The sequence below is a fragment of the Alosa alosa genome, chromosome 3, assembly GCF_017589495.1.
Source record: "Alosa alosa isolate M-15738 ecotype Scorff River chromosome 3, AALO_Geno_1.1, whole genome shotgun sequence".
NCBI lineage: Eukaryota > Metazoa > Chordata > Actinopteri > Clupeiformes > Clupeidae > Alosa > Alosa alosa.
In genome coordinates, this window is record NC_063191.1 from 18162129 (window position 1) to 18233797 (window position 71669).

General features: G+C 41.5%; 5 protein-coding genes and 1 long non-coding RNA gene across 7 annotated transcripts in view; 5 read left to right on the top strand and 1 right to left on the bottom strand.

The window, feature by feature from the left end:
- The window catches only part of kalrna (kalirin RhoGEF kinase a), a 148391-nt gene extending 144985 nt beyond the window's left edge, over positions 1–3406 (top strand). Inside the window, 7 exon segments of the mRNA XM_048238600.1 lie at positions 243–364; positions 737–868; positions 993–1154; positions 1383–1461; positions 1560–1760; positions 1851–1989; positions 2073–3406. Coding sequence (XP_048094557.1) covers positions 243–364; positions 737–868; positions 993–1154; positions 1383–1461; positions 1560–1760; positions 1851–1989; positions 2073–2618 — 1381 coding nt within the window. The 3' untranslated portion in view covers positions 2619–3406.
- A 3253-nt stretch (positions 3407–6659) lies between these two features.
- On the top strand, positions 6660–9609 carry umps (uridine monophosphate synthetase). The gene is made up of 6 exons (XM_048239383.1): positions 6660–6855; positions 7140–7293; positions 7417–8088; positions 8253–8428; positions 8725–8839; positions 9020–9609. Exons 1-6 carry the CDS (start codon positions 6700–6702, stop codon positions 9193–9195), a joined length of 1449 nt encoding a protein of 482 aa, XP_048095340.1. The 5' UTR covers positions 6660–6699; the 3' UTR covers positions 9196–9609.
- Positions 9610–19506: 9897 nt separating this feature from the next.
- Positions 19507–22358, top strand: cryba2b (crystallin, beta A2b). 2 transcript variants are annotated; one of them, XM_048239461.1, is made up of 6 exons: positions 19507–19607; positions 19914–20100; positions 20922–21063; positions 21383–21525; positions 21852–21995; positions 22126–22357. In XM_048239461.1, the coding sequence occupies exons 2-6, from the start codon at positions 19937–19939 to the stop codon at positions 22163–22165; spliced, it is 633 nt and encodes a 210-aa protein (XP_048095418.1). In that variant the 5' UTR covers positions 19507–19607; positions 19914–19936; the 3' UTR covers positions 22166–22357. The 2 variants fall into 2 exon arrangements, with proteins under 2 accessions (XP_048095418.1, XP_048095419.1); XM_048239462.1 differs by having other exon boundaries at positions 19572–19611; positions 22126–22358.
- A 912-nt stretch (positions 22359–23270) lies between these two features.
- LOC125291583 lies at positions 23271–23922 on the top strand. The gene is made up of 2 exons (XR_007193032.1): positions 23271–23345; positions 23462–23922. It is a non-coding gene; the product is annotated as an uncharacterized LOC125291583 (long non-coding RNA).
- A 129-nt stretch (positions 23923–24051) lies between these two features.
- Positions 24052–27588, top strand: fev (FEV transcription factor, ETS family member). The gene is made up of 3 exons (XM_048238404.1): positions 24052–24755; positions 25219–25290; positions 25806–27588. The coding sequence occupies exons 1-3, from the start codon at positions 24674–24676 to the stop codon at positions 26351–26353; spliced, it is 702 nt and encodes a 233-aa protein (XP_048094361.1). The 5' UTR covers positions 24052–24673; the 3' UTR covers positions 26354–27588.
- A 3836-nt stretch (positions 27589–31424) lies between these two features.
- On the bottom strand, positions 31425–33641 carry cdk5r2b (cyclin-dependent kinase 5, regulatory subunit 2b (p39)). The gene has a single exon (XM_048239516.1). It carries the CDS (start codon positions 33324–33326, stop codon positions 32463–32465), a length of 864 nt encoding a protein of 287 aa, XP_048095473.1. The 5' UTR covers positions 33327–33641; the 3' UTR covers positions 31425–32462.
- Positions 33642–71669: the final 38028 nt, after the last annotated feature.

Genomic DNA, 71669 nt, shown 5'->3' on the forward strand with positions numbered 1-71669 from the left:
GGTCCGTTTTTGACATTTTCATTTTCTGGTAATAGGGAAATGGTTTGATGTGCACTTTGTAAAACAAAGCCAGTTTTAATCATGTCCTTTCTGGATAAGCAAAGTGGACGGCAGTGTTAGACAGGAGGAGATCTCAGCTTGTCAGATGGAGGACCCTGTCAAGAGCTCTTGAGATGCCATCGCTACTTTTCAGTCTCCCTCCAACCAGCAGCTTTGAGATATGCCATTCTGTTTACCTGCAGGGATACAGGTGACATTCTGCTGAAGATCTGTAACCTGTTGCCCCAAGACACAGGGATTTACACCTGTGTGGCTGTCAATGACCACGGCACCGCCTCATCCTCTGCCTCAATTAAAGTCCAGGGTAAGGAAAAGACCCAATGTTTCTCTCTCTCTCTCTCTCTCTCTCTCTCTCTCTCTCTCTGTCTCTGTGTCTCTCTCTCTCTGTCTGTCTCTCCCTCTCTGTCTTTCATACACAACTCTTTCTGCCTCTCACTCCGCTCTCTCTCTCTCTCCCTTTGTTTCTCTGTTGCGTCCTGCTGCTACACAACATTTATGCTCTTGCCCGACTTAGAGCTGACACACACACACACACACAGGTATACAGGTATATACAATACACCCTGACACACACACGCACATACACAGGGGAGGGGGTAACAAAACAAGTGTGTTTAATAAACATATTAAAGTGAAAAGGATCAATAACAAGTGATGCATTCATCTTATTTCATAGGTATCCCGTCAGCCCCTGCCCGGCCAGTGGCCCAAGAGGCGAGCAGCTCTGCAGTGATTGTCCACTGGCTTCCTCCAGCCAGCTCGGGAAACTGCGCTGTGTCCAGTTACAACGTGGAGTACCGACAAGAGGGTAAGAATGCAGCACATCTGCTGTTTATATCAAACATGCTTCACCAAGCGGCTTGGTTCCAACTCACTCCATTATAAGCCTATTGCGAGGCTAATGGGCCGTGCCTGTGCTCCTGATCACTTAGACTCGCTGGTTTGGCTGCAGTCGGTATCCACATCAGATGTGTGTGTGAAAATTGAAGACCTGATCCCCGGTGGGCACTACCAGTTTCGGGTTAGTGCCAGCAACCCGTGGGGGGTCAGTCCACCCAGTGAGCCATCCAACATGGTCACCCTTCCCAGTGGACGTGAGTCACATTCTGTGTGTGTGTGTGTGTGTGTGTGTGTGTGTGTGTGTGTGTGAGAGGAGGGAGTCACGGACATATTCTTGGTGAAATGTGGACCACTAAACTTTTTTTATGATTGTTTTTTAAGCCTCTACGTATGATGAGTTGTGTGTGTTCGGGAGGAGGGAGTCATTGACATATTCTTAGTGAAATGTGGACCACTAAACTTTTTTTATGATTGTCTTTAAGCCTCTACATATGATGGGATGGGGATTCAGTGGAAAGATCATTTTGAGTCAGCTTTCACTGAAATATCTGAAATTGGGAGGTAGGTTCTAAAATGCATTTTGTCTATTCAGTTCATGTCACTTGCATACTTATTCAGGAAGTGAAACTGAACTACATTCCTCTCCCCTCTGATTGTAGGGGCCGATTCTCTGTGGTGAAGAAGTGCCTGAACAAGGCCACCAAGAAGGATGTGGCTGTGAAGTGTGTCAATAAGAAGATGCAGAAGAAGGAGCAGGTGGCCCATGAGGCGGACATCCTCAAGCACGTCCAGCATCCACAGCTGGTGGCCCTCACTGACACCTACGAGACCGCGACTGCATATGTTCTGGTCTTAGAACTGTAAGTTCCCTACTCTGTTAGACACAAGGCTGTGAGTTGCCAATCGTCAGGTTTGCATTGTGGTAAATCTTTATGTTTGTCTTTCTGTAGCTTGGAGGATGGGAGGCTTTTTGACTACCTAGTGGCTCATGATGAACTGATGGAGGAGAAGGTGGCGTATTTTGTGAAGGACACCTTAGAGGCCTTGCAGCATCTGCACACCTGTAGAGTTGCTCACCTTGACCTAAAGGTGGGTTGATGCAACAAATATATTTCCAGTTCGCCCATTTATACAGCAAGTCCGTTCTCACTGTTTTTTTGTAATTTCTGTAGCCTGAAAATCTCCTGGTGGATCTCCATGTGCCAGTTCCCTGTGTGAAGCTCATTGATTTTGGAGACGCCATTCAAGTCTCTGGTCACCGCTACGTACACCTCCTTCTTGGAAACCCCGAGTTCTCCGCCCCAGAGTTGATTCAAGGCACGCCGGTGTCTCTGACCTCGGACGTGTGGAGCGTTGGCGTGCTGGCCTACGTCATGCTGAGCGGAGTCTCCCCGTTCCTGGACGAGAGCCTGGAGGAGACCTGCGTGAACATCTGCAAGCTGGACTTCTGCTTCCCCGAGGAGTACTTCTGCGGCGTCAGCCAGGCTGCCCGGGACTTCATCACGTCCACACTCCAGCAGGACCCCCGCAAGCGGCCAACGGCCACGTTCTGCCTGCAGCACCCCTGGGTCAGTGCCCACAGCGGAGACTACTCCAAGACCCCGCTGGACACAGCTAGGCTGGCGTCCTTTATAGACCGCCGCCGGCAACTGCACGATGTGCGCCCGGTCACCAACATCAAGGGTCTGGTGACGAGCAGCATGGGCCATACCCTATGAGGATGCCCACGCCTGAGGAGTGGTCATACTCTGGTCTTTGTGGCAGTCAGATGTGTTCTTCATGTACTGATTGTGTCCTCCATGTGGGATCATGGTAGTGATCACAACATGCCCTGAAATGCGACTTCTATGGACTAAAAAACTCCAGTGCACTTAAAGAACCACATAGGTTCACATAAGGCCACAGAAACAATTTCAACTGGTTTGTTACCATTTGTTTTAAATTTCACTCACTGTTATCGATTCCAATTGAAGACAAAGACAAACAACAGAACAAATGTACAATATCTGTAGAATCTGTGGTCAAACTATAATATGTGCATCAGAAAGAAATATTTAGCACTTTGGACTTGAATGAAATAAAATGTACAGTGCATACAGTTTACCTGCTATTTTCACATTGGTCCACTTGCGATAACAATAAAAATGTAACTAGTGTAACTGACTGGTTAGTGTATACTATATTACTGTTCTGACTGTACTAACTACACCATGCCAGAGGCTTAATATAGCCAAACACCATCTTTTCATTTGACTTCTGTTTCAATAGTTTATCAACGTTATGACTCGGAACTGAACTAAACACTACATCTGTTGTTGTAGTTATTGTTCCTGTATTCTTGCAACAGTATTTAAATGAGCAGTTTTGGATGCAATGATTCTGCTATTTTTTAGCTTTGCCTTTTAAAGGATTCTTGTTGATGGTTATATGTTTCTGTCTTCAAAACAAATTATAGTCTAGTGGGAACTGATTACTTGTTCAACTACATCATGGCAACCATTATAGTTATATAACCATCAGAGCTCACTTGGTGTCCTTAGATCATTCCACATTTCACTTGTTTGTGAAAAACAATGCTGATACACGTCCTAGTGTAATCCTTAGTGTAAAATCCATAACTGACTGGGAAACGTCCAAGCCTTAATACTATTTATTTTTTGTAACAGTTGTAGCTGTGCCTCCGATGTGAAATTAATGTATTTGTTTAATTCTTTACGCAGACAGGTTATTATCATTCTGAAAATATCACATTTTTTTACACATTTTCTGATGAAAATTCTGACGTTTCTATTTGTTAATATGTTAGGAGTGATCTGATCCTTTACAGAGATTGTTAGAATGATTGACATGTTTACAGAGATTGTTAGAATGAGGACATGATCCGATTGTATTCTAAAAGTTCACAGATAATTCAACCTTTAAGATGTGAAGTGAAGCACTTGTGTTTCTTCATCCATTGCTCCACATTACACTACATCACATTAAGCAGGGACTGTTTATATTAGGCTAATAGTAATTTACTGATCAAAGTCAATTACTTGTCATTGCAACAGTAAGATGATATTGTGCATTAAAGGTGCCATGTGTAAGAATTGAGGTAAAAATATCCAAAAGATGAGCTACACGCATCAAAAGAATGAGAAGAAATAAGGGCGATGATGTCATTAAAAAAATAACAAGGTATAGTGCTGCAGAGATATCAACCTGAATTAGCATGCTAAATTACTAGCCACAGCCCGACAGGTGTCATAATACCAGTTTCGCCATGGGAGGCAGTATCACGGACAACATAACCGCTAACCAAACTGCAATACACGAGTCTCGGTTGTTACTCTAGGGTAAACCAGCTCACTTTCTGGAGGTATACTGCCCCCATTTTTTATGGAATGTGGAGTATGAATTGATTTTTGGCGGACATTACACATGGCACCTTTAAGAATGGTCATGTCCACATTTTTTTTTTTTCATTTAAATATATATATTTATTTCTGTTAGCTCAACACAAGAATGTTTTTGGACTTGGAGTGTAGAATGATACACAGTGATCTTGACTGAGATTGTTTTCATCCATTCTGCAGAGTAATAGCCTAGCTATTGACTCTCAACAATTATAAAATAGTGGTAGGCAACAGAACATGTTGAATTTAAACAGTGTCAAATGTCATACCAGTTTCTACAGTAGAGTGGACATTTAAATACTGGTGTTCATCAGGTTGGTATTATACCAGTAATATGTGCTCTCATGGTTTAAAATCCCAATCTGTGGCACAAAAGAACACGGATATTTGATTTCTGCATTGTTAATTTCTGCAGGGAGATGATGTAGCTTTTCAAAATGATGAACTTGCATAACTGTTTTGTTCATGTTATAGCCCTGTATATTTCTAGCCTATATCTCATGTGTTATTGCTATGTACATAGGACTGTGTAAAATTTGCCAGATGGAAATATCCTTTCTTAAATCATAGAGGCTGTTTGTTTGTTACTGAATGTTTAATAAACAGTGCTTGTTTATAAAAATAAAGATTCCACAAATGTGAATGTTTGTGTAACGTGTCTCAAGAGTTACTTAACAGAGCAGCATGGAAAAAAACAATTGCGATTTATTATAGCTAATTTAGATGGTTGTACTAGTGGTAGGTTCGTCACAACATTGTTTGTGACAACTAAAGTTTTTCCCAGCTGAAGTCCAGCCACATTGTCCCTTGTGTACAATAGTTTTGCAATATAGGAAACCATTGTTGTTATTTCTTGAAGCCAGCACATGTTATGCCAGTGGTTTTCAAAGTGGGGGCCAGGGCCACGAGGGGGTGCCAGGGGGGCCTCAGCAAGTTGGAAGGAAAAATAAAAGCAACCTTTTAAAAATGTAAAATATACAGCATAGCCATTGGAATCTGGAAAAAACAGGACGAGGACCACAAAAAGCGTAAAAAGTTTATTTAAGGGTTGGGGGTTAAGGGGGTTTCAGGGGTTCCGGGGGTACAACAAATAAATACATTTTAAAAAATTGAAACGAAGCAAAATATAGGCGGTATTCGTAGAAGATTACTATGATCACAGGGTTGGCAGGTTATACAAGTGCCATTATAATGAATTTGTTGCATATCTGAACATTATATTCTCCATGATAATGACTGGGAATAATAGTAGAGTGATAGCTCTCATATAGCAGAAAGCCCCACACACTTTTTACACACTGTATGCTCCATCGCGAAGTGCTTCTGGCTAAAATAATTATTAGGATTAGCTTAATGTATTTTTACATTTGCCGTAGTATTGTCGATGGGTTTAATAACACATCAAGGGGATCCTTGGCCAGAACCTAGTGGTATTTGGGGGGCCTTGTCGTGTAAAAGTTTGGGAACCCCTGTGTTAGGCTACTAAAGCAACAGTAAGCGGAAAAAATGGGGGCAAAATCTGTGGTGGGGTCCCCAAAGAATTTCAATGGGCTAAATTCCCCAACATACAAAAATATTATTAAAAACATGTCATTAGTTAAGTCAGTTAATTACAGCATTCCAAACATTTGACGGACATGGATTTTGAACCCCTGGGTACAGATGCAAAAATGGCCGCCCCCTGTTAGGGGGGTCCGGGGGCATGCTGGCGGCCGTAGGCTAGTTTGAAAGGGACAGGTTTCAGAAATACAGGCCTTTCTGTCTGACTCACATCACGTTACCCCATGCATTATAGCCTACTTGGTTTCTGACAGAAATGTTTTGTGCCAACATGTATAAACACTATCACAGCCTTATTTGGTGAATGGAGGCGCAAATTATTTTCTTTGGTTATTGTCCGCCAGCGCAAACGTTTCCCAAGTTGGCCGTCGCCACATTTGAAAAATTGCTACTAACCCACTAGTCCTACTTTTTGCCTGCATGGATGCGATTGAGTGAGCATCTAAATGTAAGATGCAACAACCATTTGTAAGAGGCTTATAAACAGGTTAATTTCTGACATTAGGCCTAATATGAAATAAATACATTATTTATGTTGTAAGACGTGAAATAAATGAATGACACAGGCACGCACAAATTCATCATTTAAACTAAAAGGGCACTGAGATTCACTTTCGCTGTCACTGCGAGAAAATAGAGTAGGCTACAATATGGAAAATACTTCGACGTTCCCTTCGAGTCTGATCCACTGCAAAAATGAATGGGTTTTATTCGGTCTGTAATATCTCGCATTTTCGATAGGTGGCGGTAAAGGTCTATTTGAACAGTTGGCAAAGCGTTGCTGATGCTGATTATCAAAGAAGAAGAAATCCACAGTAGTTTTCGCCTGGAGTGCTTGAAAATGGAGCATAGTAACGTTAGTTTTGATAGTTTAATTCTAAAGCTTCACGATGTCGAGGCAGTCAAATTTGGGACTTTCAAGCTGAAGAGTGGAATTACGTCTCCGATTTATTTTGATCTCAGGGTTATTGTTTCTTATCCATCTCTCATGAATGAGGTGAGTCAAACACGTGTTACGAGTTCCTGAATGGGAAAGTACAGACATGTTGTCAGCATGTTAATAGATGACAAACAGACTTTCCATTGTTTAGCCTACTGTAAATGTGGCTAATTTGTGTTTTATGTGCTAACACTCCATTCTGCCCTGTTTTGTCAGATATCAAATCAAGTTGTAACGAGTTTGGGATCGATAATATTAGCAAAATAGGGTAACAGTCAAGTGACTTTCTTTTCACAGTCTCTTTGTTTTGGTTAATACCTGCTACCCTTTATCATTGACAGGTGTCAAGTCTTTTGTTCCTGCGTGCCAAAGAAGCGGGAGTGATTTTTAATTCCGTGTGTGGTGTCCCGTATACTGCACTCCCACTGGCCACCATAATCTGTTCGCAGAATAATTTGCCAATGCTCATTAGAAGAAAAGAGGCCAAGGATTATGGTATTACATCATGATCTTACATATTGACAGACAGTAATTGACTTGCATGGCTCTTTGACTCTTGTGAACGAGTGCTACTGTGGTGGTTTGTAAATTCTTTCTCCATTGTTGTCATGGTTTCAGGAACTGGGCGCATGGTCGAGGGCACCATTCACCCTGGTGAAACATGTCTGATCGTGGAGGACGTAGTGACCAGTGGCAGCAGTGTGTTTGAGACAGCTAAGGTGCTTGAGAAGGAGGGCCTTAAAGTCACAGATGCAATCGTGCTCATGGACCGTGAGCAGGGAGGTCGGGCCAAGCTCGCCAAGGACGGCATCACACTCCATTCAGTCATCTCCATCTCCAAACTCTTAGATGTGCTGCTGGAGAATGGTCGGATCGATGAGGATGTTGCCCAGGGTGTCCGCACCTTCATTCAGGAAAATAACACCTACAAACCCACAAAGGAGAACGGTTCTCCGGCAGCCAAAAAGCCATGCAAGGGCCTCAGCTATGAGGCCAGGGCCCAACTCCCACACGTCCACCCAATGGCCTGTCAGCTGCTGAAACTGATGGCGGAGAAGCAGAGCAACCTGTGCGCGTCGGCTGATGTGACAGACGCTAAGGAGCTCCTGGAGGTGGCCGACGCTCTGGGCCCGCACATCTGCATGCTGAAGACCCATGTGGACATCCTGCACAACTTCACCCCGGACGTCACCAGCCAGCTCAGCAAGCTAGCTGCCAAGCACAGCTTCCTCATCTTCGAGGACCGAAAATTTGCAGATATCGGCAATACAGTCAAGCATCAGTATGAAGGTGAGTGTAGTGTAGTTGTATACTTATGGTCTGAATTTGGAGGAGGGAGGAAGCAGACAATTTGAGTGGTGAATGCAGTTTCTTTTCAAAGGTTGAGTGTATTTGTGATGTATTCTGCCATTAGGTGTGTTTTAAGTGCAGTTTTGTGTGCCTGTCTGATACAGGTGGACTTTATCAGATTGCGTCCTGGTCCAACATCATCAATGCCCATGCCGTGCCTGGCTCAGGGGTGGTGAAGGGGCTTGAAGCAGTGGGCAAGCCACTGGGCCGTGGTTGTCTTCTTATTGCTGAAATGAGCTCTCAAGGTTCCCTAGCAACAGGGGCATACACTCAAGCTGTGGTAAGCTTTTTTTCATACAAGAATGTGAGAACAGTGTGTTCCAGAGGCATAATTCTTATCAGCCAAAAGGGATACAATTATTCTGTAGCAAAGCATTTCATGTGCAATCTGTCTCTGAGCCCCCCCACACACACACACACACACACACACACACACACACACACACACGTGTGTGCATACTTCTCTCAAACAATGAACATTTAATAGAAATTTGAAAATGGCTTTTAAGTTGAGGTTTGTTTAGATATTGACTGGTTTTGCATAGTTTGCTAAAAGAAATGTCTCTGTTGCAACAGGTGAAGATGGCAGAGGACCATGCTGACTTTGTGTTTGGATTCATCTGTGGCTCGAGAATCAGCAGTAAACCAGAATTCATCAATATGACCCCAGGAGTGCACATGCAGTCAGCAGGTGATGCCTTACAGATGCCAAAACCAGACCGTTTCCAATGCAGTTCCAACTCAGGAATAATAAAGGATAATTCATTGTTTCAGCATCATATATTGTTAATCAAAATATTAGATAATTAGTCAGTTTGGTCATTTGTTACACATCCTCAGACGTTCCCTGTGTTTGGCTTTTCTATGTCAGGTGATTCCCTTGGACAGCAGTACAACAGCCCTGAAGACGTGATTCTCAAAAAGGGCTCTGATGTCATCATTGTTGGACGAGGTATCCTGGCTGCTCCAGATCGGGTGAAGGCTGCTGATGCCTACAGAAAAGCAGGATGGGAGGCTTACATGCGCAGACTCTCTCTGACCAACTGACTTGCCAATCAGTCGTCCAAATGTTACATTTCCGATCCAGCCTTTTTTTTTTAGGTCACACATTATTTTACTAGCGGCTAGGTTTGTTCTTTACATTTTCTGTGTGTATACTGCTTTGGATTTTTGAGCATCACCTTCACAACAAAACCACTAATGGAGATGTTGACATTGCAATTGTTTGGACCATATTTCACCACAAAAATACCCTACTCAGGTCTGACATAACCAGGGTAGCCTTTGGCCTGAATTCCATTCCCTCCACCTTGTTGTTTACTACTTCATGGGAAAAAGGACTTACTTCAGATTACTCCCTCCACTTACTGTGTTTTGATTTCTATTGCACTAAATACTGATTAATTCAATGGAGTGTACCATTCAACTGTTTCTCAAATAAAAGGATGTTTTTCGTTTTTATTATTATTAAAAATGGTATACTACTATGCATATAGGGATTTGTCCAATTTTCTATAAGAAGACATTGTGATACAACATCTAACACAACATTTAGCCACATTAAATACTGTACTAACTGAGGTGCAAACATACTATTTCCTTTGTAGAGTGTATGAATGGGTTGTGCTACCTTTTTCTGGAAAAGAGAGTATAAGCCTAAAGTGAATTTTAGCCAGTAGGTGGTGCAAGGGAACACATTTTTATCTGCCTTTTAAAATTCCACTTCAAAATTCACACAGATAATGCCGCATTACCCAGACATCTCAGCTTATGCTGGTAACTGGTCTTTGCTGGTTTTCTTCCAGCTCTTGCTGGTCTTTGTTGGTGTAACTGGTTGGGCCACCAGGTGGACATGCTGGCGTGCATGACCATCTGAGGAAGCTGGTCATACTGGTGTGACCAGCCTGTCATGTGGGATACAGCTGGTGTAAGATACAGTAGTCATGCTGGTGACCAGCTTGACATTGTTAATGTAAGATGGTCATGCTGGATTGCTAGAATGACCAACATAAACTGGCATGTCCAGTTAAACCAGTAATGTAAGACCAGCAACACCAGCTAAAATGACCAGCTTGAGGTGGTACAACAAGCATAAGCAGCTGAATTACCATCGTAAATTGGGTAAACCAGCTGAAGGTATGTTTTCGCAAGCTACAATCATAAAATGGTCAACAAGCTGGTCATCTAGCAAACCACCTAAAGCTGGTCAGGCTGTGTTTTTCAGCAGGAATGACACAAGAGTCATAGTAATATTAATATAACCTAGTATTTTCCCTGAAAAGTTTAATGACAATAAGGATATTTTACTGAATTAATGAAAATATAGGGAATTGCCATGGGATTTTAAGTGTCTGAATGCATTTGAGTAACTAGCCTTATAGAATTGGCAGAGGCTTGTTTTTTCCCCGCAGTTCCACATTTTTGTAAGGTAGAATTTAACGGCATGTGCACAATATGCAGCCTGTCCTATGTAAAATTTCAGTGCCTCGTATTTTGTTCCGATGTCGTCAGCTATCAATATGTTATTCTGAGACAAAATCTGAATCATCAGACCTCCTCTAGCGGTCTCCCACCGAGTTAAGTGTGAGCTATCCAGCATGCGCTCTGGCGAATCCCTCCCCAATGTTTACAGCTGGAGACGCATCTCTTCGGCGATGACAAACATTGACATACGTTCACCTATTTTATAATACAAGAGGTGGAAGAAGACGACAAAGAAGAAGAAATCGTTTTAGTTTCACTGATATGTTAACCCCTCCGGTTACCGTCACCTGCAATTTATTTTGAATGAAAGCGCCTTTCTGTCAACCTGATTACTATTAGAACGTTTTAGGTGACAGCAAAGGTGATAAAACACAGTACAATAGATATTTCCCCAAAATGTATGTAGTAGGGTAGCTACTGTTTAGACAATAACAGACAGGCAAAAAGCTTGCAATATGTATCTGATTACGCATGCATTCACTAGTAGCCTACGCTCAAATATCCCTTAGCCCATAACTGAAAGGGTTGTTTAGATCAGGTACAGGTTTATATGTGCAGTACAACATTAGCATATTTCATTCATAGACAGCCTAACGTCGTAGCTCATGTATGGAGTTGCTTTGTAGGCCAGAGAATAGCCTGCACTGACGCGCGCGCATGTGGCTCATATTGATACTGAAAAGAAAAGGTAGGTGGCAATTTGCACCTGTCTTGCATCCCGCCTCAAACTAATAATGACTACATATTTAGGTGTTCCTCTCAAATAACAGTATTTGAGGCTCGTGAATAAAAAGTAGCCCATCCCTTTGTTCCGTTGATTTTAAAGGAAGTTAGCGCGCTAGTTTGCATAGTCATGACTGCCGACTAACAGAGGACCTACTACACTCTCCCGCCCCCCTGAGTCTTGTGTAAATATTGGCTTAGAGCAACACGACAGGTGTCCTCGACAAGAGAATCCTTTCCCTTTAAGACCTGTCGATAAAAAGAAAAGAGACTGTGGAACAGCAAGCCATTTCCCTCAACTTAAAGTTTGGCAATGCATGGCCCACAAAGGTTCAACTCAAGGGTCACACAGACGCCATTCCAAGTGCGGTCAGGTATTGGGAAATATGGTGTACGGTGAGTTAGTAACACATATTTTAACTGGTTTCCTGGTGCGATTCTATTCTTGTACGAAGGCTATTCCTAATGTAGAGTTCTATATTTCGAATACCGGTATTTCATTTTCATTTACTTAGGACGAAAAGACCGGTGTAGCCTACCTGTGGGAGAAATACTGGCACGGACCTATCCTGGACAGCATTCATTGCACTCACATCTTGTGAAACGATGTTGACTGACATATTATGTGGGAACGGCGGACTTCTGTATTTGTCTCGCGCTGAGCCACACGCACAATACCTGAAGATGAAGTTTTGTTCGTTCGGCTCGCGTTAAGCAGGTACAGATGTACAACTGTTACATCTTGAAGAGGGAAAAATCATGCACCTTCTGATTTACATTTTGCTTACAGATGTATGTCGTTAGCTTTACCTTATACAAAATTAACAGTTTTGCAGAGGTTGTGCTCAAATTGTGATCCAACCTCACCAATTAGGCTACAACATGCTCAAATATTACACACTGATCTGTCAATTGCAAAAGAATTATAGTAAATGTTCAGTGGGCGGACATGACACCTGGCAAAGATTAAATGCATGATTGTGTTATTGACCTGATGGAACTGAAGTGAGTCAGCAAAATCATATCAAACAGATTTGCTAAATCATGGTGAACTTTTCACATTCCCAATTCAAACGAAAATGCATCAACTACACATCATGTAGCCCACTGACCTAACTGACTAGTCTGTTGCAAATGTAAATGTATGCAAATGTCAGATCACTGTCTAGTCATAGATACTGTATAATATGACTACAGTTGTGCACTACTGCCAACTCAGAGCCTCTTATCATTGGCTAGTCACTAGTCTCTTATTATCTCAATGGGAGACATATATTCAAGAACAATGAGCAGAAAATAAACATGTATTGTCAGAGTCAGGGAGGCCACAACAATATATGGCTTCACAACAGATCACCTGTCATAAAAGAAATATGAAAATGCCTGCTTTATTCCTCCATAACAAATGTAATTGTTCTGCATCTTCTTTTTGAAATCGACTGCTCATTCATAGTCATAGCACAACAGACATTGTCATGTAAAGTGAACAGTTCAGACAACATTTTGAGGAAAGGTTGGATACATTATAGCCCTGCTTGTGAACATGACACAGTTTGGCAAATATTTATTTAAGACAGGTGAACATGATTAAACGGGTTACATCCTGGTTACCATCTGAACTGCCAGCTAATTGTTCCTTTGCATGGGAACATCTTAGGCTCTCAAAAAGTTGATGGCGAACATTTTTTGGTAGCACTTTACATGTCATGACACTTTACATGTCATGACAAAAACCGAATGACACTTGACAGAAGCGTTATGTCATAAACGTTTATGACTTATTTATAATGTTTATGACATGAGTGTAACTGTTTTTTTAACCAATAACATCTCCAAATTACATTTTTACAGAGAAGAATGAGAACAAAATAATAATTGTTGAAAAAAGTGTATGCTAAGCAAGGTTCCAGGCAGACTCTTTGTGATAGCATCATGGAAAGCTTGTTACCTGATATACAGAGCTGTTGTACTAATGTGTCCTTTGACTTTAAGGGATATCTAGTGAATATGTAAATCCCTCTGGCTCCTGGCACATGTGGGTGAGACTAACTGGTTTTACCTGCAGCAGTGTTCTGGCCTTGGTTAAATCCTGGTCTTTTACAGTCCATTCATAGAACAGATGTCTCCTGCATGGTCTGCCAGAACCAGTTCAAATCTGTCCTCTGCTGGATTAGTTTCTATGGCAGCAGAAACAAATGGGGAGCACAGGGGCATTTGTTGCCTGTTCACTGACTATTCAAAAGGTGCTTCCTAATATTCACACCTGTTCATTTGTGCCAGTATCATAATCATGTTTTGTGTTTTACAACAATTTTGTTTTCCCAGTGACATACAGCTCATCACAGTATAATATCATCAACATTTTTTTTATTTAAATAAAAAATAATAATTGGAACAGTAGTGCTTTATTTGCTATTTCTATTTGTTGTTTCTTTTCACTTATTCCCATGATCAGTTACAGATTGAGCATGACTATGAGAAATGTACTGTCAAATTTGTAAATTGCATCCTTGTTGTCCTCAGGCAATACATTACAATGCAAGAAGTATAAATATAACAAAACAATGTAAAGGAGAAATTGTGCCAGTTCCATTTGATATGTTCTTCTGAGAGAGCTCCTGCTTCTGAAGATATACTCATCACACTCTGGTCCTCTCACTGCTGTATCGGTCTGGAAAACATGACCTGGTGTTGTCATGGAAAGTGGGAAGCAGAAACACACACACACACACTGACACACACACACACACAAAACACAAACATGCACAAACAGTGACACAAAAAAGTATATCTTTTGAATAAAACTGTGAGTAAAATTCTAGATTTCTTTTGGAAACCTCCTGCCTCCTATGAAAAAAAAACATTGTACAGTTACCAAAAAACTGTTCCACTGGCTGCTTTAATGACTGTGGGAGCACCACAGGGAATGAGTGTGTGTCTTACGAATGGGTCAATTCAAAATCTAGTTATATCGATCTGTGTGTGTGTGGCTATGTAATAAATAGTGAATGCCCATTGACAGATGCCCTATTGTGCATCGTGTGGGAGATAAGACAGCGGGGACAGCGTTTCCCGGTCAGTACTGGCTGTGCAGGATGTAAATGAGGGAGGCTGTCTGATTTCCCAGTGAAATGAGGCCTCAGCTGATGTGCCGACAGATCTAATCACTCAGGCCTAGGATCAAAGGCCACTAGCTGCCTCCGTACCAGTCCACATGCCCGACGGTAAACACTGCTGCACAGGTAGGGTCGTGCTCAAAGGTTTACATATCTTGGCAGAATTTGTAAAACATTGGCCAGTTAGGAAAATATGACTGATCATGCAGAAATTTTTTTTTTATTTAGGGATAGTGGTCAGGTGTGTGTGTGTGACTCCCATTTGACACCCCTTTATTATCACATAGCTGTGTGTGCCCTTTTTAAATAATAATTATAAAAGAAATCACCCAAATGGCTCTGATCAAAAGTTTACATAGCCTTTAAATGCTCGGCCTGAATAATATACGCACACGCTGGCACTCCCATGTTTAATTGGCGCACCTATCACTTAATTACGTATGGTAAGTTTCCACATAGGTGACATTGTACATTTGATTGTCATTTCTGCCTGTGTATAAATAGGTAATGAGTTTCGTAGCTCTTTTTAGAACTCTGCACATTTCACCCTGGGCTGCACTGACTTTGCTGGCTACTGAGCCATGAAGAAGGAAGAAAGAGCTGTTAAAAGATTTGTGAGAAAAGGTAGCTGAACTGTATCAATGAACAAAAGGTTAAAAGAAGTCGTGTTCAAAGTCTGATAAAGAAGTGGAGAATTAGTGGCTAGGTTGATACCAAGCCACGGTCAGGAAGACCAACAAAGACTTCAGCCTTAATGGCAAGGAAAAGGAAGCAAAGAAAAACCTGCAAGCCTCACTGCAATAAAGTGGTGTGACTGTTTCAAGATCAACAATAAGGAGGCACTTGAACAAAAATTGGCTACACAGTCAGGTTGCCAGAAAAAAAGCCATTACTGCTATGTTTTGTTTAATGATTGCACTATTCTGTGATGCCTTATGGTTTCATTTGAACCGCATATGTTTCGCCTGATTAACATTTGTTAAGAATATGGTACACACTTTACAAATTCTGCTAGTGTGTGTAAACTTATGAGCACAACTTTAAGCATAATAATCAGATGGGCGTCACACACAGAGGCATTTTTTTTAATATTCAGCTGCATTATACAATTATGGATGCATTGGATGTCATTATGCATAAGAAAATCTTTGTCCAGAAGACATTAGAGATCCTTGCAATGAATCGCCACACCACAATATGTCATCTAAGACAGGAACACAATGCAGTTATTTTACCTGAAAATAACGGCTGTGTCTCAAACCACATCCATCCATCAGTTCACTGCTGCTGTGCACTGGGAACTTACTTCCGTAGTGTCCACTTGGTTAGTATTGTCCCAAAAGGAACACTTATGTTAAAACACTTACCGGAAGTGATGCCCATTGGCACCCGGAAGTGATGCCCTGAACTTTTTTGACCTTATTAGGCACCACTATATACTTTAAATGCAAGAGTTTGAGACACAGCCAACATTTTCAAACTCAGTGTCCATTGTTCAACACTGAACTTTTTTTTAAGTCCCACCATAACATTCAAGTATTTTGTCCAAATTGGGTCAATAAAATACTAGTGTCATCCGGGTACTTTCAGTGAACAGAATTTTTGCGTTATCTGCACTATATACTTAAATGAAATATTTGAAGTGTGCAAGTAGACGGTTTGAGACACAGCCAACATTTTCAAACTCATTTGGAGAATGTGCCCATGCAGAACTCTTGATATTGCACTATGTAGGGACTACCATTGTTGGTCAGTGGCAGGTGTTGGGTACCTCTCGGGTCAACAACAATCTCTTTGGTCTTGCTGGCGTTCACCCTTTTAGTTGTTTTTGACTACCTGGGTCACCGTCTCTTATATTGCACATTAACTACCATTGTTGATCGGGTAGGGTCATGACGGGTTTTAGTTGAATAATACTGATGCCAAGGAACATAGATATCGATTCCTCCATTGTGTTCCTTTAAAATGTATTGGGTGTGTAAAATAAATAAAGGCCATGTCTTGTCTTTGTCAGCTCTATTACAAATTTTTTTTATTTAGAGAGACAGTATTCAATATTTATCTCCTTATTAATGTTTGTCAAACATAAGGTTATTATCAGTCTTGCCACAGTTACCTTGAAAAAGTAATCTGATTACTGATTACTCCTTTAAAAAGTAACTTAGTTACTTTACTGATTACTTGATTTTAAAAGTAACTAAGTTAGATTACAAGTTACTTTATTAGTTACTTTCAGCAGCTGCCGACAACACCCCCACCGCCTCAACATAAAAATGATAACCGGTTTTGCCAATACTCAATATACTGGAAGTGCATTTTAACAGTAATGTCAACAATGTATAGCAGACATCCCAACCTAACCTACTTAGATACTGAAATTCAGATGTTTGTTCAATAATGTCTAGTCAGTACATCAAATAAGGAAGGTCTATTGATAGAAATTGTGATAGTAAAATATGTAGATTTTGGTAGTTTGGCCTTTTCATGTAGCCTTGGCAACTAGCCATCTAGTATCATACTGAGTAATATGCAAATGAAATTACACTTGTTAAACTCACCTCAGCAAGTCTTTTGCAATCATTTAACCCGCCGTGAGCAATGCTAAAGTCACTGTTACAAACAGTGCAGTGTGCAAGACTATCATTATGTTTTACTCTTATGAGACAATTGGGTAGGCCTACACTTTTGTGTAGTCTGATGTGAAATGGGCTTAAATGTTCCTTTTTGAGGGGCACTGACTCCTGACGCTCCTGTTCCTAGATACACTGACTGAACTGATTAATTAAGTTTGGGAGAAAAGAGTTAACCTCCTGGGAACCAAGAAAAAAAAGTGTCCAAAAATGTATTTTTTGTTGTGATTTCCTTTCTATTTAGGATTAAAAAAAACATCTTACAATTTTTATTTTTTAAAAATGTATTTTTATTTTAAATTTTATAGCATGTCCCCTGTGGTGGACAAAAGGACCGTTTTAGTATGAAAAGGTAGCCATGAAAATAGACAAAAATGGACAAATTATGCTTTTAGTGGTATTAAATTAAGGGTAAACTTAACCAAATATAAGGGAAAAGGTTATTTATCCTTCTAGACTACTTTATTTGCCTTTTCGGACAGTTGTATTTCTTTTTTCTGGATTGTTCATTTCATTTTCATGTTTTTCTTTCATCTGCGATAATTCATTTTTTAGTCTTACTCTTCCTCGCTATCTTCTTGAGGCACAGGTTCATAGTCCTCATCTCTGTTTCACTCACTCATCACCTGAGAGCTCCAAATCTGACCCCCCCTCATTCATCCTATACAAATGATCTCCTAAATTTCCCAAAAAATCAAAACTTCTTTCAAAATTAATCATATGATTCCTGACATTTTCATTAACAAGACCATATAATGCCATCATAATGAATGCTTAATAAGAAGACACTATTTGATTATCTGTCCTCCTTCCATAAAATGTGCTTGTTTTGATGTCAACCATTTTTGAGAACAAGAAAGAGGAGGTTCCCAGTAACCCAGCCAATCACATGATATATCATTAGAAAGCCCAGGATGTCCTCTTTAAAAGACCACAGGAATTGATAGAATAGCTCAAAGGGGTAAAGGGGTATGCATCTAGAACTTGTGTCCACTACAGAGGACATAGGTCTATGGATTCTGTCTCAGGAAAGCCCACCTACACTGAAAACTGATTGGTTGATTTAGCAAAACAGACCAGGATGCTCTCTGTCTTGGATGCGCTTCAGACACACACTCACCACTCCTCTCTCTCCCTCTCAGTTGTGTGCGCGTTAAACTCAGATGCACACGCGATTTGAAGTCCGGTCTGGCTGGCGTGCTCTTGTTCGCTCTAGGTTCCGGGAGATTTTATGTAATTTGCGGGCGTCAGGAAGCCGCTATCAATATGTGGGAGACTCCCAAAACTTCGGGAGACTTGGGATGTCTAGCTAGACAGCACTTTGTCGCTAGCACAGAATGTACAATGTACCTTAATGTTGTCATGTTTAGCTGACACAAACTCAAAATAATGACCGTATAGATAAAATGTGCATCTCTCTCCTCCCTCCATTGTTGTTTTACGTTTGTGTCGCTGCGTGGTTTTACACGTGAGTTGTCCTCATGCTGAAAACGTGAGCATAGCCTACATGACGTTAATCCCCGAGACAAGAAGAAAGCAAAGAATATATCTTTTTACTAAGGAAAATGACAAAAATAGTAACGCACAGTGACTTAGAAAAGTAACTTTAATCTGATTACTGGTTTGTAAATAGTAGCGCGTTAGATTACTCTTTACCGAAAAAAGTGGTCAAAATAGACTAACGCACTCGTTAGTGACATCACTGGTTAATATGCCATTTCAAACTTAAATGGGATTCTAACTTCAACTTTTAAATCCCCTACACAAATTCTAAATATTCAGTTAAATCAGTGCTGATAAAAATGATTGAAATCCTGACAAATGAAACATCTGAGTATTAAATTATCCATATCATTTTTGCAATCGATCAAATGTTTTGATTCTTAGTAATCAAAACATCTTAGTAATTGCAATAAAACTGTATGCTGTCTTCTGTATTTTCAGCGCTGTGCTGTGATGGTCCAGATCTGTTTGCAAACAAATGGCCGGTGCAATGGAAGCGCTGTGCATTTAAATCATGCCTACGTCACAAAGAAGCCTTCCCATAGCAGCCCCGGCTGAAAAGCGTTAAGTGTGGCGTCCTATAAGAGAGAGCCAAGCCGCCCAGCTCAGTGTATGGAGCCCATGGACTGGACTGAGCCACTCGGGGACGGTCCGGCTCTCTTTACCCTAAAGTCCGCCACTGGGGGCTAATCTCCCCCCAGCCGCCCCCTCATTATCCCTGTTTTCCAATCAAACTGTCATGTCAGTGTGTTGCCATTGTGCCCGGCTGGCGGTCAGGCACGGGGCACCCAGGGCCTTTCTGATGAGTCAGTGGATATGGGGCCACCACAATGGGCCCTGTGCGGAGCCACAATGGCCAGTCTAATTCAGTCTTTCAGCCCTGGGGGCTGCTGAGTGTGCAGGGTTCGGGTGCATTCCACGCCTGCTGAGGGGCCCGGTCCTATAAAAACACTGGGGAAAGGCTGCAGCCCGACATTGATTAGACCGGATCTGTCCCACATCTGTACGTGAGTATGCCACTGTACCCACTGTCTTGGTTGACATGTGAACATCTGGTTCCTGCACATTGGCAAAAGAGTACAAAGCAGCTATATTCACAGCTACAAACAAAAACATAGATAACATCACGCAAAAAAAAAAAAAGCTCGCTCTTGAACAATATTAAATTGGTTCGCCTTGTCCAGGAATCAAGGTTCTCATCTGTTATGTGTGAACGTATTTTGGTCTCCCCAAAAGTCTTTTGGTCTTACCCAAAAGTAAGTGGGTGACTTACTGCTGGTCTTCCTTGTCGCCCCTACTCTACCGGCAGAGAGCCTGGTGACAACAGCAACCATGAATACACAACAACAGATGATGGAGCAGATGGGGCAGTGGAGGATCACTGTCTGGGAGGAGGAGAACTTCCAGGGCAAGCGCTGCGAGTTCATGCTGGACTGTCAGAACATCATGGAGAGGGGCTTCCACAAGATCCGCTCCATCAAGGTGGAGAACGGCGCGTAAGTCTCTCGCTGGATTTTAGCTCGCTGGGATACTCCTGTGCTGCTGACGGGGAACCGTGAAAACTACTTGCGGTGTGGCAGGATTATCACATTTTAAAAGAACCCACATTCTTGGATTTGATTTGTGGACGAGAGTCACCTCAGCTGTGCTGCTCAATATCACACTGCCGTGTTCCAGGCTGGTCTGTAAGGAAAGGGCTACTGTTTCAATTGACCTACAGCCGGAGGACTGCTTATTCATAGATGTGATTGGATTATATAGTTTTGTATTTTTACAACAGTTAAGATGCCTGAGAAGCTTATAAGTACTTAGATATGTGATTTTATGCTACTTATATTATATTATTATTATTAATGATTATATTATATTATATTATATTATATTATATTATATTATATTATATATTCCATGTAATGACCTAATTTGGTCTTCCAATCCCACTGTGAGGACCTGATGACAAGAGAAGGAAATGGTAATGTGTGGGTAAATAAAAGCAGGGCGTAGTTGTAACAGAGCGCTGAAAGGCCAGCTGTCTGATGTGGAGACAAGAGGTGGAGTGACTGATTGCCAGACAAAAGCGTTGGGAAAACAAAGCACAGAGAAAGCATGTGGTGTTTGCTTTGGCCTTTGTGATCCAATCAGCAGCGCTGAACTCGGTGGTGGGTGCTGGGCGCTGTGGTCGGACTGTTTGATTTTTTGACTCATTTTTACCTGCCAGTAAAACCTCCCAATCTTAAAATTCTCTCTCTCTCTCTCTCTCTCTCTCTCTCTCTTTTTTTTTTTTCTCGATCCCTCTGTCTGCCTCTCCCTATTCCAGCTGGGTTGGATATGAGTATCCTGAATTTCAGGGTCAGCAGTTCATCCTAGAGAAGGGCGATTATCCCCGTTATGAAGCCTGGAGTGGAAACAGCAGTTACAGAACCGAACACATGCTCTCCTTCAGACCTATTAAGTGTGCTGTAAGTTTGATCTAAGCAGCATAGTTTTAGTGTGCAGTGTGTGTGCTCACCCTGGGATTCACACACAAATGTGGACACCTCACAGATACACATGCCCACACACACACACACACACACACACAAAACATAGATTTTGCTGTCACTACAATATGAGCTTCGCCGGAAGCAAAGTACTTTGTGCATTTTTGACAAAAGAGTTGATTAATCCAACATACACATACTTCTATTCCATTATATTTCTGTGTACCCTTTCATAAAAACGTGTACTGTATTTGTAACATCATGTTTTCATTGTTTTCATTTCATTCCATTTGACCAGAACCACAGTGACAGCAAAGTGACACTCTATGAGTGTGAAGACTTCCAAGGACGCAAGTTTGAGATGTGCGATGACTACCCCTCCCTTCAGGCCATGGGCTGGTGCAGCAAGGAGGTGCCCTCCATGAAAGTCAACTCTGGAGCGTAAGTCTCCCCTCACACATTCTAGAACATTCCACACTGCTCCTGCATTTCCTGGGAAGCATATCTTCACTCTAATCACAGATCCCTAACCTCAGCGCTCCCATCATGGTCTACTAGTTTACTGCACCATGTCTTTTATTACTGCATCTTTACCATTGTTCATAATACATTTTTACTGAGAGAGGACATGTTTAGAAAGGCTCAGTAGCCTATTTCGGCTCTCCTAGAAGACAACGGCAAAATGAGTTTGTGCCCAGACATCAGACATATGATCTTATAGACGTGGCGGCAGCTGATAAATGAAACACTGGTCTTTCTCTCTACAGCTGGGTGGCCTATCAGTTCCCTGGTTACCGCGGATATCAGTACATCTTGGAGAGGGACAGACACCAAGGAGAGTACAGAAACTACAACGAGTTCAGCACCCAAGCCCACACCAACCAAGTCCAGTCTATTCGCAGAATCCAGCAGTAAGTCCGGCGGCTGTTATGTACCTACCATGCCATACAATGTATTAAAATAGGCAATAAAGACTTTATTCAAACTATGGAAAAAGAGTGCTTGTGACAATTCATTGCTTTTTTTTTTTACCCAAAATAGCTTTATTCTCACATCAAAAGAAGTGGACCTGCCCTGCTAATCGTTTCTTTTTTCTTCCTTTTTTTGTGTCAACATAAAGTCGTTTTCTTAAACTTTCTAGCACTATCGAACTACATTACCTTTTCATGATTCAGCATTAATTTTATTATACTAGCAAGCCTTTTGTTTTTGAAGCATTAATAGATTTCCTGTGTTTATATATTAATGAAGACAGACTGCCTCTTCTTAATAAAGTACTTACAACCAGAATATTTGCATATTATTTGAAGACATTTAAATGTTAGAATAGAATGTGTCTTGTTCATGTCAGATTGTATTTTCTTCCCAATAAACAAAGCACGAGATGACGTGTTAATGCTTCTACCATTTGTTGTTGCAATGTTGTGTTGTGCAGCATGCAATATTACAAAACCATCTAACCCTGCATTCGAATAAGGATAGTATTAGTCAAAATCAATAACTGTATGGGGTATTTCAAGGCCAGATTTGTCTGGTTCACCAAATTTAATTCTATTTCAACAGTTTACCATGAATTGTGTTAGTGTCCATTTTGGTGTAACCCTAATTATGACACAGTGAACCTTATTGTATTACCCAGTTTACCCATCACATGAACAGGACAACCTACCAAATATATATCCTACATGTACTACATGTCAATGCGGATTCTACAAAGCTTTGAGCTGTCCAGGGTGCTGATCTGTGGCTTGAAGCTTACCAGACACACTTCCAGAAATTATAGAAATTACAAACACCTCCAGAAATTGCTTCCGAAATTACATCATAACTTCGATTTTTGAAGAGGAAAGGGAAAAAATCACATACGCATACCAAGGCCTACTTTACTTCCGCGTTACTGTTTTCTGGCGTTTGGCACGCCTCTCACATTTGCTGCGCAATGTGCGCATCCTGTTGAGAATCCGTGTCTTTGTTTGTTTGTCTGCTAACCGTTCCAGCCGCACTGTAAACATCCACGTTGTATTTGGCCTGGAAATAGAAGTTTCTTTTTTAATACCGTCCCACGCCCAGTCCAGGATCTCCTCATCAATGTTCAACTACATACACACCTTTGTCAAATATGCACTTCTAGTTGGACTGATTATAACTGCCGCACACTCTTGGAGTCCTTAAAATCACCCACACGTTTTCGATAGTGGAGGTGAAATTCTCTTCTGGATGTTTTGGTAACCTCACTGGAGGAGGTGAATGACTATGGAAAGGTAATAGGCTACTTGAATCGAGAGCATTAACACAACTACGGAGACGGATTTGTTTTCTATGAATTAATGGCTTGACATTGAAGATTATTAATTTAGTTTATTGTTAACTGTCATAGACCATGGCGACCCGCTTTTACAGTCGGCAACAGGAAGATGCGATGGTCACCAGAGCTACTGCAGTCGATAATTCTATAAGAAGGGATGGCATCAATGTCTAGCTTTCGGGGCTTGTTTTAAGTTGCCTGCGATCTGTATATGGACTCAGGCAGCTAAAGCAAGTCTGGGAAGCTGGAGACCGAACACCTGGGGACAAAGCCAATCTATCAAGTCGCGAGCATGCAGTGATAGGCCTATCTCATCTGGACGGAAACCTCGTCAGGATTGAAGGACCAGAGTTGGAAGAAAACAAACTCTATTAGTGGGCTACGTATGACCAGGAAAACCTTTCAGGAAGTAGCCTAAACTTTTGCCACACATAATTGAAGTGTGTAAATCCAGTTGACATGCAACGGATTTGACGCAAAAATGTGATAAAAAGTAATAAGAAATCTTCGTAATAAAAATGTTATATAAGGCAGCCTATGCTTTGATCACTGTCTTTTGTCAACTTAAGCGTAAGCTATACAGCAACAGTGGTATTTATTTTTTAATCCAATTTGAAAATCATTAGCATGTATTAATCTAAACGGATTTAATTTAGAGCAACAGACATTGGTGGCCACGATTATTTAACACAGTGAGGTGCACAGGGTCCATTTTATCTGGGCTAGGCCCTATAGGTTTGTCACAGACTAATGGCCCATCACTCTGAGCCAATATAGTAATAAGGCATGGTTTTACATTTACAACAACGTTTCACCTCGATTATATGACATGCAAATGTAGCCTAATGTCTGGGATAAAATGTCCTTGTGTACTGAAACGCAGTCAAGCGTGGTTTTAAAGGCAAATACTCTATTCCAACATGGAACAGGCCTTTATGTTTGCAAAGAGGTAAAAAGGCGGAAAAGAGAGAGGATCTGAACTGGTTTCCATGTCAAACACTTCAATTCTCCATAGAAACTCTGATCTTAACGCTGAAACTTTATTAAATCCTGATGGTGGAATCGATAAGGCAGAATTTCTATCGGCTCCTTTTTATTGTGGAGACAGGGAGGGATGACAGAGGTAAATTGCTCTTTTAATTAAAGCAATGCACCAAAGGAAATTGCTGTCTGAATATTGTCTCAGAGATGGAGCTTGTGACAGTTGCCTGGAAACTTCAATCTGTCTCCCATTTATTCCAGATCATAGTTTTGAGATAAAGTTTAATAAAAATCTTTACCCGAATGAAAGCCAACCCTTCCAGATCAACAGACACAATGAGACAGAACTGCGGAGGAAACCTCATGTTTAACATGTATCTCTCAGGTACACTTGCTCTTTTGTATAAAATCGGATTTTTTAGTTCTTACTTATTATATTTCCATGGGCGATTCTTGTAGTTCTCGGATGCTGGGTTGCTCCTGGGCATTGATTGCTTGGCTTTTCAATCTGAAACCCGTCTCTTCTTTTGTCGGAAATCGGATTTCCTTTTTCCTGAACGCGTTTCCTGGCTTCACAGCTCAAGTTCAGGGAAAGCAATAGAAGCTACAGGAGAACCTCGGCACTCTGAGACCTATCACAGCCTTGGATATATTTACATTTATAATTCTTTTTTTGATTTAAATTGTGCTTTTTAATATTTTACTTTATCTTCGCTATATTGACATATTGTTTTCACGGTGTCCCCTTAGAAGCATAAAACATTTTATAGAGATTATTCACATTGGTTAGGCTATTAATAATCCGTGCATTAAATAAATGTTCATCTAGTCATTAATCCCATGTTCAGATCCTTCAGATAATCTTCTGAAAGAGGCTAAAAACGCATCATGGAGCCCTATGAATACGGGAGTGCAAAAAGGTAAGTCATTATTTTCGGGTGCTCTAAATATTGGTAAACACAATTTAAAATGTTGCCCTCCAGCATTAATTCAGTCTACAGAGGGCTGTTATATTAGACCCAAATTATATTAATTTAGCATTAATATTTTTGGTAAATATCTTAATATTCTGGGCACAGCTGTGTTTATTTTCTGATGGTTTATTGAAAAATTAAATACATTACGCAATGAATTACATTACGCATGTCTTTTTTAATTTACTTGTACAGTCTACCGACTCAGTTTCATGAGATTGTGTATTGGCCATTAGTAAAGTCAAATGTCAACAACAGTTGTTAAAGCCAACAACAAATATATGATAACAAACGTGATTTCCATATTATTATTATTTTTTTATTTAAATGTTATAGTGAGATCCATTTGAAATTATAAATTCAAGCTTGGTGCACGTTCTCTTTGGCACGTCTTTTGTTTTGTCTGTCAAACATGTTATTTTTGCATTTATTCAATTACATGGTATCAAATTTTATTTCAGGAAGTGGACAAATTCAGCTCTGGCAGTTTCTCCTCGAGCTCTTGTCGGACAGTTCCAACATATCGTGCATCGCATGGGAAGGCACCAACGGGGAATTTAAACTTATCGATCCGGACGAAGTGGCCCGTCGATGGGGTGAGAGGAAAAGCAAGCCCAATATGAACTACGATAAACTTAGCCGAGCTCTCCGCTACTACTACGACAAGAACATCATGACAAAGGTGCATGGAAAGCGCTATGCCTACAAATTTGACTTTCACGGTCTGGCACAAGTGTGTCAACCTTCGTCGACCGAACAAGCCTTTTATAAGTTCCAGAGTAATTTCACACCGCTGCCGTTTTCAGGCATTTCCAAGCTCAACCTGATGGCTCCAGCCGTTAGTCACTCCGGATTCTCCTACTGGCCAGGCTCCCCGCCGACTCTTTACCACAGTCACAACTTGCAACCTTCTGGGCCCTTTGGCACCGTATCTGCGCCTCATATCAGCTGCGTCAACAACATCAATAACTTAAATAATTTAAATAATATTAATAGTCCTTATAATTGAATACCGTTTGAGTTAGAGATGTGGATTAGATAAAATTGCCTGGGTAAAGAGAATGTAAAAGTTGTAACAATACACGCAAATTTCCTGCGGCACAATAAAGACCTATATAACTTAATCGAAACTGCCCATCCATCCTTAAGCAATATTTTGTAATGACATTTGACTCACTTAAAAACGACGAATTGCCATAATGACATTTAAACAGAAATGTAGGCCTACTAAACAATTTATTTTAACTTGCAGAGATGCGTGACCTATTAGCGCCATCTCATGGCTGAAAAGCGCTAGGCCTACTTCGAAGAGGACGCGAGGACTGGTCTATAGCTGCATCCAAACTCTCTTTTAGACAACGACAATACATACAACTACTCGGCCATTTGACATGTTATTGTAGGCCTGCCCACAAAAAGCGTAAGATCGTTGCTATTTTTCTGTAATGTTCAGTTTACAGACAGAGGAAAAATATAGATTTCATATTAATCAGGGAGACCTTCAGGAAACGATAGGCCTGTAGTTTTCAACTGGGCCTATGGGAGTCATTTTTTATTACTCCGCTCAATGAAAATCAGATGGTAATATGTTAGGTTACAGGTTGCTAGTGGTCCTCTAATAGAAAGGGTGGATGTAGAAGCCGTCAAGTTCTATAGGAGGCAGTGCAGTCATCAACCTAAAACCTAAAGAACATTCAAACAAAATGATAATATAGGATTCCTTTTCAAATCAATTAAAACAGCCTCCAGTTAAAATAGCATCACCGAAACCGACCAACACCAATAGATAGGCTAGACCCACCCAGAAGCGCACCAGGCCTCGTTGCGGCATTTCTAAAATGTAAAGTAGCCACCTTACTGGGTTACACTCCTCTTGCAAAACAAATAGGAAGACATACAGTTTGGAGCTTTACAGAACATCTAAGAAGGTGTTCCCATTCATGGCGATTTGCTGTCCAATCGTTTTTATTGTTGGACTTAAAGACTACGTTTTACGTAGCTCCGACACTGTTTAGGCTATCAGTGGTAGCCTACCGCCTTTCTAATAAGCCTCATTTTCACTATAATGTATTTGCTATATAGGCGACACGCATTATTTCATTAGAGGCTACAGTTTAATGTGCAGTTGGTGACAATGTTTTTAACAAGCCCTCCTATTAAAAATATGTGGCCCATGCTATTTTAATGGTCTATCTATGTTCTATGTTTGTGATATGTTTGGAGTAAAAGTTGTTTTATAACGTGTATTGTTGTCATTTTCCTCAGTAATAAAGTTAGACGACAACATTGATGGTTATGGACGTCAACAATAATAAAAAAAGATTTGATGAAACATTTTTAAAATTAAATTTGTACTGCTTGTTTAGCCTACATACCATTATATATCTGAGAAACAGGCCACACAATTCACAAAATTTAGTCGATAAAGGAAGGTTACACACAACTCGATTGTCAATAGCATCAAGAAGATCTAAACCCGTAGTGACCACAAGGTGGCACCAGAGAACAGCGATTTGTCTTACAAAACCAACAGCCATCGCCTCATCTCTCCTCACTCTTCATTTGAGTTTGAGTACCGTGTAAAGTGTAAGAGCAAGTGTAGAGCAAGTGTAAAACGGCAAGAAAAGAGATTATGTTTTCTGAGTCAAAATGTATTATTCACTACTTTAGTAGAACCTACATGAACCTACTTGCACTATTTAACATAGGTCTGCCATGTTACACGTATAGAAAATGATATACTTGATTTCAATTTGACATAAAACATTTGGTTGGTCTCGTAAGTAAATAAGGTAACTCAGAAAATGCTTTAATGACTGCGCCTAGATTGAGAGAGGAGGGGGCTGATAAGGAACCGTCCAGCTTATGTGACTTGCATATCAATAGAACCTTCAGAGAACTGGCTCTATTGATGGCAACACCAATGCCTGTTCTGTCACATTGAATGCATTTCAAGTCCAGACTTCTGCCTGCCTCACCAATGGACTATGCCAAGAGAGGCAAACTAGCCACTATAGAAGCTCAGGGTTTCCAAAAAGGGTTCTATTCCCTGAAACAGTTGCAAGAAATGTTCATTAAAATCAGACAAGTCCTTCTGCACTGGCAAGTGGGTACTAATGCTATTTAAACCACATATACCAACATTTTTAATCAAAGAACACTATAACTGTAGCAGTGAATATCTATATATAAAAATATAAAAAATGTATCCTGTGCGAACATGCACAGAAAGCATGTAAGGCTTGGAACATGCAATACTGTAAAGTAAAGGTATACATCGCTAATGAACCAGGTCAAATCGGGCTTTTAAGAGGCTCCCGGCAGAGAATACTGAATTGGAGAGAGTGTCGGAGTTAATCTTCACATTAGCTGTGCTAAGTAGGATCAGTCATCTCCCTCCTTACATAACACAGTAGTGTGGGGATGTGGGGTTTCCAGGATGAGGTAGGCTAAGACCAGACAAAAACATGATTTTCAGCCAAGGACATACAAAACAAAACCAGGTTACATTTACTTTCTGATAGGGCCCTCATGACTAATCAGTGTTTCAGTGAATTGTTCAGCGTCATCTGTAATGAAAAGTACATATAGGCATTTTTGTTGCCCAGTTCATTTAAAAACAAAACAATGGCATAACAGTTTTTTTTATTGTCAGTAAAAATGTAAAAAAAAAAAATAGGCAGAATATGTGCCAGACTTGAACAAATGAGGGCGACTTCAGTGAAAGCCAACTGAAGATAAATGTGGAGCAGGTACTTTCTATAAGAAGGTGTTGGCTGTGCAGTGCAGCTTCAGTGCTCCCTGGAGATCACTAAAGCCCAGGCTTCTAAAGTGTCGGAGCCATTTTCTGACTCACTCGCTATCAGTGGGAAGCACTGCAACCAAGCCTCTCAAAGAGTTCAGTCACAGCAAAGCACACCTACCCACCCAGTCTCTAAATATATCCCTCTGCAGCACAATGCCACAGAGACGAGGGATGAGGGAAATGTTATTGACCCAGTTATGGTGTCCTGCAGTAGAAACGTGTGTGATTTGGATTTTTATTTGTTATGCAGTCGTCAGATTTCAAGTATTTCACATTCAGGTGCACATTGCAAGCAGACAGAACATGTGGGAAAAAAACACAGCTAATTTTGTTACATACCCTCATGAGAAATAAGGAGGGGCGTTTCTTTGTGCTATTTATAACATCCCCACACAGCCCTAGATGCTATTGGAACAATGCACAGACCTATAACCACCTATGCACTGATTGACATAATGAATGGGAGGCAGGTAGCTTGAGGACTGAGCTCCCTCTGGACTGTCATCAAGGCTTATATAAGCAGCCCCATGGCACATAATGCAATGATACCTTTTACAGTTAGATGACGCACAGATTCAAGGAAAGCATTTAATTTAGGTTGGACTGCAGAGATCATACTTTGATTGCCAAAAGCTTATCAGATAGTGACTCCTGTATAGGGCTTTACGTGTCTATTTTTAGTTAAAAAGAAGAATGGTCATAGACTATACTGTATGTGTTTGTAGTTTATATGTTTAGATAAAAGTGGTAGTTTCAGTTTTAGTATCATCCATAGAAAGTGCTATACAGGCCATTTTAGTTGATATTGATGAAAATAAGAATAGCTGGTATAATTCCCTCTGTGGTAACTGACTGACACTAGTAAACATGGATCTGACCCATAGAGGAGAAACTCCTGGTGATGTCCCCATTCATTACTCAGGCCAGGTCAGCATCACTGAACACTGACTCTTACCTGAAGCAGCCCATTCATGCAAGGATGGGATAAAGTGAGATTAGACTTCCCACATATAGCTGAAGGTTCAGCCGGCTGCAAATACTGGAGTAATCTTGTAGACAGATTAACAGCTATATTAGACTGAGAGATACAGTAAGAGAGAAACAACCACCACAACAAGTAGGAAGGTGACGTGACAAGTAGGAAGGTGACGTGAAATGATTGAAAATTATAAAGAATGGCATAATCATCCCATCTACTCCTTAATCTCTTTGCCTGCTGTACACACTAATTTAACAGGCTGTGCCAGTGAAGGCACCCACACACTATATTAAAATTAAGCCTGCCTTTTCAGGTCATTCAGGGTTGATACGATCAGATATTATGGTCCATTTGTCCATTAGCTTCAGTATGGTGTTGCATTATTTTCATGCACTAAAGTAAACATACTGATTTCAGATACCAGATTGATACGGGAACAGGTAAGGTTCTGTAGCACAATGGCCGTAATGTCTACAGAATTATCAGTTGATCTGTTGGTCATCCCTGATCATATTACAGTAGGCCTAGGCTACTATTCAATCCTGCAATCCTCTTGTCCCTGATCATACTAGGCCTACTCTCCACTGGAATCCTCTCATTTTGTCTTGCCTTCACTTTGTTGAAGGGCTAATGTTGCTAGTGTAGCAGCAGTTACGAACTTTCCATAATTAAAGTAAATGAAGCATTTGTTGCATGTCCAGATGAATGAATATAGGGCCTACCCAACTGTTTACACAGATACTGCAATAATGCCTCATGCCTGCAGCAACTTGGGCTCAGCGATCCTGTGGTTACTATAGAGACGGAAGCAGAATATGCAGGCGATCTTGGATCACACGTCCCTCTGAGCCAGAGAAGAGGCAGAGACTGCAGCAAATTCTGTCCAATAAACTCAAAGATCATTCATGCTGCCTGTTTTATTCACAAAATCTTGGGGATTCATTCATTCATTCTATCTCTTGAAACCATGACATAACAAGATTCTCAATAGCAGATGCTGTGTAAGTGATATAAGTGGTTAGATGACATACACTAAGGTGCAGAGACTGCATCAAATATAATTTATAATCAGAATCTTGTGATGTTAATAGTTTACTGTTATAACAGGTTCACAAAAAGTAAATGTCATTAGTCATTTGTCATTAGTCATTATTAGGTAATCATTTGTCATTAGTAGGTAGGCATTATGGTGTGCTTTGGGGAAAATAATGGTTGAATTACAATTCAGCACCAAGGCTAGTAACTAGGCGAGGCGGTCAAGCCTCATAAAAATACAAGATACAAAAATGTACAGTATTTGTATAAGTTTTTTTATTGTTCATGTGTTCAGCAGTTGTCAGGTCTTCAAACTCCGTATACAGTTCACATATGCAGACAGTGCACAAAATGTCAGTGGACTGTGAAAGCAACGAGGTAGGCTATTTTTGTAACCATAAACCTTGTGTAGTGTTTGCCTTTAGAGAAGGCTGTGAGATCTCCTGTAAAATAACATTTTATTCAAGTGGATTAAAAAGAACAACATCAAAACCCGTATGTCATTGAGATACAGTCTAACATAGGAGCTGCATGTCTTTAGAGGGGAAATGTTGATTCCAAGTTTAAAAGGGCAGTTTATAAGTTCCAGCTTAATAGCTCATATTCATGCCTGTTGAATACAGATGTTACTGTTCTGAAATGGATCACGGTCTATCTGTTCTAGTAAACAGGCCTACAAAAATAGGCATATTGACAAATCAGCTGAACTGATTTCATAGGAAAATTAGCTAATCTTTACCAATAGAGAGTAAAATAAAACCACAAAACATTCATATCAGCAACAAATATACAACATATCAAGAGTTGTTTAAAACAACCTCTATTGGCACATTGGACATCTTGTCTTCAAAAATGTATTTTTGAAGTTAAACAAAATGGACGTGCATTCTGGCCAGGCCAGGGCCAGCACCTTGGATAGTTCCCCATGTCATCTGTACAGCAGCACTGCCTTGAAATATTTGTGTTCTTATGAACAAGGAAAAACAGTAACATAATTGGAAACACTACGTTTCAGAGCAGTATTCTTCACAGTATTGCACCACAGAGCTACATCTGATGAGCAAGTTCATAAACACAATCTTTTCGGCATGCAAATACTGTAGGCTAGTCCAACCGGTGACAGAACACTGGTTTCTAGATACAGGCTTCATATATCCCTATTAACACTGTTTTTAAAAAAAAATAAAATAAAGATCAAAGGTCCCTGCCAAATATGCCACCCGAATGAGACAAACAGATATCGTAGCCTATAGCACGTAATCTCCATACTATCAGCAAAGCATTCAAATGATAGGACACTCAACGATCTATGTCACTTCCCTTTGCATCTTTTGACACACTCTCGCCTTTGAGTTCCTGAAATACCTCAGTGAAAAAATGTGGATCAATGTTGATTTGCATCATTTGATCACTCATGTTATCAATGACACTTAGTGACAGATCCCAGAAAGTATCCTTGTTACCCTCCACAATGAAGGGGCTGAGAGGGTAAGAGATTTCGTTGCCCATGTATGAGTAAGCCAGGTACAGGCAGGTAAGAAAGATGCCATGAAGTTCGCCTCGGGTGTCAACATCTTCAGTGACCGTTTCTCGACAGATCAAGTAGACAAACACCAGGCTAGCTGGTGTGATGAAACCCTGATCCTGCCAGCCTTGTAACAGAAGGGTTCGGTCTACATTTCGGAACCAAATGACAACTTCGTTCGCACTGAGTGCTTTGAGTTTATAACATCTTCTGCAAAAAAAATCTCCGAGGCAAAGCAGAAGCTCGCCAGTCGATGCTTGGACAATCACCTTCCTGGGAGAGACGAGGGATAGCTTGCTGGATTGTTTTTGCACAGCAATGATCCTTTTGCCACTGTGAGAGGGTGTCAGTGATTGAGTTGGTGGAGGGTTCTGTGCTGGTACTGGTTCTGGACTCAAGTGCTCTCTTTTCTTCAGATTTTCGTTATTCAATTGCTCCACCTGATTTTCATTGGCTTGTAGCTGGCAATCCGGGTTAACTTTTTTGGTATTCTTCGACGACGAGGTAACATATCTTTTAAACGACAAGGCTGATTCCAGTACAGAATGTTTCTTAAGGCTTTTCTCGGTAGGCTCGGGTCCATTGACCACGATAGTTGTCTTCCGAGATGACGGAGATATTGAGAGAATGGTACCCATTTCTGCAGCTGGATGGATGTCACTTGGTGGGATCCGGAGATGTAATTTCCCAGAAGTAATGTCACGCTGGTCAGCAGTGGTGTTACCTCGCACGTCTCATTTCTATTGTAGCAGGCAGTTCTTGAAGCGATGCAGGGGGTTGTAAGTATATACCCGCTCAAGAGGCTCCTTGACACCGATTGCAATCTTCAGCTATGGTCGCAGAACTGCTCTGAAGAGCAGCAACTCGCGGTACAGCAGACACAAGTGTAATCTATTTCAGTAAACCGGGATTAGTGGATTCTGTCTAATGAGCCAACCAACCTCACGATGTCTCATCAGATTGACTGGGGAATGGAACCAATTAGAGAGCCCATTTTAAATGAGGAGCCTTGGTTTACCTTTTTTGACTCTTTGAATGTTATTGCTTTCTATCTGAATCTCCATAAAAAAAACATGAACCTCTCTATAGCCTGTGGCGAATCTCTATAAAAATGACTGAATCACCAAAATACCTACATGTTTGTCACAAAGCATGGGCGCCATGAATGCATATAGTTTATCATCATTATTTTGGTAATGGTAATTTTTGAAACTCACACTTTCTATTCTGATCAAGAATAATAATAATAAAACAAAACAATGCATCAATGCATCAACGACAAAAGGTTCACGGGTGGCCTGTGGCCAACACATTCTAAGACTGCCAGCTAATTAGGCAAGCAGGGAGGGAGAGTCTGTTACATGACTGGTGCTTAAAGTGTCCCTTCGTTAGCTTTGTGAGGAGCACAAGTCCCTAAGCATCCATGAACAGGTCACATCAAGTCACTTAGGACTCTCTGTGGAAAACCTCTAAAAATAGTGTCAGGGAGAACTCCTCACAAACAAAACGTTTGCATTGTCTTTCAGTGTTTCAAACACCTTGGTTTAAGAAAGGGCTCAATGGTAGGAACTGAAATAAATTGAATTTTAACAGATTTAAAGATGTTTTATTTTAAATGGTAGAATAGAGGTACAGTAGGTTAGGAAACTAGCCCTATGCTGTATGGACTATCTCTTTCCAGTGGAGACAGCACATTGTTTATTCTTCACAATGAAGAGATCAGATGCAAAACCCTCTAAATGCCACCTCCGTCAAAAATGAGATAACGATGATGAGTGAATGCTCTCCACACATAGTATACTTTAATCAAATAATTTTGCTACAAAACCCACTAAATACCACTCTTTTCCTGGTCTGAAATATCGATTTCTAGGCAAAAACCTATAGGAGCCTGATATAAAATGTTCATTTAAAAAAAAAAATGGTCAGATGGATTTAGAGGGTTTTGTATCTGAACTTTTCACATACACTCATATAGAGAATCTGATCAATTTGATATATAAATATTGCCTTAAAGACATATGCAAGGTTTTGACATTAATATAACTGCTTTTAAGTCATGTTAATGGTAAACTAACTTGGCACATCTGGCGCATCTCCCAAGTTGTACCCTCCCATCTACGAAGAACACTTCGCTCTTCCCCAACCCGGAGAATCACAAACTGCTTTAGTGCAATTTGTACGGAATTGTGCAATATTATTTTTGTAAACAAATCCACATATCCACATGCACTGGGGGGAAGGATGCAAGCCATGAGTGGTGTAGACAACAGTGGTGTAAAATGCAAATGTTCTGTAACTGTAGGGGGACTTCATAGCATTAAAAAATAAACTGTATTGGATACTTTTAAATCCTTATTCATGTTATTTAGACCTCTAATCTATAGCATGAATGCTTTGCCTGTTTGCATCAAAAAGGCAAATCTATGATGGTAAGATTACTGATAGCATTCTGTCTAGTATAGTTCTTGTTTGGGTAAAGAATGGCAGTAGTTTTCCCCTAGATTGACTGAATCAAATTGATTAGACAAGATGTGCATAGCAGCAGTCACAGGATGTATTCAATGCTTATATATGTGTGAGCCTTACATCAGAAATGTGCAGCAAATGTGCCCTGCAAACAAACATCTGTAATAGTAAGTGAATAAAGCACATAAAACAGACATGTGAACATCACACTTCACAATGACAATTGACGACTGTGACTCTTTCCTATGTTGCTGCCTCTGACAGTGATGTGCCTTTTGTGCAGCAGAGACTGTTCATACAGGGAGCTAAGACCCAAACTGTGAGATTATTTGAAAAGCTTAGAGCTCAGATTAATGTCCTTAGGGACGCATGGTGATGAAGTGTAAGAATATAACTTTCCCATAATGCCCTTTCCAGCTCTGTGAAACCATTTTATTTTGGGCGGTAAGGCACACACTCCTCTCATATCTCACTGAGCACAGACTTTCACACTAATGCCCGCTGATTTATGACAGAAGACGCCATAAGCCTGTTGTGAGTCAGCCAAGCCTGATGCTGCTTTTTAGAGTTGGTAATTAGAGAGAGATGGTGGCCCTCTCCAGACTTGCCCTGATATACCCCTCATTTGACTGGGTGGGTGGCATGGAGTTCAGGCCAAGAGAGTGACTCACACATAAGATGGCAGGAAAAGGGAGTTCGCGGCACTGTGACATAACATCAGCTGCGCATGCCCGCATGGTCCATATCTGCTGGCAATAGGATGAGAGGAAATGTAAGTTCACGCCATTGAGAAAAGTCTAATATCACCAGAAAAGCAGACTTTCAGACATAACAAGCTCAGTGATAATGTAATCATTTAATCTGCTTACTACCAACTTTACAGGCTAATGGACACACTCCTCTATTAACAGATTCAACTGAGGCAGCATGGTAGACATGGAATTAGAGGTATCTTCATTAACACTTTCACTGTGTAACAAGTTAAAAATGTTACTTACCTGACGTGCGTTGTAAAGCATGCATAATTCCACTGGATATGAAAAACAAAATAAAAAATACTTTTCAAGAACATTTCTTCCCGACTAAATAACCAATGTTTCAGAGTACATCTACTCTACAACAAGTGGCATTGCTGAAAAGAGGTCTCAGAAAATGAGTTGGAGTATAGATTTGAGGACGACCAGCAGAGGGCAGTATGCCCTTTGCAGATGGGTGTCTCTAACAAGTGAATAATCCTGCTGTTAGGTGGGCTGTTGACTGGTCCTGTCAGCAACAGCCTTCACCACCACAGGCTAATATTTAATATCCTCAGGCAAGAGGCAGTGAAATCCTACACCCCAAGGCATCTATCTGGGTAATATTCTCCGTCATGACAGAATCCTCCTTTCAACCAGTCTGCCACTGCCAACAGTACAAGATCAGAACAAATGGCGATTATGCCTCACCAGCTGTTCACAGAGGAAAAGGCTCTCAGCAATAAAGACAGCCATTTATCCAATTTGTCTGCATTCAGCAGCGATGTTTATAAAGTGTAATAAATAGCATGGTGCAGTTATGGGGGAGAGTTGTGTTGTAGGCCCACATATTACACAATTTCAGAAATAGCCTATACAGAGAAATATTTCATGTTGTATGCCTGCACACACTGCAGGTGGACAACATAATCACATATGACTGTGTAAGGTTAATAAATGCCATGTGTTTCACATTATGCAATACATTTCACAATACAGTAACTGAAACGTTTCAGAAGACTGACTCCCACCATCACTCCTCCACTGTCAAGGCCTTGTAGAGCCTTAGGACAGTACTGTGCAAAAGAATCTCCCCTCCCCTTTGTTGTGGGGCACATCAAAAGCAAACAAAGGGATCATGTTGCTCCTCTTATCGAAGACTTGTCCATCAGGCCCTTCAGCGGGGGCTTAGTGCACAGCCAAGAACAGGTGGGCAGCTGGAGGGATCACAGCCCCACAGAGGAGCCCATCCACAGCTGTGCAACACAGGTCAAGATAAAGACACACGACACACCATCAGTATGGCATTAGAAGCACATCACAGGCATAGCATTCAGCGGTTTTCTTTAGTCTTAGAGGGGAAAAAAACAAGACCTTGTTGAGTGGAGGGAGGACTTTTGAGAACATGAGAAACTGAGAAACAGAGAGTCTTGGGGTCTTTTTGGATTGTCCAAAATTCCGTTTGGGGGAGGGTGAAAAATGTGTGTGTGTGTGTGAGGGGGTGTTGAAATCAGGGTCAGGGGTCCACCCACGACCTTCTGAGGGAGTCAACTCGGTGCACTCGCACGTGCGCCGCTGAATCGGAGATCAAACAAACATCCGGTCTGTCGCCGACCCCTGATGTGATGAGCAAGCGGCGGCTGGCGAAATGAGGTCTGGCTTTCTTCGTTCTGTGAAAGCTAGCGCACCTGCCACCTGATCAAAGCCGCTGCCATTTGAAAGCTATTCGTTCGGTAATGCGGCGGCATATCCTTGTAAAGCAGACAACAAAGAAATCTGTTGCTATATTTAGCTAGAGTGGCTAGCTACATACGGATATCAGTTTAAAAACAGGCTGGCCGGTGTTTATCGGAGGCTGCCTGACATCGGGCATCATCCGTCGCTGCTTTGTAGAACACCCAAAGAGGGGCGACTGGGAAAGAACACTCGAGGACCTTGAAACACCTCCACGCTTTCCACTGACGGACGATTTTGAACTTCCTTACTCTTTGATTGGTGGACCTCTGCCACGTCTGTATGCTGTAGAGTACACTTCAAAGCCAACAGCACTTGTTTAACTTTATTGAGCAGGGCCTATCAACAATGTGGAGGGCTTAGACTTTTCTATAAGTTCATCATTAAATCTTTCATATGGTAAATATCCTAGCTGTTGTATTTTGGTATTTTATAAATGAAGTGTTTCTATGACATTTTCTTCTCTGGTGACTTGTTGCAGGTGTAGCAGAAAGAGATCCACCTGTATTTACAAGTTTCTGTCACACAGATCACTCCAGCCATGAAACAAACCAAGACATAACACAGCCAGGGAAACATTCAGAGAATCCAAACAGAATGATCTTTCCACAGAGTGTCAGCTGAGTTTAGTTAACCTCTTCATTCTCTGATTAACACTACCAGTAAACATCGGCCAACATTTCAGGGAGAACTGGAGGATGCTGTCCAGACTCATAGCCCTGTATTTTCCAAAGAACAGCTGTTTTAAATACTTGGTTGCATCTGATTACACAAACCTAATATAGTAATGACCTGTAACAATAGTGTGTGGATTCATGCATGCTATGTAATGTACTGTAATACACTGGAAGACCTAAAGATCCCATTGTATGAGATAATTATAGTAAGATAGTAATACTATTGCATGCACATAAACTGAATGAGGTCATTTATCAATAGCATTATTTATCTGAACAGAGAAAGCAATGGGGAAATATACCTTTACTGATTATTTGCATGACCAAAGGCTTACAGAATAGGCCTACTATATGTTCACTCTAGTGACTTCTGTTCATGAAACTGATCTGGAATGTGTCATCTCCATCAGGCCTTTTATCTGGTAATCAGTTCCTTCAGTTCCTGCAGTGTATAACGGTGTATAGTTAAGATACAAAAGAAACTAAATTGGTGTATTGTGTAAAGCATTTCGCACACCACCAATCTTCCACTAAAAAAACTGTAACAAATCACAGCAGCTGTCTCTCTGTCCAGCAGGGGGCACCCTGGTCTACTCCAACTGGGAGCTGGAGGCTTCATCTATGAGTGTTGACTAGTCAGTATCAGTAGACACTGCTGGCTCTGTGCTTGAAGACAGGGCTGTGCTTAAGGCCTCGCTGGCTGCCAGGATAAACAGACAGATCTCTGATTATGTTTAAGAAATGCGGTTCATGAAAGGCAAAGGCCTGCTGATAAATAGGCCTGAGCTGCACACAACTCCTGTTGCCATCGTTCTGGCCTTTGATGGGGCGGCTCTCCTCCCAGTCTCCCAAAATAAACCGCTCTTCTTCCTCACAGGGCTGGGAAACACACTCGGACGTCTAAGCGGCTAGAGAAATGTTCAACGCTTCATTTCAGGGCAAATAGATAAATATGTTTATATCTTAATTACTTGGATTCCCATGGCCTTTTATGACAGCAGTGAGTGACAGGCCGAGAGTGACCCCATGCACTGACTCACAGTGGGCAGATTCCTTCACACCAGGACTATTTTTTCGAACTACTTTTGAAGTTGAAACATGTTTTAGCTAACAGGGAGCAGATTCGGGACATCTCTTGCAGAAACCGATTTGAGCCAAAATTACCAACAGCTTGGACTGTATTTCCAAAAAAAAAAAAAAAAAGTTTGTGAATTGGGATTTTGCAGAAATATTGGAATAAGACTAATATTCCCTTCAGAAAAACTTGCTATAAGGCAAGAAGAAGATAAAGGTCAGTTTATAGACAAACAAAAAATCACACTCATACCAGAGTGTTAAAAGACCTTGAAGCTGAATAGAGGCACTGAGAACGTCAGAGATTACAGGCACACTTGGACTCTCTGGCGTTCCAGCCTATCTCGGAGTGGATGCATTCCTATCGACAGGTGGTTGTGGGATCCCAGCGGCAGACCTCCCACCTCCTCTCCCGCTGCCACCCCTGCTGCCCGAGAGGGAGCTCTTGTTCCACGAGCCCTGTTCCGCTCCAGACACCTGGTCCAAAATCAACAGCACATGTTGAACCAGGCTAATGGCGCCCCGCTCCATGCTGGGATGATGTCATGCCGGTCCCACTATAGCGCAACACTACGAGTTGTCAAATTAAAGACAAAAAGCCACAAAGAAGAAGCTCACTCCCTCTGGAAGTAATAAGGGGGGGGGGGGGCTTTTTTTACTTTGCTGGGAAAGAGCATTGCACACAGTGTTGCGTTCCAGATTCCACCTGCTGCCAAACTTTAATGCAGAGATAAACAGTGGAAAATCATTACAGATCGTTTAAATGGATCACGCATCGTTTCTTTGACCTAGATTTATGGGAGGGATGTAGACAAATCTGACTTGGACCTCTCTGTGTTCAAACACAGAGAAGACATTCTACTATAGCACTCAACATTTTGAACAGAGCAGGGGAAAAATTGTGTAAATATTTGAATTTAATTTCTGCATCAAATAAATATTTGTCCCACTACATGAAAACTACAGTGAACGCACCACCATCAAATGAAAAAAAAAAATCATGCCTGTAGTAATCCCATGCATTTGACATTGCTCACTGCTCTGTGGCGTTTGGTGAACTGTAAATAGAGATCCGCAATTTACATTCTTCATTATGTTTATCATCTGAGAGGAGTGTTTAGTTTTGTAGGCCACCAGTCGACCTCGGCTATGATTCACCACCACAGAGTGGCATCACAGCTCTGCTTCCTAATGACTGTCCTCCAACAGAGGGCAACACAGGATACCAAATACACAAACAAAGCCATCTGTTTGCCACTAACATATTATATACATCCTAACAGTGTCCAAGACCTATTCAATTTATTATCAATATGAATTCAACTCAGGATACCAATATGCATATGTCCTACAGACTGTGTTTTCTCCTATGCTCCAAGCTTTTATTGATATGGTCGACTAAAGATCTCCCATGAGCAAATATTCCCACTGAGCAAAACTACAACACAACCGCAAGTCAAACATTTCACTATGATAGCCACATGGCTCACAATCTGTTTTAAATTGACACTCATTGTTTTAAACCCCTGTTAAAAAATGTGCGTACAGACCGTAGTGCTACTGCGTCCGTTGCTGTTGTTACTTAAGAGATACCCAGAGGAGCATTTAGGCCGGGCAGCTGAGGCCTCGGCTTGCTCCCTGGGCTGTTATCATCCGCCATCAGGCGCTCCTTGAAGTGGTTTTATAAGACATGACGAGGGAGATCGGGCCGAAAGTGATCAGCCAGAGAGGAACATCTGAAACCTATTTCCCACAATTAAAGGGGAGAGACTATCAGCTCTAAACATCGCTTGTTTCCACGGTATCGGTTCAAACACTCGGCTCACACACATGCACACACACACACACACACACACACACACACACACACACACACACACACACACACACACACACACACACACATTGTCACACACACACACACACACATTCCCATAAACAGTGACAGCACATTTCCAAATATATTCGTTTGGAAAAAAACCAAAGCTCGCGCTCCAGCTGGGCATAGAGAGAGGGGGTTCCACGGATCAATAAAGAGCTGGCGCTTGACGGGGGATAATGTGTGAAGGCACTCACAGCATCTACACCTGGGTTTGAGGGAAATCCAGTGCCTGTGTGTGTGTGTGTGTGTGTGTGTGTGTGTGTTGTGTGTGTGAGAGTGATAGAGAGGAAAATAAATAGAAAGAGATATACTAAGTACATGGCTCTTTTGCAGAGCCAAAGAGAGGCCTTGCCTGTGATTACTTTCCCTCTAATACATTGTGTGTGTGTGTGTGTGTGACATGTTTGGATGTTCATCAAACTTCAAACACAATAAAACAAATACTAGACATCTGTCTGGTGCGATGGAAGACTTGATTGCTATCACCACTTGCAATCACACTTCAATCACATTTCACTCACAAAACGTATTGTTATAATTCCAAGATGCAAGGAGACGGTAAACCACTTTGACTCTACTTTGCCTGGTTCACTGGGCCGAGCACTGAGATGCCACGAGGCTGTATATCCAGACCCAAGTGAAACGGCATGTCGGTGAAAGTGCAGTGAGTACGTTCCTTTGTTACAGCCAATGAATATCTTTTTTTTCTTTTCTTCAATAAACAATGAATCTGTCTGAAGTCACAATACATTGAGGTTCAGCTGCAGAAAAGAGCCTGATGTTTCTTTGAGAAAGAAAAAGAAAGAAGATTGGGATGGGAGTATGACTGAGAGGAGATCCATCCAGCTGCATCTGTCCAGCTGAAAGCCAAAGTGGACCCTCTTACTGGGAAGCAATGAAGGTAGAATCTGAGAGAGTGAGTGAGAGAGAAAGAGAGAGAATAACAGAAAAGTATTGTGTGTGTGTGTCTCTGTGTGTGTGTGTGTGAGAGAGAGAGACAAAGAGAGAGTACTGTACGTGTGTGTGTGTGTGTGTGTGTGTGTGTGTGTGTGTGTGTGTGTGTGTGTGTGTGTGTGAAGGGAGAGAGTACTGTACGTGTGTGTGTGTGTGTGTGTGTGTGTGTGTGTATGGATGTCATCTGTGCGTGTGCTGTAGGAGTAAGCATAAAAGAGAGAGAGAATACACACAGTCAGTGTGCGTCTGGATGTGTATTCAAGTTTTTAAAACAAGGGGAAGCACAGTTGGGTCACAAGAGCAACAAATGGTTCCTGTATTGCAACAGACGCTGTGTCTTGTTTTCTTAACGGGAGAGAACAGAGGGACCAGGAGTGCAGGCCCCGCTTAATTCAGCTGAAGGAAAACACGACCGAGAGAGAATCATTCCACGACTTCTGACCTTTTGTATCTTGGCATCGTTCAAATATCAGGCCCAATTAGGTCCTCAGTGAGATAAAATGAGCAAGACCAGCAGAATTCTGGATGCTTCTTTTGGAGGACACACAAAATCACACAGAATAACACCCACTACAGATATTCAGACACTGCACACATATTATAATCTAAAAGCAGATTAGTCCTTTTATTTGCTCTAAACATATAGAGCATGAAGACATAAAAGTCATGGTCATTTCTAAGCACCGTGTGCTGGACACCCACATGAAATCCAACAGTACAGATATAAATGAGACCTGATGACATGAGGGCTGAGATGGTAAAAGTGTTTTTGAGATGGCAAGTAGTTCAAGACAAAGTCCATGAGCTCCTCCCGCTCAGTCATATGACACAGATTTCGGTGCGTTCCAGCGCTATGCAGAAGGCAGCTGATATCTCCCTGGAGTGGAACTCGCTTGATAATGCGAGACAGAAACGTCAAAAGCAAATATTCCCAACCTGACATGAGCTCAGGTCATCTTTGGGGCAACGTGCCTAAAGCTCATTACCTGTCGCTAAGCAGTAGCCATTATCCAGCTATCTGGGACAGCGCGATGAGCAGATGTGCGGTGATGGGACAGCAGCTGGATGACATTCAGCACAGAGTCCACAGTAGCTCACGCCTCCCATTTCAACTCCTGGGACCTTGCCACTGAAAATATACAATTCATAAAGCATCATCATCTAGTCAGGGATATTTATGATGGGATATTTATGTCCTGCGGAGACTGCTCTGCCTTATCAGTCATTAAGTGTTCTTGCCACACTAAATGTCAGTGAGGTGTCACAGACTTGGACCATTAAAGATGTATATTTCACCAAAAAGGTGTGCGTAATGGTTTACACACTGTGCACATTTTTGTGCCATGACAATAACAGTGGACCTCTGTTTCGTGCGTCCAAACTCATGAGGAGTGAGAATTCAGTTTTTAAGATCTTTATTTTTAAGTTGATGCAGTCACTCAGTCCTTTTGAGGAGAAAAAGACTTTTGGCTCAGTGTAATTGCTGAGTGAGCTATGTATGGAGTGGGAAGGTGGGGGTATTACTGGCTAAAGCAGTAGAGTAACGTAAGTTCAGTCTTGCCACAGCATGTAACCCATACCGAAACTATTTAGAGAGCTTCAGATGAGAAGCAAACGCTGATGATATCAGACTCACTTAAGCGACTTAGCTAATAAAATGTAAGACAACACTGCAGGTGATGCCAAAACACATCCACTTCCCAGCGCTCATCAAATTAGCATCTTCCCCGGGGAGAGAAGGTCACGCCTCGGCGTTTCGCAACAGCTCACTGCCTGGTGGTGTTGGGTTCGTTTCTGGTGTGTGTGGCGGGTGGCACAGCCAGATCTGATCAGCGAGCCAGGGCGGACCGGTGGTGGCCAGTCTGTCAGGGGGCAACACGAGGAGCGCAGACTGGGTGCCGTGACGCCATCCATCAGTGACAGCTGGCATTGTGCGCTCTACAAGGAGGAGCAGCGGGAAGCTCCGTCGTATCCAGGAGAGGGCCCATAAAAGAAGACTAATCATTAATGAACTCTCATTCAGGCCAGTGGAAGCCAAGTGAAGCGACGCTGGGAAATGCCAAGGAGAGATATAAATCCTCCCCGGAGGAATTTAATAGACAACATGATGTCTGGTGCTGTCTGAGAACAGACATTTAATAGAGTAAGAAAAAGGGAAAAAGAGAGAGAGATGGATTTATCTCTGCAGGAACAACATAAAAGCTTTAGGGATTTGAGAGTGGTATGGTAATGTACAGATCTGATTTAAAGACCTGTCACATCAAAATAAAACCAGGTGCATCTTTGGAGTGTTTTGGCCTTGAGACGTTTTCTATCAATGGTTCAACTGAAACTCTATCTGATGTCATTTAATTCTGAACATTATGCCATCAACCTGGACGTTCCTGTCAACCACACATTGCAATGTGAGCTGAAAATCAGTATTCAGTATTCAGTTATTTAGTGAGTTTAGCCCATTAAATCCACTCAATATGTTAACAGCCCTGAAAATGTTAATGGGACAAATCACTTCAGCGACTCATGAAGGAATGCATCACAAGAGTTGTGGAGGTGTTGAGTTGTTGTTGAAGTCTGAAATTTGAATGTGGTTTCAAGACTTCTCCAAAGGGCAGAGATGTCAACACATCTCCAAACTCTCACATGTGCTCAACACAATCCTGAGTCCTGAATGCACATTTGTTATTAAGTGGAGTATATACTCAGTATACAGACATCTGGATCCCAGTTAGTCATACTTCCCGGTTGGGTCACATTTGCTTACTTATGTTTGTACGTCACAGTATGAAATACAGACATTGATAGTTTATTATTGGAGCAACAAAACTGAAAGATTTCAATGGACAGTGAAATTATACCACTGATTGAGAACAGCCTACTGGAAACAAAAGACATATTGGTCTTTTTTCAGAGGCTGTGGTTATGATCCTAACAGAGCATATAGTTTAAGGGTAATGTTCAGGTTAAGTTGGAAAGCATATTGGAGACTTACGTGTGACATAGGCTTGGAGCCATCATGTCACAACACTGCAGTGCAACAAGGTTCAAGTCATAGGCATTCTAATGTGAAAGCCTGCAGTTCCACTATTGACCTGTGGAGGGGGCACATCTCCTGGCTGAGCCTCTCCTGTCCACAGCTGGGTATTGTAGCACACCTGTTTGCCAGATGTTTCGGGGGAGCGTGGAAGCTTGACGTTCCTGGTTCATGGATCCATAGTGTTTTTTGTTCGCCTTTTTCTCGCGCGCTGGCCAGTGGTTTTATTTCTCTTTCCCTGATGCCTGTTTACACAAGCGTGTTAACCTCGGAGAAGGTGAGGTGGTGGCGACTACACCTGACGACAGGAGGACTTGGAGGGGAATCCCTGTCACCTCACCGTCTCCCAGGGCAACTCTGTCACGCTGTATCAAAATCTAAATACCAGTACAAAACGTCATTTCAAGGCCACTTCTATCTACTTTGGCATTGTCCTGCAAGGCCGGCTGAATGTTGTGATAGTGATGGAGTCCCGCCGCTTCATGTTTCTTTAAACATTTCAGTTTCAGTTGGACCATTTGGACTACAACCACTCAGCAACTGGGCACTCTGACAGGGGATTTTCTTTCTTTCTTTGGGTCTGCTCTCTTTTCTTCTCTCCATATAAATCTACACAAGTGTCAGTGTAGCAAATACCTGCAGGATGGCACATGGAGTACAAACTGTCTCTGGAGGCCCCACTTGTTGCCATACTGAATCGTCTTTTGTTCTTACTGGTTGCAGTGGGGAGCAGAGGCTTGGCCTAATTATCCCCTGTGTTCAGAGTAAATCTGCTCACACATGGGCTTTCTTTGAAGATGGGTCTGTTAATCCCTAACCTGTCAGCTGGAAAGAGACAGAGCGAGAGAGAGTGAGAGAGGAGAGATAGATAGAAGAAGAGAGAGAGAGCTGTATGAAAAACAGATTTGGGGAAATACAACATAGGTTACTCTTAGGCTCTGAGTATGTGAATCATACTTATGTGATGTGAGAGCTGTGAATCATACCTAAACGATAATGTAGATGTTGGCAAGCCTCACAATTTGCATAATGAAAACTGACGAAACCGTTTGCATTCTTACACATACAGGTATTTGTCTGTGGGCTGTTTCAAGTGTTACTCTAATGTCACTCTGGTTTTCTTTTGGTGTTTACCACAGCAAAGAGATGGCATGCAAATATCCTCTTGCAGTGATACTTACACACTCACACACATAAATCGCCCGAATGATGGTGGAGGTGGGCTTAAGAACAGGAGCCTGAGGCGGTATGAATTTGCTGTGTGGAGCAGTGGACAAGCATGCACGGTATCCTGCACGAAAGAAGGGGAAAAAAGAGAAACATTTCAACTGTGAGCTGAAACAGTTGTGTGATTGATACACATCAGTTCAAATGTTTCTCTTTTCTCAAGAAATGCACACGCACGCACACACACACTCACACACACACACACACACACATGCACGCACATTCACACACACGGCATTTTTGTTCAGTCCAAGTCTTGTGGAGCTATTGCAAGTATTTCTGCAGATGGCAGGCCGAACATGTGCATGTTTGCCTGTGTATTTTTGGATTTCACTAGATTCTCAGATATTAAACGCTCAAATGAATGAGTGCGTGGCAGTTTTTATTTACACAACCACAAAATGGCACACAAATAAAGAGCAGAAACATCCTCATGAAAGTATCGGTCTTTAATATTTGTCGAGAGAGGGAGGCCGCAGAGAGAGGGAGTTGCCCTAAAGCAGGGGCCAGCAGTGGTGGCTGGAGTCTATAGGCTGTTTGATCCCTGCGCCCGGAATCCTTGGAAACGGCTGAAAATGTGCCTTCCCCTCAGAGTTCAGATGCTCCGGGTCGCCGGCTGGAAACATTACAGTCAAGTCAGCAGCGGGGCAAGCCGTGCCTGTCTTCAGCTGCTCGGCGGAATACCGCGAGAACCACTCGGGGAACTCGACATGTGTCACGGCCACAATTTACCGAGAGCTGTGTTGTGTAACAGATATACGATACCGCAATACTTATACAGTTATTTTTAAATTGGTCAGTCCCACGCCAGAAGCAATTTGGAATGGCGCATCCGATGTGAAAGCCAGCAGGCTACAAAGGCTGACAAAAAAGGATGTCATTTGATAGAAAGGTAAATTGAAGGTTCACAACCAAGATGTCCCTTCTTGGGTTTGCACAGGCCTCACTCTCTTGTCTTTCCAACACTTTCAGCTAAACTAGCACTCCTAAATATCAGATCTCTTTCAAACAAATCATTCTTAATTAATGATTTAATTTGCACACACAACCTTGATTTCTTACTTTTAACTGAGACATGGTTAGATAAAGCAAACAGTGCTGCTACTCTCATGGAATCAGCTCCCCCAAATTTCAGTTTTTTGAGTGCTACTAGAGCAAATAAAAGAGGTGGGGGGATAGCCACAATTTTCAAGACATCTTTTCAGTGTAATCAGTCGTCATTCGGTAACTTCACTTCATTTGAATATCTGTGTACTCGCATTAAGTCTTCTCCTCAGATTTTATTACTGACAATTTACAGGCCTCCAAAACATTCAGCTAAAGTCTTTCTTGAAGAGTTAGGCGAATTGCTATCAGTCATTTGCATAGAGTTTGACTGTCTTATTATATCAGGGGATCTAAACTTGCATGTGGATAATCCTGAAAACAAATATGCCAAGGAATTAATTGCACTAATCGATACTTTCTCCCTAACACAGCATGTACAGGTGCCAACACACTCTCTCGGCCATACCCTGGACCTTGTTATCACAAAGGGTCTCAATGTCTCTACAGCTGTTAAAGACCAAGGCCCAGTTTCCCGAAAGCATCTTAAGCCTAAGAGCGTCGTAAAGTCCCTCTTACGAGCGTCTTAAGATTTGCCGACTGTTTCCCCAAACCATCGTAGCTTAAGAGCGTCGTGAAAACACTCGTAGATCTACGAGTGCTCCAGAGTTCTCGTTACCGGCTAAGAGCGTCTTAACAGTACTTTTCACTGAGGTCACCAACAGGACATACAGAGGAATTACAACTTAGAATACATAATCCAATTTACGTCCCCATTCTTTATTGTGTTTACCTGTGATGAATCAGATTTTAGCGTGCAAAATAGTATAGCCTACATTTAATGGTCATAATAATGTGATGAAAAGCGGACAAAAAATGCAATCATTAAGTTATGAAACGAGACGTTGCCAGAATAGTTTGCCATTATCTTTGCTAAGTGAAGGCTATATTTTATTAGGCCTATAAGGTAAAAAGCAGAGAAGGCAACATGTGGTTTAGTCTGTACTGCATCAAAAATCAAAACAGTCGGAAAAACCAAACAAACGATCGTAAGATCGATAACGACGGAGACACGCTCTTAAGAGGGTTTTCTACGATTCATCTTACGATCGTTCGTTTGGTTTTTCCGACTGTTTCCCGAACATGCTCGTAGCGTGAACGCGCGTGCACTTCTCTTAAGATGCTCTTAAGGGGAGCTGTCCATGTTAATAGTTCTGAAATATCCTCTAATTTGACGGTGATGTCAGGTGACTGCACGTCACAGCTAGGCTTAGCATTTATACTTCGGATCTACACATTAATTGACATCAATACGAAAATAGAAACATAGGTTATATATATATAATATAGGTTATATAGCCTACCACACAAACATAAATAATTGTAATTATTTTAAGATTAGATTGTTGCACCAATAATTTTTTGCGGTGTCACTTAATAACACGTTTGAAGATAAGAAAAAAGTCGAGAAAGTGAGGAAATGTGTAGGCTTAGATTTTGATGCAGTACAGACTAAACCACATGTTGCCTTCTCTGCTTTTTACCTCATAGGCCTAATAAAATATAGCCTTCACTTAGCAAAGACAATGTCAAACTATTCTGGCAACGTCTCGTTTCATAACTTGATTGCATTTTTGTCTGCTTTTCATCACATTATTATGACCATTAAATGTAGTCTATGCTATTTTGCACGCTAGAATCTGATTCATCACAGGTAAACACAATAAAGAATGGGAACGTAAGTTGGATTAGCCTATGTATTCTAAGTTGTAATTCCTCTGTATGTCCTGTTGGTGACCTCAGTGAGAAGTACTGTTAAGACGCTCTTAGCCGGTAACGATAACTCTGGAGCACTCGTAGATCTACGAGTGTTTTCACGACGCTCTTAAGCTACGATGGTTTGGGGAAAAAGTCAGCAAATCTTAAGACGTTCGTAAGAGGGACTTTACGACGCTCTTAGGCTTAAGATGCTTTCAGGGAACTGGGCCCTGGCCTTATCCGATCATTTCTGTGTGTTCTTTGATCTGTCTATGTCCCCACACACTCAGAACAGATCTATGATGGTAAAAAGAAGAATCATAAATGATCAGACAAGTGCTCTCTTTGAGCAAGCACTTTCGCAGACGTCAAGTCAACTCTCAGACTCGGTAGACTTGTTTGATCACTTTAATGCAAAAATGGCAAACATTATGGATGACATTGCTCCATTACAATTCAAGAAAGTTAAGGACAAACAGAAAGCACCATGGAAGCAAAATCCAGCAGTTAAACTCCTAAAAAGAGAGTGTAGGAAGACCGAAAGAAAATGCCGTAAATACAAACTTCAGATCCAGTATGGAATCCATAAAGAGATGGTCCGCACATAACTCAGAAATATGCAAAGCAAGACAGTCCTTCTTTTCTAACATCATCAGTAGAAGTTAAAATAACACTCGTGTTCTATTTTCAACTGTTAATAAGGTAACAAACCCCCCCTCACAATTAGCGCCAGAACAATAATAAATGCAATTTTTGTTTACAATGAACTTCTTCTCAACTAATAAAAATTGACAATGACTTTGACTTTGACATCTTTTTTTCAAAGGAAAAATTGACAAAATCAGACTCAACATATCTACTCAATTACCAATTCAACATCCTGAACTTCCAGCTACAAATAGAGGGAAACTTAACTTGATGTCAGAGTTCAGCTTGATAGACCACGACACACTTGAAAAAACGGTACAGAAGCTCAGCTCTTCCACATGTGGCTTAGACATTTTGCCAACCAATTTCTTTAAAACTGTTTTTCACCTTATAGCAGCAGATGTCCTTCGCATGGTAAATTCATCACTGCTGTCTGGCATTTTTCCTAAGTCACTGAAAACAGCTGTTGTAAAGCCACTTCTCAAGCAGAATAACCTGGACCACTCCATGCTAAACAATTACAGGCCCATATCCAATCTACCTTTTATTGGCAAAATTATTGAAAAAGTAGTCTTTAATCAACTAACCACCTTGGGCAAATGGGTATTTTGATTACTTTCAGTCAGATTTTTGGGCAAATCACAGCACTGAAACAGCTCTCATCAAGGTTTTCAGTGACATACTGTACGCCTCAATACAGATTCAGGTAAAACATCAGTCCTAGTGCTATTGGACCTTAGTGCAGCATTTGACACTGTTGATCACAATATTTTATTACACAGACTAGAACACTGGGTTGGATTTACAGGCATAGTTATCAACTGGCTGACATCATATCTACAAGAAAGGAGTTTCTTTGTTGCCATTGGAAACTGTACCTCAACACCAATGTCCTTGACCTGTGGTGTTCCCCAGGGGTCGATCTTGGGGCCACTATTATTCAACCTCTATATGCTCCCACTTGGACAAATCATCCAAAATAATTTGATTTCATATCATAGCTATGCAGATGACACACAAATGTACTTACTGTAGCTCTGTCACCAAACGACTATGGTCCCCTTGAATCTCTGTGTCAGTGTATAGAACAAATCAACACCTGGATGTCTCAAAATTTTCTTCAGCTGAACAAAGAAAAAACTGAAGTAATTATATTTGGTAAAAAGGAGGAAAGACTTAGGGTTGCCACTGTCCTTGACACAAAAGGGTTGAAAGCAAAGGATACTGTTAAAAATCTTGGTGTATTATTTGACAGTGACAGTAAATTTCAACAGCCACATGAAAGCGATAACTAAATCAGCTTTTTACCACCTCAAAAATATTGCCAAACTTAGAGGGCTGATGTCAAAAGATGATTTAGAAAAACTCATTCATGCATCTCCAGCAGGGTTGATTACTGCAATGAACTTTTCACAGGCCTTCCTAAAAAAGACTATCAAACAGCTTCAGGTGATACAAAATGCAGCAGCTAGGGTTCTCACAAAAACTAAAAGAACTGACCACATTACTCCAATTCTTAAGTCCCTGCACTGGCTTCCAGTAAGTCACAGAATTGACTTTAAAGCACTACTTCTTGTTTATAAATCACTTCATGTAGCAGGACCTAAATACCTCTCAGACATGCTTCAGCAGTACACACCCTCCAGACCTCTCAGGTCTCAGGAGATAAACCTGTTAGTAAAACCTGCTGTTAGAACTAAACATGGTGAAGCAGCTTTTAGCTGCTATGCGGCTCAGCTCTGGAACCAACTTTCGGATGACATTAAGGCCCCAACTGTAGCCAGTTTTAAATCTAGACTTAAGACCAAACTGTTCTCAGATGCTTTCTGCTAACTGCACTGAGTTATAATTTCTGAATCTGAAAATTATTCTACCTGTCTTTTATTTTGTCTTTTTAATCATTCTCTATTTTTAAATGATTTTACCTTCTGTTTTATGTTTTCTTTTTATTATGACCTTTACCTTTTGAACTATTCTTTGACTATATTGCCCTTCTATGCTTTTATTTGTTATTATTATTTGGTTTTGTTTATGTAAAGCACATTGAATGACCTCTGTGTATGAAATGCGCTATATAAATAAACTTGACTTTACGACACTGTTTACTTGGTGTATGTTGTTTTTTTCTCACATTTTAGAAGACACTTACTGTCATAATTTCACTGACAGATAACTTTAGATTGCTTAAAATTAATCTGATCATCTAGATATCAATACCTTCATTGTACTGAAAGGGTTAACAGAAAGTGTATGTTTTGTAAATGGGAATATATTTAAATACCACCATACTCTATATCAATTATATAATTATGATGTAAAGTTGTTGTATCACTTTGCTGTTTTTCCAGTAAAAATTATGGAAAAGACTTACCAGTGTGCACTGCAGGACCAGTCTTCCCACTGTTCTCTCAAGACAAGGCCTCCCCTTGTCTCCTAAGAGCTGCACACTCTCTTCCCCCTCTTGACATTTCAACAACACATTTTCACAAGATATATTCCCCCAAACCATCTTGTCTGTCATCTCAATAGATACTATCAGTACATGCCAAAGTAAATGTTTGTGCAATGCGACATCCATTTAAAAATGAAAAGGAGTTGCCCTCTCGTAGCTGCAGATGTATTGTTTAGTTGACCGGTTGAGACAACCAAACACAACAGAAGAATGGAATTTATTTCAAGCAATTCAGTAAATAAAACAGACCATACTACAATCAAAAAAGGACATATCCAATATGTTGTGGTTTCTCTAAGTAGAACAAGGTACAGGAGCACCTCGATCTTAATATCACAACCATATCCCACATGAAACCATACAAATCAAAACATGACATCATTATTTGTAGTACTTAGTCATAGTAGTAGTAGTAGCAGCAGCAGTAATATTCTTAATGGCAGTGATTCCTGCTGTTGTATCAGTAGTTATAATGATCATGACCATTTTGTATTTTCAAATGAAACAGAAAATGGTAAAAAAAAAGTGTTGCTGGGTGTTGCTGTTGCCACCGGTGACAGTCCAGCACTTATAATTGGGCGGTTGGAAAGGGGCGTGGCTGTCTACAGTCTTGTTGACTGGGAAGTTGAATCATCTCCGGCTGACCACACACTAGCTCACGCCGATGAGTGTGTTTACTGGGGCCGCAGCGTTCCCAGCGAGTCATCCCTCACGCAGCACCCCTGCATGTGTGTGTGTGTGTGTGTGTGTGTGTGGATACACACTGTGGTCCCCCACACCAGGCCCCCGCTGCGGCTCCTGCCCCCTGTCTGTCCACAGGGGCCACTGGGCCCCAGATGGCTACTGGGGGCTCCACCCTGCCACAGACCAGAGGCGGCCGAGGGGGAACCACACTCGCCCCGCTGCGTCCTTAAAAACGTGTGGCAAACACATTTTCTCCACTGGCCTAATTTCACATGGCTATGCTGTGAGACATTATGCAAATAGGAGGAGGTACGGGCCAAATTAAAGGGTAGGGTTAGGTGCAGCAGACACGCAAGTGACAGCACGGAGAACAATATTTTTTAATTTGGTCCAATTATAACAGGCCATCCGTTGGCTGAGAAACAGTGAGGGGGCTATGGTCGCTGAAGCCCTAAATCTGTTGGTGCATCAGAGTTGTGGAGTGCACAGTCGCACACAAACACTGCCATCTTGTTGCCAGATTCCCTATGTGAAAGTAAAGGACAGACCATTAATCATGGGCCAGTTTTGGAGGCTTGCGGAGTGAGACAGAGCTCGTTCACAACCCCGCCCTGGTGTGAGGCGTGTGTCTCGCTCTCCTGTGAAAAGTGTCTGTCTTCCATCGGACGGGAAAACTGTGAAGTGTGAATACCTGCTCACCAAGGATATCACAAAGACAGCCATTGCAACAAATAAATAAATAAATACATACATACACAAATAGATAGATAGAAATAATGCATACATACATACATACATACATACATACATACATACATACATACATACACACATGCATATACATACATACATATATACATACATACATACATACATACATAGACAACTAACTAGCTAACTAACTAATTAACTAACGAACTAACTAACTAACTAACTAACTAACTAACTAACTAAATAAATAAATAAATAAATAAATAAATGATAAATCTGCCTACATCTCAAAGTATTAACTAAATGTGTTGGGATACCAAAGGCTTGCTCATGGGCATGGCTGCGAGTGTTCTTTAGCTTAATTCATGCTTTTCATGTGTTTGTTGTAGGCTGACTGATGTAAAGGCAACATGAATCTCATTAATATTTCTCTTTTTGAATAGCAGTCACAGACATGGCCTCATCCAGCAACACATCCTTTCATAAAAGCCAGGCGCCTAATGAACTCAAACGCAGACCAGTGATCATATAAAACATGTTTGTCTGCAGAAAGTGTGACTTCTACCTCTTTGAACTGGAGGAAGTGATGGCTGAACCATGAACTTTGTGTGAACTCCAGCTACAATATAACTGTTTCGTGAAGCAGTTATAAACCATCTCTGGCAGATTTGCAACCAGTGATTAAAGTAATAAATTACTTGTTTGGTCCGGCAAAGTGTTAATAGTTACTTTATGGGGCAATAACGTGCAGGTGTGTGCCCTGGGATAGGCCAGCGTGACGCACAGATACGTGACAAGCATTTTTCCTCTTTGCGCCTCCTTGTAGTTTGTACCATCATGAAACAGGCCTCCAGAAACAGCAGCCAGTGACGGATGGTAACTAATGAATTTCGGCTTCCAAAATGTGTCACGCGGCACTGTCAACATCAGAAGTGAGTACACACCGCTCACCCTTTGATCCCTGCTCGTTTTTTAGAGACCAACCTTCACCCCCCAACACCCCCCCACACACACACACACACCAGACATGCCCTGAAAAGCTCTGTCCAAGGAGAGTCTTTATTTGATCCCATCTGCCTTGAAACATGACAAAGCTGGGCTCAGGCAGGGGTAGCATTGGTTTAATTAGCTGAGAGACAGCAGGGCAACCCAGAACACAGGAGCCCCATCAAGCGCGTGTCTAAGCTGCCCTGGCTCTCTCAAGGCAGCGCTTCAAGGGGCTGGGGATAAAAGGCTCTGCTGTGTTTGTGATTCATATCTCAGCCCTGTGGCGGGGGGGAGGCGCAGAGCATCAGGTGTGCACCGCCAGCGCTAGACCAGGGTGCACTGCACACGCCGCTGGTGCCACAGCCTGCCTGGTGACTTTCAAAAACATGGAGGGGGAGGGGGGTGGTCTAAGCATCTGGATACAATTGTATCATTACAGCTTACCTCTGTCTGCAAGTGTGGACTACCTAAATAGCAAACTGATAATGGTTTCAAATGACCTCCTCCCATTCCACCATCCCCTTTCCTAGATGAAGGCCAGATTCATAAAGCCACACAAGTCGCCACTGGGAAACAAGGTCTCTCTGCAGGACCAGAATGCAACCCTCTGACCTTTGCCTGCCCCAGTGATTGCTTCTATAATGACTGTAGGCCATTCTCATCAGGGCAGTTACCGTAACATCCACTCACCCCTTACCATAATGCACTAATTGGAAAAAGAGGGAAATGTTTAAGTCCTAATTGTGTTTGGGAAGTAAATTAAACTGGTGCTGATGATGGATCACCTCACAGGTGTGGAGGAGGACTGTTGTGGTGTGGTGAATCACTGTCGAAATGTGAGACAGACTTCGATGAGTTTTGTATGTTACATGTTTTTTTTTTTTTTCAGATGCCACTTTAGAAGAACTTTTGGTTTGCCTCCATTCCTTGATATACTCAAATACCTTTAAACAGCCAGAGGAAAAATTATTCATTTTGGCACAGCATGATATATTTCACCACTACCCTCCCAAATATAACATTTAATCTGTTTTAATTATGTCTTCATCAGATCATAGGTGTGTGATAAATGTTAAAAATGATTGTCTTTGGTTTTGGTGTTGCATAGGGCTAAAGGTCTAGGGTTGCCTTAGGTTTATTAAGGAGGGTGGATCCAAGAGGTTTCTCCATCAAAGAAAAAACTTTTGTATGACTAAGGATTCACCTATTTAAAACATGCTGTGGTGTGCATCTTTACTGTAGTTGTCTGGTGGCTGTGGTTTCAGCTATCACCTGTGCCATTATCTCATTACAGGGTCCTCTGTGCCTCTTTCTCTCTGGCCCTGTGAGGAGGATAATCTATCCTCCACGTCCTGTGTTATTATACCGCTTGTCTTCTTGTTATGCTCAAACCTGACAGCCGTTTATTCTCTCGTCCACAGGCTGTTATTTTGCAGGGGCAAATTGGGCACACCGGTCAGTGCCATCCGCACAGATTATCTCATTTGGGCTTGTGGTTATCACTCAACTCCAAATCAGAGGCTTGAACAATTGCAAACAATTGACTCCTCTTGAAGCATTTGACATCAGGCGAGGGCAGCTAGTCATTTACTGGATTGACTATTTATTCTGCTCGCTACAGCCTCTAATTTGGCCCTTAGGATGTTAGGGGAGAGAGAATAAGATGGAGATGAAGAGGAAGATGAATCAGTTTGTGCAGATTGTGTGGTCTGATTGGCTCTAGGAAGCCCACGTCCGTGAAACGTTTGTGTTGGGAGGTTCCATCATCATAATGAATGTTAGACAGGTAAGTCTGAAGGTGTGTTTCTAAAGCACTGAAAGCACTGTTGCACCACAACCATGGTAAAACTAAACTACTACGAAGAGTGTTTAAAATAGTCTAGCCTTTTTAATAATCTATCTCATAATGAATGTGTGAGAGATAGAAATATTTAAAGCACTGTACAAATAAGTGTTCGAAATAGTTTAGTCTTTTTTAACATCTGTAGTCTTTCTAATAGTTAATAGTCTGTCTGTGATGGCTGTTGCGCAGTGACACATCCGGGAAACAAACGCTGGTATAACTGACGGCCAGATAGCGCCTTATTCTTTAACAATGCTGACACTTCCATCTGTGAATTAAGTGTTAATTGGTGCCATTGTGTTTGAAGAAACAACAACACAGGTGTTGTATTGCTATTTTGCCACTGCTGAATGATATTAATAAGGGAGCAGTAACTGTAACACTAATGTATATGACTTGGCAGTTCAGCTTGAGAGGGATGTGTATTAAATAACTGGAAGAATCAATGTTTATGGAATTGCGAACAGCGATATGTTATATAAAGTAACATCTTACAGTTGCATATGTAGACATGCTGTTGGGGATTTTTACCAGTAGTGTACATGAAAGAAAGAAAACAGGCCTTGTAAATGGAGACCTCAGACATACCGAAATGTGACATTGAAGCAAAGTTAATGAAACACAGTAAACTGAAGTTTTATTCCTGATGATTTTATTTGCTTCTAAGTGGAATGCTAATGGGAAATATGCTACCCAGCTGTCTTCAGCTGTTGGAAACAGCCCTGTTGGAGCGTATCATTTGAATAGTAACTCTGGCACCCTCTCCCGCATGTGGCATGCGGACATAAGTTTAATTAGTACCTTGTTTTTCGGCACAGAATGCTCTTTCCATTCCAACCAGCAGCCTTGATTAACAACATCCTGATTTGTGTATGGGAAATCTGAGTTCGGTTTTGATCTGCTGAGATCACATGGTATTAATGGAGACAGCTGGTCAACTGTGGCTTTCTCTTGAGGCTACAGCTGATATGTGGAAGGTTATGCCCTAGACAGCGTCTCACAGTTCCCGTATGTCTGTGCCAAGTCAAGGCCCAGTATTTAATTCACCTGGAGCTTCTAAACTCCCACAGATTCCCACTGCGCACTTCCAATTATAACGTTGGCCGCTGACATCCTCTCTATTAACGTTAAATCACCTCCATCCCATATATATATATATGTATATATATATATATATATATATATATTCACTGTGTTGTCACAGTCCATTGATTCCCTTCTGGTCAACCTGCTGTTTGGGTAGGACATGTGATAGATATTACAGCACCGACCTGCCCTTTAACATTGCTAAGCTGCGTAGCGTAGCGCTGCACTGTGCTGGCCCGGGCTTCAAACCTGAGCGGGCGCGTATCCCTCAGAGAAACCACAGCGGCTCTCCAGCCCATGGCATCCATCATGCTCGAGTTACCCAGCACGAGGGGATCGGTGACCTCAGGGCCAGATGTGCCGGCAGCGCTGCCTGTGGTCGGCCATGTTGATGAGAGCATCTGCGAAACGGGGCTTTTTTTAGACGTGTGTGAAGGCAAGGGGACGTTACGAACGCTGCTACCAGCCCCAAACTGTCATTCCCCCTCGGCAGAAATGTTGACATAATGTCCTGGGTAACTAAGGAGGAGGAAGGTTATGTTCGAAAACAAACACATTCAGGTTGTTCTGAGAGAAAGGACTGGAAGTAGTGAATGACGAGCAAAACATGGCTCAAAATTAAAGTTTGTTTTTCTTATCATGGAGCAAAAATAATTTGGCCTTTGTTAGTCATATCAGGTTCTTCACATAAATACACCAACATCTTAGATATAGTATATATGTCTCTACCACTCGTGTGGTATTAACATGTGTAATTATGATGTGTACCTACAGGTATCTGAGCCTTGTAATGTAAAATGAAACCTTTGTAAATGAATAATGGCAGGTGAATGTTGTAATTGGTGATGTAATGTGTTTATGACAGTCTTTCTACAATGAGAGTAGAGTAGAGTCATCATTTTCATTTCAAAGAAATATCAGTCTCTTCAGACAATTGCTGGATAAATATCGAAGGAGGTCGTGACATGATGGGATCTACTGAAATCATGTCGAACATCTTCTCGACCCTGTCTGTAACATATTTCAGCATGTTGTGAAGGCTTGTCTTTGATAAAGTATAACATAGTCGAGCGACCTTGCCAAGCTTTTGCTGATGAGACCTCCATCTCCGATTCCATGCGCTGAACGAGTGCACAGGTTTTTAGAACAATGGGCATTACAAACGTGCCACAGGAATGAAGGGTTCATTTGTGGAGGGCACATCACAATCCGCAGACAAAGTTCTTTCAAGACAAATCAAGACTTCTGATTAGCTTACCAGGATTCGTCTGTGCAGGCATGAAGGATAAAAGTGACATAATCAAGTCTAGAATGTTTTATAGGAGCCAGGTGATACAGGAATGCAGGCTAGCTTGTGAGTTAATAATGGGAGGTGAAAATGTTCCCTTATGCTGAGGTGAAACTATTTGTGGGGAAAAATGCCCTGTGCTGTTTCTCAATGGCATTTTTTCCACTGGACCAAAGATTTCCCCATCTTTCCGTCAGACATCAGGCATGGGAAATGGTTTTTCGTTACTAATGATCACTTTGAATCAATACAATGAACTTAATTACAGACATAAAATCACTTCTTTTGGCTGATATGGCATGTTATCTTCAGATGTGTGGTGTATCTGACTGCAGCATATCTGTACAATGCAAGAAATGCTCAACACTCAGGCAACAAAAATGATCAAAATGTCTACTATGCACACAAGGAAAAACAAACAGATATGCTGATTAAGAAAGTATAAAATGTATATTACGGCCAAATTAAATTGGGCATGCAAGATGACAAAGCCCTCTACTGCTAAGTAGCCTATTCCAATTGTGAACAATCATGATATATGATAAAGGAATATGATAAAGGAAAGGTATTTATTTCAGTAAAATTGTCAGCAGCATAGTCAAATGTTTTATCCTACTTATGTATCAAATTTGAAATGTCTTGAATGGACCATTATGTTCCTAGTAGCACACTTCTATTGAGTTCCATGGATTTGACACAGCACCTCTTGAGGTACAGTACAATGTGGTATTTTGGCAGAGTATGGTCCGAAGAATAGATGAAGCTAGATAGTTACCATGCTAATTTTAGTGTACATCTGGGTAACACTGATCATAGGCAATTTTGACATTATATCAATGTGATTATTTATTCACTTTTCTATTTCTATTTCTAGGTTGTTTCTAAACATTTTAAACTAAAAATCCTACATATAGCACCTTTAACCCTTCTTTGTAAATCTCATCAGCCAGTCCTATTCCCATCTGACTGAGTGGTAGCAGTAGGCTAGTGCTCCCATTACACTGCTATGAAATGTCCCTAAAGTCTCCACTTGTCCCCCTCTGTTCAGAGGCGAGTGTGTGTAAAGTCCATTTGAATGTTTGGTCAGTGGCAGTGCACAGTGGCCTACTGGAACGTAACCTTATGGAGCAAGGAACTCCTTTCTGTCAGAGTTATAATTATGTCCCAGTGCGTATCTCCTCCTCTACTCTACTCTACTCTCTCTCTTACTCACTAACCTTCCTACTCTCTCTGTCTCTCTCTCTCTCTCTCTCTCTCTCCCCTCTCGCCCCTCCATGGCGGAAAGTCCCTCAGCTTGGGAGCGATGGGGTAGAGGCACGCCACTTGCAGCTGCGCGACCACATGAGAGGGCTGACAGGAGGAACGGGGAGATAATGAGAGCCTCGCTGCTGTCAGGCCCGGCCAGCTGCCCCAGCCCAGATTAAAGGCCTGGGCTTTATTGCTCGGCTCACTGATGTGCTACGCGCCGCCGCCGCTCCCGTTCCCGCTGCCCCGTGTCCCCGCACTCGCCCGCACGCTGACGCTCACGCTGCCCTGCGCCCTCTCAGCCACCGTGGGGACAGTCCTGAGAGAGAGACCAGAGAGAGAGAGAGAGAGAGGCCTCCTGAAACGCTGGCCCCTTGCACTCGCCACGACACTCTAATCCCACCCCCACCCCCCGTCAGAAAGACCGGTGGTTTGACTCGCGCGCACATGTGTGTGTGTGTGTGTGTGTGTGTGTGCGCGCGTGTGTCAACTGTGAATGAGTTCATTGCTAAAATCCTATTAGGGAGCAGAGGGAGAGAGTGTCCATTTGGAGTGTGCTTTCCCACTCTTCGTAAATTGTACTGTAGTTTGAATGAGTCGAGACTTTAAAGAGGAATGAGAGCAATAGCATACCGCTTTCTTGTGGGATTCATACGATTTCCTTACAAGTCGTTTTACAATACATTACTGCTGATTAAAATCATCAAAAGGGCCCCAGCAACTTAACACTGAATCGCTGACTTTTTTTTTCTGGCTCCTGCTTTTCTTGTTTTGTTTTTTATTACTGTGCCAGGCAGGCAGTGTGTCATTATTGTCTGTTTCTTACTAACGTTTCAAAGAATGTAGAGTGACTCACTTCATTTAAAACCACCAAGCTGGCAATGCTTAGAGAAGTAAGAGGTGTGTGTAAGTGTGTGTGTGTGTGTGTGTGACATTCTGTGTTTTCAAGTGGAAGAGAGAGAGAGAGTGACAAATAAATAAATACATAAAGAAAGAAAGAAAGAAAGAAAGAAAGAGAGAGAGAGAGAGAGAGAGAGAGAGAGAGAGAGAGAGAGAGAGAGAGAGAGAAAAAAAGTCCCTTTGAGAAGATTAGCCAATTAGCCATCTCTGGCAGAGGTTTGTCCCCTAATGGCTTCTCAACAGAACACAATCCCATTTTCACCACATCATCTAAACATTCAAACATGAGTCGTTTCCATGTAGTGAGTCGTCTGCCATGAGATCTGCAGCCAGAGAGGGAGAGCAGCAGAGAGAGGGGGATGAGGAAGGAAAGAAAGGAAGAAAAAAGTCCACAGATGTAATAAAACACCAGATCTGACTTCCCTCTGCAAGCCTGAAGTCACATTCTCAATGTCAATTAAGGCTAAGCGAATTCCATCAGTCAAACAATGTCGGAGAACCTCTGTGGTTCTCAGTTGTGGTTGACACCTGAAGATGAAGCATATCCTGGTGACAGAGGATGAGGAAAGAAAAGTTATAAAGGGAAGCTAACTATGTGTTCTTTCTTTTGAGTGTGTGTGTGTGTGTGTGTGTGTGTGTGTGTGTGTGTGTGTGTGTGTGTGTGTGTGTATGTGTGTGTGTGTGTGTGTGTTTTATTTAAGCATGCTTCCGTATGTGAGCGCATGTTTTTCAGTCACACAACACAACACACAACATACAATGGAAGAATGCTGTCAGTCATCGCTCCAAGGTGTCAGAGGAGGATGTTAGGTTATATCACACCGAGTGGGTAATGTCTGGCACAGACCATCAGGCAGGTCCTAACACTTGGGAGCAATGAAAACCTGGCTCCCTTTCTTTGGACATGTTAGAATCTGCCCTTTTCTTTTTTTGTCTCCTCTGTTTGACTTCTTCTCTCTCTCTCTCTCTCTCTCTCTCTCTCTCTCTCTCTCTCTCTCTCTCTCTCTCTGTCTCTCTCTTTATTCCATTCTAGCTCTGGATCATCCTTATCTGATTCCTATTCTGACAAATTAAATGAAGTGAGACCGAGTTTGTGCTGGCACAGGGAGCTCCACCGTCGGTGTTGCGTACCTGTCTCAGGAGCTCAGGTGGCACCTGCGTTTAAGACACCGGGGGGGAGAGAGAGAGAGAGAGAGAGCGCGGGGGAGAGCGGGGGAGCGCATTCCTTCTCTCTGGCCCACCCTCGGTTAACGATAGGAGCGGCTACAGTCTGCAGCCATTATGCCGGTGGTGTCAAAGCAAACGTTTCCTGAATGCATGAGTCACGCGCATTCCTCGGCGTATATCTACCAACCAGTTCACCTGCAGGACCTGCCTTTCGTTCTGTCTTTCTCCAGGCTAGTGTCAAGAACCCACCAAGCTCTGAAGGGTTGTAACAATGCATTTTCTCAAAGACAGTGTAATTACACCCCAAAAACGTTCATCACTTAATGTGGAAGATAAATTGTTTTAAACTTGGGGGGAAAAAAACAGCACAAACTGTATTTGATTCAACTTGTTTACTGCATTCTTGTATAGAACTGGTGGCAGCAGACATACTTTCAACCAGGCAAGGTCCTTAAGGAAGGAAGGAAAGAAACATGCCAGGAATGACGCCTGCTCTCAGATCTGCAGGTCTGTGCAAAGCATGCTGAACTTTTGTTTAAGTGAGAAGAACTGGCCCCAGGCTCTCTCCTCTCCTCAACAAAGGGCTGCAACTATTACTGATTAGACTAGAAGCAGTCTCTCAGTTGACCATGTGGGTACAGAAATAATAAACAAGCCTCCACAGCTGTAATATGAGGCTTAATACAGACACTCACTACTACAGTGAACGGCGTACATCAGGAGCCTAAAATGTGAACACCAGTAAATTTGAGGTTGGTGGATTGAGCAATTGGATCTTTTTGGCTTAAATTCATGGTATCCTGTCACAATAATTTATGGTTATTGCATTAAAATGAAGAACAGAATGATCAGATTCTGTTTATGATGGTGGAATTATCTGCTGCATTCTTCATGCTGTATTATGTTACTGATTGGTTTCCCAATTTCCCACACATCCTGAAGCACAGACGGATTGACTTCTGCCTTGTGCTGACCATTCAAATATAAACCAACAGAATGATAACATAAAATGGTTTCCAAGACAATGGAAAGGTTTCCTTGAGAAACTGGTGTTCACAGTTCTAGTGGGATGATATGTCATGAAACTTATTATTGACAGACTTGGCCACGAGGTAAGAATACCCGCATATTATTCAGAGATTTTAATCAGTGGTATGGTGTGCACAATGACTCACACCTCCTTAGAACACCACTGAACCTTTTATTTTGGGTATTTAACCATGAGATCAAAAAAAAGACTATGTTTATCTGTGGGGTTGATATCAGTTTGGTACTGGCTTTAGGAAAAGGCCCAAGATAAGGCAGGTGGGTCCCCTCCTGGTCATCCCCTATCTTGCACACCAAGCACTACCTGGATACAACCTGCTACATTATATGATAAACACCACACTGTTTAAATCATATAGTCTATGGTTTATATTGCACTGCTAATGATATCAGATTATTTTATTTTTTTAAAGGAATCCAATCTCACTCTTTCTGTGGAAATGCTGTTGTCCTCTCTCACACACAAAGGGAGAACTTCACATCTATTTGTCTTTATTTGCTTACCCACCATAGAAACCATATCAACAGTCTTATTTTAGCAGCCCCAGAGCCCATTGGTCAGTCTCTGACTGTTGTAAGTAACAGTTACCCTCAGTGCGCAATACCGCTCGGGGCATAATTTTTAGATCAGGAGGAGAGTCAAAGCATCAGTCGGTGGGTGCATCACCAAGGTTACCGTCGCTGTTGTTACTCAACCTTTGTCCACAGGTCTATCAATTCAGGCACTTTGCCCTGTGATTTAATATTGCCCCACCACTAACCATAGCTTGTGGCTGGTGGGTCAGTCACTAAAAAAAAAAAATAGAAAAAGAAAAAGTAAAAACCTGAAGGGCCCAAGATTAAAGGGTAACGTTGTACTTTGCGTTTTATGTTATTAATGCCGTAATTGCTAATTATACTCTTTAGATGTTTTGAAGGGTCGGTTGATGATGCGGCAATTTAGCTCATTCGGAGCAGATAACTTTGATCAAAGCTGTAGAGCCCAGGGTCACTGGCAGGAGAGCACGAGAGCTTAGGAGGTAACTCCAGGGGCACAGACAGGAACGTTTGATTTCCAAGATGTCCGAGTGTAAACATTTTCAAGCACTATATTTAAATACAGCAGAGCCCAGGGGTAGGGGTGCGATTCGAAACCTACGATGAACACAGCTGTAAGCATTCTAAAGTGTGTGCATCATGCAAACTAGACGAGTAGAGAAATGTGAGGCAGCGATTGATAAAAAAGGTCTGTTTTCAGATGTCAGGGTCTTTCGGCACATTCCTGGATTTTAGGGCAATCATGGGTGAAATTGTCCAAAAATCTGCTGAAAGCTCCGCTCTGCAGAAGGAAAACATTCCATTCTCTATGGCTGTTGCCGATACTTAAACGGGGCATGATGTGCTTTCCTCAGGATTTTCACCAGTGCCTTAGGTGTTATCATTATGGATAACACATTGCATAATATTGCATCAATGTACAGTTCAGCCCTTGATCAAGATTTGTAAAGGGGAAGTTTGAACAAATAGAAAATGAAATTGTCATTATCGAATCATGCCATCAGATTCTCATCATTAACTTGAGATTCTCAAGTTAATTCTTTAGTAAAGAAATGCAGAAATCTGTAAATGACTTATATACATGTACAGATAATTTGTAAAAATCATTAAAAGTCTACAAATGCTGTGGAAACCACTTGTGTATGATGGATTGTTTAAACTTTAGATTAGAGCCTGCAAAAAGCTTTGTTAATGTGCTGCATATTATTTCTCCACACATTTACAAATGATTTATAACAAGCAAGGCCAATTTGTGCACAATGAACTGTAAAAGCTAAACCGGTTAGCTTTTGTATAACACCCCAGGTTGCAGTGGATATAAATACTCAGTAATGTTTAGTCACATACATGTATTAACAGATGATTTGTAAATATTTATATTTATAAATAATCTGTTAATATGTGACTAAACACTTACAAACTTATTTACCAACATATATAAATGTTTTATTCATAATTAGTTAATTAACTAAATTAGTTAATCAGAAAAAGTTGTGACATGTGGCATGTGTAAAATGCAAATAAAAACGAGTGTGTGAATCTACAAATCTCGAAAACCCATATTTAGCTGCAACAATTATGTAGACAACATATTTGAATTTGATACCAGCAACATGTTTCACAAAAGTTGGGACAGGGGTATATATTCCACTGTACAGCTTCACCTCTTCTTTTAACAAAATTCTGTAAATGTTTAGGAACTGAGGAGACCAGTTGCTAGAGTTTTGAGAATGAAATGTTGACCATTCCTGCCAGATATAGGATTTCAGTTGCTTAACAGCATGGGTTATTTTTAATAATGTTTGTCATTCCATGATGCACCTAATTTGACAGGTCTGGACTGCAGACAGGCCATTTTAGCACCTGGACTCTTCCTCTATTATGGAGAAATACTAGCCTGGCGGGCCATCCTATATTATTGAAATGTATAGTCTGGAATCGAACCATTTACCTCGCTTAATCCAAGGGGCGGGCAGAGAATTGTCTTTCAAACTGCCTAGGCATGCAATAGGCCAGCGCTTACGACCATATCCATTATCCGGGTCGGCAAAACGGCAAATACATCCTTCTTCGAAAGGAATTACATTGTGTTGCTCAACTTTCAAAGAAAAGCATAAGTCCAACTCCTCCAAAGTTGACGCCAACGCTGATTCAAACAACCGCTCTTCGTTAGTCATAGCCACCTTCCTTGTTGTTCACCGTCACAGGACTGTCGTTATCCTGTTAAGCCCGCCTTAAGACTCTCTAACAAAATAGAGCGCTGTGATTGGATGAAGTCCACGGCGTCAGCCAATAGAAATCCCTATGGTTTGATACTAGACGTACAGGCTAGAGAAATACTATGTGCAGAATTCATTTTGGCATTGTTTTCCTGACCAATTTTGATTGGTCTAACCACAGGACCTTTTTCCACTTTACCTCAGTCCATTTTAAACAAGCTCAGGCCCAGATAAGACGGTGGTATTTTTGTATAAGGTCTAAATATAATTTTGGCTGTTGCATAGTAAAGTTTAAGCTTTTCTGAATTGAGTATCAAACTGTGCTCATAGACAATGGTTATCAGAAGTTTACCTGAGCTCATACACTGATTTTCAGAAACAGGCCTGGTTTTTAATGCAGTTCCATCTGAGGTCCAAAAGGCCACGGCCACCCAATACTGTTTTTCAGCTCTATCCCTTGTTTGCAAATATTTCTCTGGATTTTCTGAATATTTTAATGATTTTATGTACTGTAGATGATGAACTCCCTAAATACTTCATATTGTCATGTTAAGAAGCATTAAAATTACATTGTTTTACATTCATCCACATAGGTTTACAGAGTGATAAGTACCCCTTCTTTACTTCTAAGAGACTCCGCCTCTCTGGAATGCTCCTTTTCATATCCAATCATGTTGTCAGTTACCCTAATTAGTTGTGAAATATTCCTCCTTTTGTTTTCTTTATCATTACACTTTTCCAGCATTTTGTTGCCCCTGTCCCAACTTTTTTTGAAATGTGTTGCTCGTATCAAATTCAAAATGAACATATTTTCCACGAAATAGTAAAATTTGTCATTTTCAACATTTGATATGTTGTCTGTGTCCTTTTTACAGCTAAATATGAGTTTACAAGATTTACAGATTATGTAACATTTTGTTTTTATTTGCATTTTACACAACGTCCCAACTTTTTTACGGGACGTCATGTGTTATAAATGCTTTACTACCATATGTATTCTAAAGCGATACCAAGTTTTTTAGTATTGAGCTTGGCAGTGTCTCTTGCTTGAGAGTTTGGCTTTCCTTGTCATATCGAAGTGGACTAGCTGTCAGTGGGTACAGGAATTTGACAAGATAAATCTTTGCGTGCGGCACAGATAACTAATCTTTATGAGTGCTAGATGAATTGCAGAATCTTTACACATTAATTATAACTAACAAAATATTGTTGGAGCAGTCACAAAAGCAAACACATGGAAATTAATGGAAAAGGTTGTAATCCACATTTGGGATGTTATATAAAAAGGGTGGAGGCAGTTAAACTGAAAACATGGATTTGCTGGTTAAAGAATGCTGTAGCTTAAGGTTCAAAAGGTTTCTCACCTCAAATATTTGGTGTTTTTAATTGAGTAATTTAGCGCTACCAGATTGCTCTGTCTGCCATATGCTTTTATATCTCCGCTTAAACGTGCTCACATGTTTACAGTCTCTCTTGACCATATGTTTTGATGGCAGCTAGGGGCACAATTGCATGCACTTGCAGCCTCCTCCAATATACACAGACAGTAGACTGAGGATTAAGTTTGTAGAATCGTTTTAGACAAGAAGAAATAGTATCAAAGACAGTACTATGCAGATACAAAATAGGACATTGCATGAGGAGGTCTGAAATTATTAGGAAGCCTAGAAACAAATTATGTGTGGACATATCACATCAGAACATTTTCAAACAATGGCACATTTCCGGATCTGTCTGTTTTGATGTAATCTCCCTCTGCTATTTTTGGGGTCTTTCCTTTCCAATGAAATAATTATGATCACACCTCCGGTGTTTTCACAGTGATCTTAGTTTAGACATTCTGAATCATCAAAGAAGATCTGTGAATCACCTACAGTACTAACCTCAGAGCAGAATGACATGCCATGGCTATTCATTCTGAAGAATTATATAAAAAAAATAATCAATCCTGACTTACCAAAAAACTTTGAGTATATTATATCATTGCCATACTTTGGAATACAAGGACATGGAGTTCTTTAAAAAGGCTCAACAAGTGACTTAAGGAGCCCCCTTTAAGCATGACTTATGCAGTATTCAAGAAGTGATAGCACAGAGGGCGCACTTAGAGAACAGATTGAATGGAATGACAGGCCCAGGAGGTGGAGTGGGCAGGCTCTGCGCTGGCAGCTTTCCACAGGGGGACAGAACTGGACCAGCGGCTCCTGGCTCCCATCCATTTATAGCACAAGCAGTGCAGGAATATTTAACCCCGTTGATCAATATTTCAACGAATGGCTTCCTGTGTCAGTACCATCTCTGCACTCGTGAAGGCTTCCTGCCATGGAGCCTAATCTAGTGTAAAGTAGAGCAGTCGCTTGGGCTAGCGGGCCTTCGCAACTCTCCGAGCGCTTCGAGTTCCCAAGAAAATGGGACCAAGCCCAGCACTGGTGTCGCTTTGGGTCAGCCAGAGCATGTCGCAAATGGTGTTAAAAGCATGTACCTGCTGGCCTGAGCTCAATATTTCATGAAGACAGCACACAAATTATCCCTCTCTTCTCTGTCGGGCCATTCATGCCACAGCAGCCATGAAAAAGTCATAAGGATCAAACTGTAATGTTAGCACAGATCAAGTATTTGTAAAGAAGCTGACAGAATGGGGTGTATGGAGTCTCATGAGGAAACGTGCTTTCAGTACAGCAGCGTGCAGTAAATCACTCAGTACGCTATATTTAATTGTTTCACTGTAATTACTAAAATAACAATGGCGGCACAGAGCAAAATAATTCAGTGTCAGACTAATGACTTAATGACTTATGACCACTTACAAAACGTCTTAGGACAACAGAACTATATGAAAGAGGGATTACATGTACTTTTTTTGCCCTGTATCAGGACATTAAAAAATATGGAACAAAGTAAAAGTCAAAGAGCCAGACAGATGCGTCGTGACTCCTGGCAGTGTAATCTGAGGGTAAGAGTGGGGTCTTAATGGGATTAAAGTGCTGTCTTTGTGTGAGTTCTCTTCTGATCTGACACACGGCGCTTACATCTGTACTGACTGAGGCTTTTCTCGGAGCTGGTCAGACATACACCTGATCCCCTCTAATCAACTTGCCTCGAATCAGGTGCATTTCTGCAGCCTCATCCCTGTCTACTTGACCTACACAAGAGGCTAGCTCTGACTGTCTGCTCTGTCCTAGCTTGCCACTGCAGTGTTGTGCTATTAGTCTTTATCATGAGCATTCACAGGTTCGTCCATTTATTTATTGTTTAACAGAATACCTCTTATTATGTCAAGTCAAGTCAAGTCAACTTTATTTATATAGCACATTTCATACACAGAGGTCATTCAATGGGCTTTCCATAAACAAAAGCAAACAGGAATAGCTGATAAAAGCAGAGATGGGCAATAGTCAAAGACAAATCCTATGTGTAGGATTAACAGCAATGTCAACCATTATGTCACAGCTGCTGGAGTCCCACAGAGATAGTATCTATGAGTTGGAAGAAACTCATCTAGTCGCTGAGAGAAATATGGTGGCATCCATTGTGTCTACTGCTTGACAGATTGTGTGATGTTCTAGCCTTAAGTATAAGTATATATACTTTTTTGATCTCGTGAGGGAAATTTGGTCTCTGCATTTATTTGGTCTGACACATTTATTCTGCAATTAGTGAAACACACACAGCACACAGTGAACACACAGTGAGGTGAAGCACACACTACCCGGAGCAGTGAGCAGCCTGCTACAGCGGCGCTCGGGAGCAGTGAGGGGTTAGGTGCCTTGCTCAAGGGCACTTTAGCTGATGTGGGCATGGGAGAGCAGTGCCCCGCCCACATTTTTCCTACTGGGTCAACCGGCAACCCTTCGGTTACAAGCCCGAAGCCCTAACCAGTAGGCCACAGCTGCCCCCACCTTATCGAAGAAGGAAGAAGCTGTTGAAGATAGTGGACCTTACAAGCCATAAACCATTCACTCTTCTATGCATGAATCCACAGCATCTACCTTTGACTCACGTCGAGCAGCGACAAGTTCTCTCCCTTCCATACATGAAGTAGCCTACCATACCTCATGTTAGCCATGTTAGCGGAAACACTAAAACGGACAGCTAGAGGAGAAAGAAAAAGAAAGGGGGATGCTTCTCTGAGTCAATAATGTTTGTTGCAGTATAACTACAGTCTGCTCATAATGGGCCTCTAGGTCATCAATGAAAACACAAACAAATTAAAAACAAACAAATTTACACACTTCTGTATGAAATACAGTATGGCATCTACTTTTGTCTGGCTACATGCTAGATGGACAGCAAGAGCACTAGTTGGACCGCATCTTTAAACATTAATGGCCTAATGACTCAATAATTTAGCTATGTGAGTAGGTTGCCGTTTGATACATACAGTATGATGCCAAGAATTCCTCCGGTGAAATCTCAGTATTTCTAAAAACAACCATTTTCAAAATGATCTAGACTCATGAGCTAGCTAGCTAATTACTGTGTTTGCTAGTATATTCATTACTTGGCTATCCCCAGGTTATTTGGAGTGTTTCCAAAAGGCATTAAGACAGCAAAGTGTTGTAGGTGAGTAAATACTCTATCAAGTTTACTGCCAGGTGTGTAGTAAAGGTACTGCTATAGATCCCTTAGAGGGACTAGTTAGTACATTGAATTCAATTCCTTGCACCTTAATATGGGATTAATACAGGATAGGACTGATAATTACTTGAATTTCCCCTGGGGATCAATAAATCTATCTATCTATCTATCTATCTATCTAATGACATGCTCATTTTCTTTGGTAGGTTCTTCGGGGTGGGTTTATAACACACTGAGCGATGTCACATTATTTTGGGTATATTTAGGGTTATAATTGAGCTGGCCCTGATCCTAAGCCTTTCTTACAGCCAGGGACACATTTTCATATCCAACTAAAGAACGTTTGCAATGATATATTGTGATAACTCTAGTTAACAGACTTCATATTTGTTTTCCATAAACCCTCCCTGAATGACTCGATGTGAATGTGCGTGAGGGTGACAACATGGGCCAGCCATAGAAGCTTATGTCCAGAGCAGAGGAAGGGTGGCCCAAAACAATGTCTTTCATTATCACCAAATCCCGACCCAGATAAATGGGTGCGATAGGGCAACGGCCCCGCTTGTTTGAGCTCTCAGAGGCACGTTCGCTGCCACTATGGCATGAATGAGTATTTAGGTTTTGTTAAGATGTGGCATAATGAGTTATGAGTATGAGTTGGCTGGTTGGTTTTGAAGAGGAGGACTTGATGCCAAGGGCAGGCTTGAAGTCCACTGGTTTGCCAGCAAAGCAGCCCTTCACAAACTTTAGCTTTGAGTGTCTACAGCCTCCCTCAGGCCTTTGCCAAGCAGTATAAAAATAGGGCAAGATTACAGATATAAGTTAAAACTGAAGCCAGAAATAACACGAGGCACAAGTACTTTGTTTATATGTGTACGTGTATTTTGTTTAGGGATTAGGAATTAGAAACTGGCAAAACTGGCAAACAGCAACACTGAAATTGCTGGCCCCGCCCGCCTAGTACCGCTGCTCATTTTCTTCTCTCAATGCACTAGTGTTTCCAAC

What these genes read in the sequence shown, in the direction of transcription:
- cdk5r2b (XM_048239516.1), bottom strand. Translation starts at nt 33,326, where the DNA reads ATGGGTACCATTCTCTCAATATCTCCGTCATCTCGGAAGACAACTATC.
- cryba2b (XM_048239461.1), top strand. Translation starts at nt 19,937, where the DNA reads ATGAATACACAACAACAGATGATGGAGCAGATGGGGCAGTGGAGGATC. An exon ending in TCAGACCTATTAAGTGTGCT is followed by an intron (nt 21,064 to 21,382) that starts GTAAGTTTGATC and finishes CCATTTGACCAG; the next exon opens with AACCACAGTGACAGCAAAGT. An exon ending in ATGAAAGTCAACTCTGGAGC is followed by an intron (nt 21,526 to 21,851) that starts GTAAGTCTCCCC and finishes TTCTCTCTACAG; the next exon opens with CTGGGTGGCCTATCAGTTCC.
- fev (XM_048238404.1), top strand. Translation starts at nt 24,674, where the DNA reads ATGAAAGCCAACCCTTCCAGATCAACAGACACAATGAGACAGAACTGC. An exon ending in GTTTAACATGTATCTCTCAG is followed by an intron (nt 24,756 to 25,218) that starts GTACACTTGCTC and finishes TCCCATGTTCAG; the next exon opens with ATCCTTCAGATAATCTTCTG. An exon ending in GAATACGGGAGTGCAAAAAG is followed by an intron (nt 25,291 to 25,805) that starts GTAAGTCATTAT and finishes ATTTTATTTCAG; the next exon opens with GAAGTGGACAAATTCAGCTC.
- umps (XM_048239383.1), top strand. Translation starts at nt 6,700, where the DNA reads ATGGAGCATAGTAACGTTAGTTTTGATAGTTTAATTCTAAAGCTTCAC. An exon ending in AAAAGAGGCCAAGGATTATG is followed by an intron (nt 7,294 to 7,416) that starts GTATTACATCAT and finishes TCATGGTTTCAG; the next exon opens with GAACTGGGCGCATGGTCGAG. An exon ending in AGTCAAGCATCAGTATGAAG is followed by an intron (nt 8,089 to 8,252) that starts GTGAGTGTAGTG and finishes TGTCTGATACAG; the next exon opens with GTGGACTTTATCAGATTGCG.